The sequence below is a fragment of the Ptychodera flava genome, chromosome 2 (genome assembly GCF_041260155.1).
Source record: "Ptychodera flava strain L36383 chromosome 2, AS_Pfla_20210202, whole genome shotgun sequence".
NCBI lineage: Eukaryota > Metazoa > Hemichordata > Enteropneusta > Ptychoderidae > Ptychodera > Ptychodera flava.
This window is the reverse complement of record NC_091929.1, coordinates 37334010-37406098: the sequence shown is the minus strand read 5'-3', so window position 1 is coordinate 37406098 and position 72089 is coordinate 37334010. Positions and strand designations below refer to the sequence as shown.

At 38.6% G+C, this 72089-nt stretch overlaps 3 protein-coding genes across 6 annotated transcripts; all 3 read right to left on the bottom strand.

Annotated features, from left to right (window-relative positions):
- Positions 1–28097: 28097 nt before the first annotated feature.
- On the bottom strand, positions 28098–44589 carry LOC139120300 (uncharacterized). Of its 3 annotated transcripts, none has more exons than XM_070684631.1 (2): positions 44284–44589; positions 28098–33471 (listed from the first exon to the last, which is right to left on the bottom strand). In XM_070684631.1, exon 2 carries the CDS (start codon positions 33228–33230, stop codon positions 32064–32066), a length of 1167 nt encoding a protein of 388 aa, XP_070540732.1. In that variant the 5' UTR covers positions 33231–33471; positions 44284–44589; the 3' UTR covers positions 28098–32063. The 3 variants fall into 3 exon arrangements, with proteins under 3 accessions (XP_070540732.1, XP_070540740.1, XP_070540744.1); XM_070684639.1 differs by lacking the exon at positions 44284–44589 and adding an exon at positions 37178–37303; XM_070684643.1 differs by lacking the exon at positions 44284–44589 and adding an exon at positions 44056–44234 and having other exon boundaries at positions 31070–33471.
- A 1751-nt stretch (positions 44590–46340) lies between these two features.
- LOC139120261 (galactosylceramide sulfotransferase-like) lies at positions 46341–55840 on the bottom strand. Its single transcript, XM_070684514.1, has 5 exons — positions 55629–55840; positions 53034–53166; positions 51797–51869; positions 49114–49414; positions 46341–47262 (listed from the first exon to the last, which is right to left on the bottom strand). The coding sequence occupies exons 2-5, from the start codon at positions 53162–53164 to the stop codon at positions 46487–46489; spliced, it is 1281 nt and encodes a 426-aa protein (XP_070540615.1). The 5' UTR covers positions 53165–53166; positions 55629–55840; the 3' UTR covers positions 46341–46486.
- Positions 55841–57274: 1434 nt separating this feature from the next.
- LOC139120251 (galactosylceramide sulfotransferase-like) lies at positions 57275–71009 on the bottom strand. Of its 2 annotated transcripts, none has more exons than XM_070684501.1 (5): positions 70605–70976; positions 69121–69244; positions 63511–63562; positions 60964–61258; positions 57275–59608 (listed from the first exon to the last, which is right to left on the bottom strand). In XM_070684501.1, the coding sequence occupies exons 2-5, from the start codon at positions 69231–69233 to the stop codon at positions 59103–59105; spliced, it is 966 nt and encodes a 321-aa protein (XP_070540602.1). In that variant the 5' UTR covers positions 69234–69244; positions 70605–70976; the 3' UTR covers positions 57275–59102. The 2 variants fall into 2 exon arrangements, with proteins under 2 accessions (XP_070540602.1, XP_070540594.1); XM_070684493.1 differs by having other exon boundaries at positions 57759–59608; positions 69121–69254; positions 70605–71009.
- Positions 71010–72089: the final 1080 nt, after the last annotated feature.

The following is a 72089-nucleotide window of genomic DNA, read 5'->3' as shown; positions in this document are numbered from 1 at the left end:
ACATTCAGTTCACATCTGGTTATTTTTGATTTAAAAAAAAGTGGTTTAACTTTCCTTAAGGAAAGTTTGACCTTTCAATTTTTACCCTAACGTATGTAATATCTCCGTATGATTGGTTTGTTGTGTAAAAGAATAATCGTTTGCTGCTCTGTTTCCAGAATATAAAAAAACTGAGTTAGATTACCAAGATCAGTCTAGCACCTTTGTCTGGTTTCTACTAAGGTTTCGATTCAATCTTATGCCATTCTTTTTCATTTTCAGCAGTAAACGGCCAAGCCATCGATTGGATTTTTTTTGGCAGGCTTTGAGGTTATACACGCGACAATCACCGGATTTTCGAAACACTGACCATTATCTTTAAATTGCAGGTGTTTGCTTCGACGTATTTGATCAAAATTTGTGGCAAATACTTAATAGGTTTGAGCATGGACCACGTACATCTGAAGGTTTGATTCAACACAGGCATTGATGGCATCGGTGTCATCTCTGCTTACCTAGTACATCAAACAACACATGCCTGGCAGTATGCAGTGTTTTGATGACAGCGACCATGGCGATTCGGTGTTCTCAGTTTCTATAGAACTCAGAAAATATTGATGAAAAGTTAAAATATTAATTTTTTTAGGTACTGACATTATATATATTTGTTTCCTGTCACTTTGACCATCTTCTTGTTACTTCCATCCATCCATCCATCCATTTACCATACATCCATACGTACAATATACAAACGCATGCATGCAATATACTAATATATATATATATATATATATATATATATATATATATATATATATATATATATATATATATATTATAAATTTTTGTGTGTTTGTGTGTGTGTATGTGTCACAGTGTGTGTGCATGTGCAATTGGACTAACAACAAATAAGGCATATATTTTTCAGTTGAGAGGGGACAGTAGAAATAACGCTGTGAGGCAACACATTTTTATATCGTTCATTTGAGAGTGGTGAATCTTACATACGATTTTTAAGGGGCAATTGCAACAGAAAAGAAATTGAAGACAACGTATGTATACGTAATAATGGAACTTAGAACATGACACAATACAAAATAACATGCTATTATGTATTCAAGTGAGGTCGCGGCCGATATAGACCCGCTGTTTATTTTGGATGGAACGCTGTTTATTTTGATGGAAAAACATAGTAAACGCACTCCTCAATGAAAAAAACTGGCATAACTGGAGAAAATTGTTGTTTTTTTTTGAAAAGGATTCGTCTGACGGAGTGTCGTCCCGACGTATGGAAGAGTGAGCTACCTCCAGATATGCATCCCTTTATGTTAAGCATTGCAGACTACTAATTTCATTATTCGCTTATGGCACAATAAACTTTGTATTGGAAAAAAGGATCAATGTGTAATTTCTGATTCCAATATCATAAGGTGGTGATTATAACCGTGACATTAAAGAGGGTCTGCCTAAAAAGCTATATGTTGAATTTCAAACTGTAAGACAAGTGATTATTACTACGTAATCGGGGTATCCCACAGATTGCTTCATAGATTTCAGAGAACAAGTGCAAATTTGACTGTGGAGGAAAGATGTTGGACGATGCAAGACGGACAGGACGAAAACGGAGAATTAACCTATTTGACCAGCTCCACATCACTGACAGTAGAGCTAAAACGGTCAATGAACAGTACATAAAGGAATCTACCTACAACTGTACTTGTCGTAATGGTTAAAAAATTGATCGGCCATTCCTACAAATGTCAGCATTTAGCATATTAGTACTATAATAGATATTTGCTACTTAGAAAATTAAATACAGCTTACCGAACACACTACACCAATCTCTGGAGGATTGAAATGATAGAATATGATTTCAAAATAAGGATTTTAAAATCTCTGTATTGATACATCATGATTTAAAATTTGTCATAATCTTCCAAATTGGCGCACAGAATAGTAATATTTCACGCTCAAAATACATTAGCGTTCTGGGACGCAAGTGATCAAGCTGACGTTTCTTTGTTTGCACTCTAACAATGTTGGCGCCACGAAATACCAGCACAGTTTGAAAAGAATTACCCAGTAACTAATTTTTCTCATGGAGGTATTCTGCGTACTACCCCCATGTTCTATTGTGTTTCAACAAATCGTAATATTGAGCCATTGTCATCATTTTAATTTATTCATGGCGTGGGTTTGAAACAAAAGAATTGTAGCAAGCCACGCACGGGCATGTGATAATTTCTACTTTTGTAATCTTTTTTGGTGTCGGTAAATCAAAGTATTGTCTTATTATATTCTTTATGGCGTCGGCATCCGACATAGCCAAGATATTGTATAAATAGACACACTAACTCAGAGGAAAGGCAGGAGAACTCAAGGACCGATAACCACGGTCACTCTCTTGTGGAGTGACCGAGACAGGACATTCAGACCGAAACTATGGAGAACTTGGACCACGAAGTGGAGTGACCGACACGAGGACCGATAACCACGGTCACTCTCTTGTGGAGTGACCGAGACAGGACATTCACAGTTATGGTTCCGTATTCAATAAATAAGTTCCAGTTATACATCAGCACTCGTCGTCAGATCCAGCTTCTTTCCATTATGATCTGACCAAAAGGGGAGAACTCAAGGACCGATAACCACGGTCACTCTCTTGTGGAGTGACCGAGACCGGACATTCACTCAGAAACTAGAACTTTGACCGAAACCAGGAACTCGGACTCAGACAGACTCATGTATCAGCGGCTGGGCCGAGAGGTCCAGTTATGGTTCCGTATTCAATAAATATGTTCCAGTTATACATCAGCACTCGTCGTACAGATCCAGCTTCTTTCCCTTTACGTTATGACATGGTGGAGATACCAAACCCGGTGCGAAGACTGACTTTGGGTCGTCAGTCACCTCTCGTCGCCAAGCGAGAAGCTCTACGATCAATTCCCGAAGCACGAAAGTCACCATTGCCAAGTGCCGAACACTTTGCCGAGAAGCGAGTTCCCCGTGTGAGTAAATCGTCTATGATCCGCTCTCAAGAAACTACCAACTTGAAGATTCACATCGAGCAATTTCCCGATGAAGGACATCTTGAAGACGAGGAACCCACTCTTCCTGTGACGAGGAAACGGGCCGCCCACCATCAACGATCAACAACAACCATGCAGTAATTCTATGATGCGATCAGTAAGTTTGAAATTAGAATGATAGGTTTGTTTAAATGATTGTATTTTCGATTAATGTGAGGACTAGAATATGCTCTCTGATTTCTTTTTAATTTTTAAAAGGGCTCGTTAATCGCATATCTACGACAAAGTAACACATAGCAAATCTTCGAGCCTACTACACACGCGGGATGGAATACTTAAATATTATAACGCAATTCAAGCGGGTTGGGAAAGAAGGAAATTTTGAGTACGATTCTTGGCTTTCGATTTTTCGATTATATTGTCATTTCGAAACTTGCGTTTGTATGTAATCACTGTGAGAAAATTTTCAAACGACGAGATCGCTGACTAGAATTACTGAAAGGAAATTAACCAACCTCGGTAACTCTACAAACCAAACAGTTTTGACAGAACAACGACCAATTGAAACGAACTATACAAGCGCCAGGAAAAGAAACTGAACTCAAGCTACCCAAAGAAGTAAAAGATTACCTTACGGACAAAAACGTAAAGACATTTTCTTGGTGCGCTAAGAAATAATTAACCATGAGAGGAAAGTAACTAACTGAAGAAATATGGACTGAACAGGAAAGAACGAACTATATATACAAAAGCATTTATACTTGTATTTTTGTTATAACTGTAACTTTTCTTAAGTGTTTTTATCAGCTGTTGAGTGACACATTGACATTTGCTGTGATTTTATCGTGTGAGATCTCGTAGTGTGCGGGGTAACGGCCGGCTCCATCATACTGCCTGATGTCACACCCTCAGAAGCAAAATACTGTGTTTCACGATTCAGTATGATATCGCAATAGGAATTTTATCTACATTTTGTTGTATTGTATATTCTAGTTTCCGTTGTGTATTTCTTTTAAAGTTGCATCTCGTTGTTCTCTTTTGCTCTCAGTTATGCAAATTACCCTTTGTATGAAATTCAATTGTTTTACTTTCGCTGAATGCCCGAATCTGAAAACGTTCATCTTTTGCTTCTCTCAAAACTTTAACAGTGTTTAGTCCAACAAAATATCATTTCATGCACTTTCAATCACACGTTTCCGTACGAATGAGGATTTATTTGAAAACCATTTTTGCAAAGATTTTTGGAACACCAATGCTTGGTCTCTATTTCCGTTTTACGCTAAGCCAGCGTGTTTTTCTTGTAAGATTTACAAACAGGCTTTATTTATTATAATGCTGACGGCAAACCAAGAGATGGTCACAAGAAGACGCACAAAGTCCGCCATCCGAATGCCTACACGCTCTTTACTATTATTCTTCGAGGCCAAACGAGCCCAATTATTACCCGCCAAAGACGCGAGGATTATTTTAAGGTTAATAGCGATCATGCATTTTATGATTATAAATCACACGTGTTTCAGACTTTCTTTTAAAGAAATGTACTTTGTCATATTCTCAACTCAGAGGGAACGGACGTATTATTTCGAAAATGAGGTCATTTTCTATTTCGAAATTGGCCCATGTCATAATCTTCCAAATTGGCGCACAGAATAGTAATATTTCACGCTCAAAATACATTAGCGTTCTGGGACGCAAGTGATCAAGCTGACGTTTCTTTGTTTGGACTCTAACAATGTTGGCGCCACGAAATACCAGCACAGTTTGAAAAGAATTACCCAGTAACTAATTTTTCTCATGGAGGTATTCTGCGTACTACCCCCATGTTCTATTGTGTTTCAACCAATCGTAATATTGAGCCGTTGTCATCATTTTAATTTATTCATGGCGTGGGTTTGAAACAAAAGAATTGTAGCAAGCCACGCACGGGCATGTGATAATTTCTACTTTTGTAATCTTTTCTAGTGTCGGTAAATCAAAGTATTGTCTTATTATATTCTTTATGGCGTCGGCATCCGACATAGCCAAGATATTGTATAAATAGACACACTAACTCAGAGGATGAAAAGAGGAGAACTCAAGGACCGATAACCACGGTCACTCTCTTGTGGAGTGACCGAGACAGGACATTCAGACCGAAACTATGGAGAACTTGGACCACGGTCACTCTCTAGTGGAGTGACCGACACGAGGACCGATAACCACGGTCACTCTCTTGTGGAGTGACCGAGACAGGACATTCACAGTTATGGTTCCGTATTCAATAAATAAGTTCCAGTTATACATCAGCACTCGTCGTCAGATCCAGCTTCTTTCCCTCACGTTATGACAATTTCATATACTAATCATTGCAGCGGTTTACAATATATATCGATGTAACTGTAGCAGGTTACGAACTTTCTATGAATAGAACTACATCCACTCTTAAAATGATCGAGAAGAGTATGACAGTACACACAATTCTCTAGTAAAACAATTTGCCTACGATTAATCAGTCGATTCTGACGAGTCACCCGGAGTGTCAAGTTCACTGCTGTCAATTTCCCCATTATGGCTGGGTTTTGTGCATTATCACTTTCCATGGAAAGGGTCTTTTTTCCAGTAATCTTGCCCATGCAAGGGATTAAACACGATTGAACTAATTTGGGATAATTGGATGGTGAAGTAATGTCGATTTAATCTACAAATGTAAGCTCATCTGCTTTTCTTTCCACATTACACACTTGTTTTTATGAGTAATTCGAAATATTTCAACACTCACCTCTATGGCACCCACCACTTTTAAGAAATTTGAAAAATATGAAAATCCAGTTATCCTAAATTAGTTTCAATCGTGTTAATACCTTTTGTACACTTCAAACTCACAGAAAAGTAAAAGCAAGATATGTAAAGTTTGGCTCTTCTCTTTGAGAACTGCTTCAAACTGGGGGGGAAAGGGTTCTAAATACAAATCAGTGTCTCGCCGTGCCACAGTGGAACGCTACTATCTAATCACGTAAGAGCCTTCGAGTGTTGCTACAACAAAACGGATCAGGACATTGACATTGCTGTTACTGTTTTGTGACTCTCTCTCTCTCTCTCTCTCTCTCTCTCTCTCTCTCTCTCTCTCTCTCTCTCTCTCTCTCTCTCTCTCTCTCTCTCTCTCTCTCTCTTCTTGATTTTGTAAAATAGGTTGGTGATCTTTGATCCAATTTACTCTTATATTTCTCCAAAATCGTACTAGTCATTGAAATTTGCGGGAATGAGTATTGAGAACTAGCAGTCCATTATTATGGCACCAGTTGAATGTCAAACACATCTTTTCTACTGATTTGTGAGCTGTGGAAAAATTACTGTTTCGCATACTGGTTTTTTTTTTACTTTCAGTCGTACATCTATGCCAGTTTAACCTAAGTGATATTAACAAGTCTGAAAATTAGTTTCACATCTTTGCAAAATATGATAAGGAAGTCTTATGCATGTCACAATAAAAAAAAACTTGAGAGTGAGCCTAGCCGATAGGACGGTACCTTGGAGCAATTAACTTCGCACAATTTTATACGAGGGAACAACACTTATCACCTTTCAAGTTTTCTTACAAGAAGTAAGAGTGCCGTCAGAAAGAATATACGGTGTCTTCTATCGGGGTTCGAAGCCATCAAGATACGGCATCCAGTCACCTAGCGGAGAAGCGACAGACAGAACCGCTCGGCCAAATCCCCACTCTCAAGAGAGTGGTTCAATAACCGGGCTAAGTTCTTACATTTTCTGACTGCGGTATATAATATCTGTCGTTCCGTTTTCAGTTGACCTGTTACCTGAGTTATAAAACCCAGCCTTGTAACGATTACTCTCATTACAAATTCATGGTGAAGTATATAATAATAATAATAATAATAATAATAATAATAATAATAATAATAATAATAATAATAATAATAATGTTTATTTCGTACTTTGGCATCCAGCCTGAGGTACAATAATAAATAAAGAATACGTACACATCGTCACAAAAAAGATAAATATTTTTAAGTATAGTAATTGTAATATTAAGGATGGTTTATTTAAAAAAGTCTTCTTGCAAAGCTTTTGGATTTGTGACACAGGCTTAGAGGTTTTATCACTTATTTCTTGGTTTGATGTTTTATGAAATAAAGCTGTAAACAGTTTAAATATCTTCTTAGGCATTTGAATCGTGTCAACGGGCTAGTTGTGTAGTGACATCAGACCTATGTTCTGTACAAAGCTAGATTTCAAACAATTCATTTGTGTGTTCTTACCCATACAGCGATAACAATAACTCAGCCACAAAGCACCGATCTGTGATGTTGATGTAGATTTGCTTCAGTAAAAGAAGTGTTTGCAAATGTTAGATATTCTGAAAATGCCATAAGATTAATATTTCTCACCTTTACATTCATTTTCTCAAATTTTTTGCAGAGCTGCTTTATTTGGTACTTTATTTATTTCTTATAGTGTTCGCCAATAAAATACTTTGAGTTGGTTAGGTATGGTATTATAATGATGGTTATGTTATTCTAGACAGGGAGAGGGTTGATCCACTAAGGATTTTACCACAGTAATGTCGATTAAATCTACAAATGTAAGCTTCTCTGCTTCTCTTTTTAAGTTACACACTTGTTTTTATGAATAATTTGTAATATTGCAATATTCAGCTACAGGGCAACTAATACTGTCGAGAAATTTGAAATATATGATGATCCAATTATCCCAAATTAGTTCCAATCGTGTTCACAATAATAAAGTGAAGATGTAGACGTAGATGTTGTACTTATTATAAACTGGCGACTGACTTCAAAGTGACAGCAGCGTTATAGTGTTGATCATTTGTTTGTTTTCCATGAAAACTGAAAGTTCTTGTTCTGCTCTAAGAAGCATGTTGAAACTCGCGATATTTACCTCATCAACAGAGTGTCTCCTCGTAAAACATGAACTGTAATTGATAACATTTGAAATTTAGGCTTGACGGAAACTCACTGGCCAACAAAATCAGTCTAGTTTAAAAGCTGAACTCACAAGTTTAATATTGTGTATCTTTACACTCTTGGAGAGTCGAACAAGCAACTGTAGTTGGTTTTGAAAAGAAGGGAAATGGTTTAGAAAAATTGTCGAAATTACGGCTACTGTTCCTTTAACTTAAAATTTTAAAACCTATCAGATTTATTGAACTTTAAGTGTCGTTTATTTAGGGCGTCAGAATAGAGTCTATCAAATCAAAGCCCCGTTTGTAGCTGTATCTTTTGCGATTTTTCTCGATAAGATGGTTTGAAATAAAATACAACTTCTGCAAAAATACTGACCGAAGTGTGACCCCAGAACTAATTTCAAACATTGGTAAGCAACTCAGAACTTTGATTTTAACAACTTAATAAGTTTCGAGTTGCAACTCACAATATAACCGTTGCAAATATGCGCGAAAGCGCCTCAATTTAATCGACCAGATCCATCATCAAGGATTGAAATAGTGACATTTACAAGTGTAACATTGCTCAATAACGGGGAGTCCAAAATATATCTCTGAAGATTGGATAGTGCAGTATGGTAAGTAAAATACAAACAGATAAGGATAATTGGGCTTTAAAAGGTACTGTTAGGTGTACAGATAATTTACTTCAAAATCATGGCACTACTTGTCACAAGATGTGTTATGCTGCGAAAGAAATGATATTTAGGAGCAAAAAGCAACGTACAAAAATCACGTGGTTTGAAGTTAGATGTATTCAAAACGCGAGTGAACCAGGGGTAAATGCAGAAGTCTAAGAATATCGTTAATGAAAATAGAACTGTTATAGTATAATGTGTGTGAATAAGTAATTAGCAGGATTGGCAAACGCAACTTTTGGGTGGATTACCACCAAATTCTGAAACTTTGGCTACCCGTATAACCATATTTGTTTTCTAAATGTATCCACAGCAGTATATATTTCAGACGATTTACACCTTTTTTTGAAATCTTTAACCAATATTTTATAATACGAACATATCTTCCGTAAATTAAAGGAATCTTGCCCAATTCACCCTATATAGTTGGATTTGCTGAGTTTCTGTAAGCCCAGTACATATCTGCAGGTCAGTTATTCCAACTAGATAAGTATTGTGAATTCTAGAGTATTTTAATTGTGAATCGTATTTGTCAACTTAAGAATTGCACTCTATAGACTTAGAACTTCTTCAAATCAGTTGAGAATTGAGACTGATCGTACATATGGTGTTGCAAGAAACGAGCGAATATGTTTACATTGTAAGTTAATGTCATTGAATAGGAATATCATTTTTGTTTAGTCTGTCCTTTTAATAACGATCTGCGCCAGAAATACCTTCCTGTTTATTTTTATACAAACCACACCTATGAGAAATTCCTTCAACTTATGCAACTAAAAATAGACGGGTTATTTATTTTGCAAAGTATGTTTATTTCGCAAACAAACAAAGAGAAAGGTTTGTACTTAATGAATAGATTAACAGTGTTATCTTGTACGTGTATCAAGATTTTGTATTGTAGATTTATTTACCGTCTGTGTTCTTGTGACGATAGGCTGGAGGCCAAAATACGAAATAAACATTATTATTATTATTATTATTATTATTATTATTATTATTATTTCAGAGATCGTGCCCTGTTCAACTTCAACATTTTATGCGAAACCGGATGGTATCGTTTACCTCTGGTTAAACCGTGGACAGAGTTTTGAATGGCGGAAGTTTATTGCAGCTAGTCAAGTGACTGGTCGCGTGATTTTAAGTTTTTGCTTCAATTCTATCATTTACGTTGACACTATTGATACAATCCTTCATATCTTTAAGCAAATAAGTTACGTGGGTATCGTGCGATATCAGTGAGATAATCGTTACAAGGCTGGGTTTTATAACTCTATATTACAGCAAAAAACAGGATGGTTGGACAGTCTCATATACATTACGTTTACTTTTTTGTATGTCCCACACAAGTTTGTAGATAACATTGTAGATAAAAAGAACCGACTCATTTGAGTGAAATACTAATCATGTAACTCTCCACTCCACTGTTTATCCTCGTGTGTCTATAAAAACAGATTGTCACCAGTACGTATACATTGTATTATGGTTTGTTTAGCCAGAGTGCTGTCCTAATTAGCTTCTGTCTCTACTATCAACTCGATAAGTAATTTAGCAATTCCCTTGTGTGTTCTATCCAGACACTCAAATGAGTCGGTTCTTATTATCTACAATGTTATCTCCAAAACTTGTGTGCCGCGTACAAAAAAGTAAACGTAATGTATGTGAGACTGTTCAACCATCCTGTTTTTTGCTGTATATTAGGTAACAGGTCAACTGAAAACGGAACGACAGATACCCTTTCTGTCGGCACTCTGCCTGCTTGTAAAATATCTCGAAAGGTGATAAGTGTAGTTCTCTCTTATAAAATCGTGCGAAGTTAATTGCTCCAAGGTACCGTCCTATCGGCTCGACTCACTCTCAAGTTTTTTAATGTAACATGCATGGACTTCCTTGTCATATTTTCCAAAGATATGAAACTAATCTTTAGAGTTGTTAATATCAATGAGGTTAAACTGGCATAGATGTATGACTGAAAGTAAAAAAACAGTATGCGAAAACATAAATTTTTCAACAGCTCACAAATCAGTAAAAAAGTGTGTTTGACATCAGCTGGTGCCACTCATTCCCGCAAATTTCAAAAAATGAAAAGCCCCTTTGAGAAATATTAGATCAAAGATCACCAAGCTATTTTACAAAATCAAGAAGAGAGAGAGAGAGAGAGAGAGAGAGAGAGAGTATCACAAAACAGTAACAGCAATGTCAATGTCCTGATCCGTTTTGTTGTAGCAGCACTCGAAGGCTCCTACGTGATTAGATAGTAGCGTTCCGCTGTGGCACGGCGAACACTGATTTGTATTTAGAACCCTTTCCCAAAGTTTGAAGAACTTCTCAAAACGAAGAGCCAAACTTTACATATCTTGCTTTTACTTTTCTGTGAGTTTGTAGTGTACAAAAGGTATATTCTAATCCTTTCATGGTCAAGGTTATTGGAAAAAAGACCCTTTCCATGGAAAGTGATAATGCCTTTTTTTAGTGCCTTTTTTTCTTAAATTAGTTTCTGCATGTTGTAATTTGTCTTTTTCATGTTTTAATTTTTCTCTGTTTGCATCCAGTTATTGGGCTATGCCTGTTGGATGTCAGAATGAATAAATAAATAAATAAATAAATAAAAACCCAGCCGTAATGGGGAAATTGACAGCAGTGAACTAGACACTCCGGGTGACTCGTCAGAATCGACGGATAAATCGTAGGCAAATTGTTACTACAATTGCGTGTACTGTCATGCTCTTCTCGATCATTTTAAAACTGGATGTAATTCTATTCTAGAAAGTTCGTAACCTCCTACAGTTACATCGATATATATTGTAAACCGCTGCAATGATTAGTATATGAAATCTTAAATCATGATGTATCAATACAGTGATTTTAAAATCCTTATTTTGAAATCATATTCTATCATTTCAAACCTTTCTTTGATTGATTATTGTTGCACTGTTTGGGGCAATACTTCGAAGTCAAATCTTCACCGTATTTACAAACTCCAGAAGAGGGCTGGAAGAGTAATTTTAGGGGTCGACATGAGTGTTCCCTCACGAACTATCTTTTTAACTTTGCACTGGTTGCCGATTGATCTACGTATTGTCTATTACACCGCGTTATTGACATTCAAATCATTGAATGGCCTTGCACCCCCTTATTTGACTGACGTTTTTCATCGAATTTCATCAAACACCCGCAATGCCAGTCATGGAAATTTGTGTGTTCCAAAATTTAAGACTACCACAGGTCAAAAGTCTTTCTCTTTCCGCGCTGCGAGTACTTGGAATACAATTCCCCCCTGCGATTAGAAATAGCTCAACTTTACCCACTTTCAAAGTAAAGTTGCGAGATTATCTTATGACGAAGTTTACAAATGAGGGTTCAGATTTAGATTAATTTATTTTCTTTTGTTGCAATGAAGATGTTACTCATCCTTATTTTGAACACTTGCTGTATTTACATGTACATTGTATTTGCTATTTATACGCATGTACTTTTTCGAGCTCTCAGAGGGCTCTGATGTAAATTACAATTTGATTTGTAACTCAGATTACCCTCTTTAAATAAAGTATAATAATAATAATAATAATAATAATAATAATAATAATAATAATAATAATAATAATAACAAGGCAGTATTGCTGAAGGCAATGAGTACTTGGGCCGTGATAGAGTAATTTTGAGGACAATATATACTACTATTCAAATATGGTCTTGAATTTCCTCCTGTCAATGAGGCATTTGATTAACTGGTTATTAAACGAAGCAATGGCATGACAACGGCAAAATATGTCTAGCAACTTTTGTGAGTTTGAGGCAGGGGTTCTTATTTATAGCGGGAATTGCTTAAACTCCTTAAATATTCAATTACAGCAAATTTCTTTTGTTCTCGATGGTAGATGTCTAATATTTAGATGGGCATATTTAGATTTCTACCCTATAGTTATCCCTATATACCAAAAATCGGACATCCAGCTCTATTGGCTTGCTCAGAATTAGATATGTGCATAATTAATGAGGTACAATATGTGGTGTCATAAGGTGTCCCATCATACCATTTATGAAGGGTGTAGCACTTGTGGTTACTGAGTTGTGGACAAATATATATATTTGAGGTCAAAGGTCATCGAGGTCACGTGACATTTTGTCAAAATAATTGTATTGCTAAGTTATTCCTATATACCAAAAATCAGACCTCCAGCTCTATTGGCTCGCTCAAAATTATATATGCGCATAATTAATGAGGTACAATATGTGGTGTCATAAGGTGTCTTATCATACCAAATATGAAGGATGTAGCACTTGTGGTTACTGAGTCGTGGACAAATATATATATTTGAGGTCAAAGGTCATTGAGGTCACGTCACATTTTGTCATAATAATTGTATTGCTAAGTTATTCCTATATACCAAAAATCAGACCTCTAGCTCTATTGGCTCGCTCAAAATAAGATATGCACATAATTAATGAGGTACAATATATGGTGTCATAAGGTGTCCTTTCATACCAAATATGAAGGGTGTAGCACTTGTGGTTACTGAGTTGTGGACAAATATGTATATTTGAGGTCAAAGGTCATTGAGGTCACGTGAAGTTTTGTCAACAAATTATATTGTTAACTCATCCCTATATACCAGAAATCAGACCTCTTGCTCTATTGGCTCGCTCATAATTAGATATGCACATAATGGGGTACAATATGTGGCATCATAAGGTGTCCCATCATACCAAATATGAAAGGTTTAGCACTTGTGGTTACTGAGTCATGGACAATAATGTATATTTGAGGTCAAAGGTCACCAAGGTCACATGATATTTTGTCAAAATGTCTGAGATATCTGCGTGAACCGATGGACTCACTGATGCACTCACTGACGGATATGAGCCAATCTATAAGCCCCCTGGACTTTATCCGTGGGGACAAAAAACTGTGTCACTGCATCCTTTAGGCAATATGAATACGATGAGAAACTAAATTTTTATTTTTCTGGCATCATACATGCGAGTCTATGGAGAACTGCCTTATACATGGGAGTCTATGGAGGTGTAAACTAAAAAGTCCTCTAACACGGCCAAATTTGATAGCATTGTGAAACAAATCGACGTGCATCTGTATGGGGTTGGGTACTGTAGGCGTGAACGGACGGACGGACGCACGGACATGACCAAACCTATAAGTCCCCTCGGACTTCGTCCGTGGTGATTAAAAACAACGCAACAGTTATTACAGCTACATCGGCGGTAGGTTCATATCCAGAGCCCCGTACGGTCTGCCGCCGTCGCTTGAAAACAATCTCATGCACCCGGCCATATGGGCAGCTGGCCGGATCACAGTCGCTCGAGAGCTATTCAGCTCTGGGACTATTCGCCCCATAGACGAGTATACAGAAGCGAGGTATTTCTCGCTTCTGTATACTCGTCTATGGGGCGAATAGTCCCAGAGCTGAATAGCTCTCGAGCGACTGTGGCCGGATGCATGACTTCCCGGAGAAGGCGAGCTGTCACGTTCAAAGCTCAGGATTATTTGTCGAGTGATCAAATTTCAGTAAATTTACCTTACCTAGATGAAATTTTGTCTATAGGCTGAAATTTCGCCGAAGTTTGACAAAATTACATCGATTTTTCAGGTTCATATGCGACATTTTTGAGTTTTGAGTGCAGACAGAAATAAGTTTTGAGGCAACATGGCTGCGACCCCATGTTGACCCCTAGCACTGCGTACGATGCTATGTGCTACAGCTAACACACAGCATCGTACGCAGGGCCAGCGAGAGAGTTGCCGACATCGACGGTTATTTACGAGAAGTGAATAAAAGACTGTCATTTTTGGAAGCGATCGAGTAGCTGGGGTAGGCTGGGATACGACTTGGGCCCAAGAACGCTGAATTTCGGCAGTAATTTGGCTTTTTACGTCAAGTCCCAAAATGGATTTGAAGTCACCGACCCAACGTACGGGTCTTTGCAGGGCTATGGTGAGCGGGGCGGTTAGCTGTAGCGGAACACATAGCATCGTACGCAGGGCTAGTTGACCCAAGTGAAAATGTGTTCGCGATCAAATCTTCCTATATTTTTTTCAGAATTTTCAACAAAATCATTGCTTCTTACATCTTTTGTAAAATATAAAATACTAAAATAAAACTGCGATGTGCCATGTCTCCAGATTTCTAAAATATAGTTCGTTGACCGTTCGACACAAACTTGTGACGCAGTTGAAATTCAATACTGACCGCCAAATAATGAGACGAGATCAGTCTAGACATCCTCCAAATTATCCAACCATTCGCATTGGAGTTCAGCTCGCTTAGAGTATCATAACATTTTTCGGCCTTTTAGATCGACCCTAATATCTCCCATTTAGGAAATAAATACACAAGCTACCTCGACAAAACTTCGTGCACCATGCACCATCGAAGACCAAACGCACTACAAATCTGTCTTGACGTCATCATCTCCTTACATGGTAATCGGCATACCGTATTTTTTAGCAAAGGGAACACAGAATACGTCGGAGTATTCAGTTTCAAAACGTATTACATTGTGTGATGTTGTCAAAAAAAGTCATGTTACTGCAGTGGTATAAATTACAAAACACAAAAGTTCAAATCAGTTTATTTTGGACTGGCTTTACCCAACATTTCATATTGTTTCTTATGCCAGATTTGACCACGTGCTTACTGGCGACCCCTTTTCATGCAAATTTTGTGTCAAATGATGTGTTCCCCTGGAAAAACAAACGTACGATTTCTAAATGAAGGAGGCGAAATTTGCCCTCAAGACTCGAAACCACCCCTTATGGGGTGTACCTAGCTATTTTAACGAGCTTCTCAAATCTGCAGCTCTATTTCGAAATGATGGTCTGGTTTTCTCAGCTCAAGGATAAGTGTTCTCCATCGCTGTGGGCGTTACTATTCTCAACCGGGGGTACAGTTTCCAGTCGTAATGTTTTTCATTGTGTCCGGGATATAAAACCTTTCCTTTTCAAACTTTCTCTTTGATTAACACTAATCCACATCTTGTCAGTGATTAAACATGTTTCAAGTTTAAATGTTAAATTCTGGTCTCGAGCCCTCCTGTTCGACCAAACCGAAATTACCCCTCCCACTTTGGCTCGTCCAGTGGGTGTAGCAAGGGTCGTGCCATCGCCTAGTAAACGGAGGGTGCATTAATTGTTGCATTTCGATGCACATTTTGATTATATTCAGAAGATTTTGTGGCAAAACTTAGATAGAGAAGCATTTATATTCACATCTCACTTATTCAAGACTGGCTGAGAGCAGCACTTCCATTCAGTTAACATCATTACGCCATTTGTTATGCCAAGAAAAGATGAAGCCAATACATTTTGCCCTCCCTGGTCTCAGCCAGAAATGGTTATACCTTACAGTTTTTTCCCACGGAATGAAAACAAATGTACTTGGGCTGAGGCCCAAGTACAATAATAATAATAATAATAATTATGGACCAATTATAGTGTATTTCAAAATAGCTTGGAATTACAATGTGCTTGGGTGATAAAGAAAACGTTTCTGGCGATAGAAAATAACACCACATGCAGTCATTAAAAACGTTCTCCTTCGACAAATTTTGGAACAATTTATCCAATACGACGTCCACTGTGCTATTTAGTACGTTCAGACTGACGACTTTGCGTCGGCCCAGGTCCCGACCAGGGCCGGGGCCGACGTAAAAAACCAATGTGGACACGCTGAGTCGGCCCTGGGCCGACTCAGTTTGGTCCCGGTTAGAAGGGGGGTTCAGGGCCGACTCAGGGCCGGCGCAAAATTTGGTCCGACGCAAATCGCCAGTGTGGACACGTTACGTCGGCCCTGGTCCAAGTTGACCAGGCCACCGCTATGGATCGAAGTTGAACTAGTCACACTATTCGCACAAAACAAACGACGTTTGAAACTAAAGTTTACACCTATCGAAAGTTTTCAATCCAGTCTTTACATTTTATTACAACACTGCTCTTGGCCATTGTCTTTGTTTTGTCGTGCAGTTCTCTGCGAGATAAACATCGACCTGTTCACAATTTTGTACCAGTACAGTGTAATATCTAGATATTGCACTGCACCGGTGCAATATCTAGATATTGCACTGCACCGGTGCAATATCTAGATATTGCACTGCACCGGTGCAATATCTAATATCGAAATCAAACGAGTGCAAACTTGACAACAGGTGGCCGTTACCACACAGTGACCGACACAACAGAAACACTACAAAAACACCCAACAACAAATGACAGCAGAAGGGACTTTAATACACCATGATTTAATTGAATGTCTACATTACAACATTACTTTTTATCGAATTTCAAAGATATGTTTGCTCCCTCTGGAAGATCGGCCTCAAAATGAACGTAACGGACGCTGCTCTTGTTTTCTTTATGAATTTCGACATTCGAACATTCTTCCACCTGGCACTTCAATTCTTCGTCACACTCCTCTTTGATCGACTGCTTTCCCGGCCCAAAATCTGCCAACTTCGCCATTTTTGGTGGCCTTCCTTGCAAAACTTTGCTCACCTTGAACTGCTGATTAAATGAGACAGTTAAGATTTTTGATTATGCACGTGAACAATACATCGGCAAATGCACGGCATTGAAACCAGAGCAAATATAAACATTTTAGAAATGCCATCGCATGATAGAGTCCAACTACCGTCATTCATTCGGTACCACTTTTCCGTTTGTACCCAAAAGTTTATCAGTTTATACAAAGTTTATGATATATACCAAGTTTTCTTTTTGATCAATTATATGAATAAACGTCTCGAGTTATAATTTACTATGTTGTAATTTATTACTACCTTGTAAGATCTAATAGCAGAACTTCGATGACCCGTTTTTTCAGCAATTAGTTGTTCGTCCATACCATCGGCAAATAAGCGAGTGGCAGCTGTGGCCCGTAGACTGTGGTTCGTATAGTATCCTTCAATTCCCGCGTTTTCGCAGAGTCTTGCCACAGTTTACATTAGTGTATTCCTCCCAACTGCATCGTAGAATACCAACAATCTGCGGTTATTTTCTTGGCCGGCTGCAAATAGTATACGTCTGAGGGCGATCTGAAGGACTAAATTGACATAAACGTGTTAATTATCCGAAATCGGTTGGGGATACAATTAAAAGTTGGACTTGGTGAAGTAATATAGTATACTGATCATGTCAACGTTAACATTAAGGTTGTACGCATCTCGTTATCCATGTTTGTCAGATAATTTCAGCTATTGGCAGAATATGGCCCAAGGTTTTTATTCAAAAAAAATATATAAGGTCACTGGGCTTAATTTTGAAGAAAGGCGCCCTCTATCAGCCAATATTTCTAGTTCAACACATTTTACTCAGAATATTACAAAACCACCGAAAAGTAATAATTTCGAGCGTCGTAGTGGACGACCCAGTAGACCGGACAATCGAATTAATTGTTCACATTATGCGCAGTGGAAAGCGCCACAACCAAAATAATCAAGGCACGATATACTTGGAACATCTACCATGGCTCTAGTAAAGTACACTTCAACACTGAAGCAAAACGATTCTTACCAAAGTTTGTTGTATCATACAATCGCACAATGCATCTCTCCTTGCAGTCTGTGTTTTCGAACGCAGTTGTAACTTTACGCTTCACTTTCCTTGATGCAAAGCACCCCTGTTTGTTTTTGACACGTCCTCGGTGTATTCCAGATAATATTTCCCAACAATCTCACAGTATTTTTGCAAATTTGGCCAGGCGTAAATTCCTGTGCTCTTGGCCCCCTCTCAAAGCAAAATTTATTCCGAAAAGGACGACCTGAGCGTCCAATAGAGTTTGTGGTGTAAAATCGCCAATCAATTTCCTGCTCCAAAATTTGTTCTCATCGTCTACACTCAACACCATGGCCTGTCGCTTTTCCGTACCAATTCCTTTTGCGCTCCTTGTTTTCATGATACAATCTAAAGTATCTTTTAGCTGGTTAAAGGTGGGGGTCATTCAGAAACTGGCAGCTTTTACCCATTACTGACAAATGGTTTTGTATACTCATCACCAATTCATACAAACTTTGTCCAGGATAATCATTCCCATCTTTTTTCTTTATTTCAGAAACAAAGCGTGACAATGCAAAATTTAATTCATCTTTCGTCATTTCCTCGAGTTTAGGATGTATTACACTAATATTAAATGACGGGTCTGAGGCCAACTTATTTCTCTCGTTTTGCCAGAAATTAAATGTGTTTACGGCCCAACTATTTTTGTTTAGGGTGTTTTTAGGAATCCTTTCAATCGCCATTTTTTCTATCTCTTTGTCACTTTTTATATCCAAACGGGAGGGGCAAGGTGTGTCAGAATGAACAGGCAACGTGTCTCTTACAAGCAGTGGAACAGGCTTTGACATACCAGGAGGCGCAACGTCGACAGCGAGACTTTCTACTTGTGCCGAGCCTTCTCCCAGTTCACCCAGTAACTCTCCAAAATCTTGAAACAGCCAGTCGTCTTCTTCAGGGTTATCACTTTCAGTGGGGTTTCGGAAAGTATTTTGTGTAATGAACACTTCTTCATCGCTGTCACTCAGCATGATGCTTGCAGTTCAGTTGCAGTGTCACCAATGACAAAAACGTGCACGTTGGAAAGCCACGTCTACGCTCCGTGTAGAACACGTGGAAATTCCCATGTGTTTATCCTTAGCCAATGAATAGTACTATACACAGGTGTGCACTTTCAAAATGGCCATTAATTAATTGCTGTAATCTGATTGGTCCGTGCCCACTCGCAGGTGCAAGGTCACGTGTTGTAAGTCGGATAATGCACTCGTGTCGTGCAATCGTTCAGATATTGAACGGCACTCGGCCTACGGCCCTCGTGCCGTTCAATATCTGAACGATTGCACTCCACTCGTGCATTATCCTATACATATCATCCCATGTACGCTGAACTTCCCACCAACCTTTGTTCCGCAAACGAGACCATGTCATTCGATTCCACAGTGCACGTAATAGACTAGAGAGGCATGTCAAAAATGCCGCGCACTGGTTATTTCTCCACCGCGGTCTTATATATACCATATGCTCATCCAATAAATGGTGAAGATCTCTCCGATGATGAAAAGGGTGAGTGGTAGTCATATTTGCCCTTCTTGTGCGTAAAAACACAGGAAAATCATGAACAGTAGAACAGCGTGCCATATTCAAATGCGCCATTTTGAACTTTGACAGGTCAGAGGTCACAAAGGAAGGTAAAGTTACGTCGGCCCTAATTCTGGTACCGGTAAGTGTGGACACGGACCAAATTTAATCCCAAAAGGACAATTATTTTGCGTCGGCCCAAATTTCAGTTGGGTTGCCAATGTGAACAAGATAATAGTCAACATCGTCAGTGTTGCCGCGCGTTCAAACACTCACCTGTACACTGACTGCTACAATGTTCTTATATTGGTTTATCACATTTCCCGGCGATGAAACTGCAGAGAATGCTAACTACAGATGTTTTTTCTCGGTGCAGTGTGTACGGGTCGCTAAATCGATTGGTATTTCCTACACTGAACGCGTTCTGTAAGAGAACATTGGATGTCGTATTGGGTTAAATTGATCAGAGGAGAACGTTTGCAATGGATGCATTAGGCTTTATTTTCAATCGCAAGAAACATTTTTTTTCTATCCACCCAAGCATGTTTTCATTCCAAGCTATTTTGAAATTCACCATAAAAAGAATCTGTGTGACTACATGTTTATCGACCGTGGCCTGATTCTGAATATGGCAAGTTATCATTTACCGAGTTCAATTTCTAGGTGGTATTACACATTTATAAGGTTCGATACGAATATGGAATCTTTCTTCCATAACACAATATATTTTCCAATGTACATTGTAACAGAATTGTTGTGTTGAATTTCAAAGTGGTCTTACACATTCATAATTTTTTATCTAAAATATAGAACGTTTTGTCTACAACCTAATATATTTTTCAAGTGAATTTTGCGCTAGACACATTTTAGTTTATTCTTTGTACATCATTGGCATCTTTGTTGCTTTGCGGGAAGTTCATGTTTGGTTATGTTTGTAAAGAGGTATGTATAGAGTGAAAGTGTAACAGTAAAATGCATTGCCTTGGTCGCAGGCTAGGGATTGTGCCTTGATTATGTCGCAGGGTAGGAACTGTGCCTTGATTATGGATACAAACAATCTGACAGCAAAGTAAAGTTATCTTTCGGACACAACTTGATCTTTCTTTAAAGTCTTGAATTTTTCGGGCGTACCAACGTTAATTTTGATATGAGGAATTTGAGAAGAGGATGTCATCATAGAATAGGGGTAAAGTATCACTTCAAAAATCCAATGTTTTGATTGGTGTTTATCCTTAAAGATGCATTCAAACTCATGTTGCAGATCATCAATTTCAGTTGATTTGTCTCCATACTTTCTGCCAATGCAAAGGGTCAATAGGAAAATCCAATTATGTAGAAGTGACAGAGGTTCTGTTGCATGGTTAAATTGATGAAGTCAATCAGGCAAACCAGATACGAAATTCAACCTACAGGTGATACATCAGTGTTGTAAACCTCCCAGACTTGTTTCAAGTCAAAAACGTTCTATAACAACACTTTGTGTGTATATATTGTTACTTTATGTAAAACTGTGCGTCATATCTGGAATACGTTTGTTTTATAATCCAGTTTTCACTTGTCAACTAAATTCAAATGAAGCAAATGCTACAACTATGAAGCAAATCTATTGACATATATCGTGAGTCATTGCATGACATAATGAAAGTAATATGATTGTTGTGTAACCTTTCTGGCCTGACTTCAAGTTTCTGGTACAATACCAAAACTGCTCCCCCTCCCCTATATACACGCAAGGTTTTGGTCGAAGTGGGTTTAACTAGCGTAGTGATTTCTCTGTTACACTGAACGACTAAATTGGGGCTAAGTCATTGCAGATCAATTTAAAATTCTACCCGGCGAGCAGTTTATCATGTGAAGTTAAGATAAACAAAAATAAACAACAAATAAAAAGGAGAATGCCGTCAAATCTAATCATGACGCTCTTCATTGTGACACAGAGTAATATCATAGACAGAGTGGCAACACTTGCATGCCTTTTGTTCCATGGTCGTCTCGGTAGACTATTGGCTTTTCATATTAAAATGAGCTTAAAAGGTGTTAAACTTTTTGGAGGCTTGGTTTGTGGTTGATAATTACACGAGATTATGCGAAACATACGACGAGATGGCATCGTACTGCCAGTCGCGTAGCAACCATAGTTACTTTGTGAGCTCTCAGGCTAGAAACACTGCCTCACGCCAATCAAAACATAACACGCCAGCAGTTTCATAAACATGTCCTTTCTTGGCGCACGTGTAAAAGACGGTATGACTGACCGTAAACCATTGAGTAAAACCAGACAGTATCGATAAAAGACTTTCAAATTTGGTTCAAACACACTCATTATATATTCATAAAAATATGAGAGGAATTTTTAAAACGGTAAAACCCACTTTCCTGAAGCTCAAAACACTCCCGTTTTCGCCAGCACATCAATTCAGATCAGCACCACACGACAACAACAACACAAGCTTTGTCAAACATACTTTCGCTTAACAATTGGTGAAAATCCGAAAATTACCGAAGGGTGCATGGTCGGCACTCTTCGGAAAAGAGAGCCAAGAGGGCGGGAGAATAAAAAAAATTCTCTGAGTATTTTAAATGCCCCCTATAACAAACTCAGAACTCGTTCAAATGGCCCCTTTTGACTTGCTATAATTTTGCAATCCCCCTTAAAATAAAACTGGCCTGATTTTGAAATGGACAGATTTTTCGGTGTGTGTATGTGTGTGTTTTTTTCTTCCAGGGAAGGAGGGCGCTGTTTCGATATATTCCCTCTTACGGGAAAACTACCTCTTAAATACAAAAAAAAACAGCAATCATATAAAAAAGGTTTGGAAACAGGAATGACTTCCCTCACCAGTCTTGAAAACTGAACATGATTAAGATAATTGTACAGTGTTGCAGCCAAGACGCGACCTTTCGACAATGTCCCCAAAATCGAACCCGTTGTCCCTCATTCTCGCATACTACGGGTCACCTCGGGCGCACTCATGAGTCGACTGTGCTATGTGCAGTCTGCCAGTAATATCTGATACTGACGATGGCCGCTCATAAGGTAGTAGACTACTACCTTATGAACTGCTAACGACTTATTTCGTCAAGGCAATAAGCCCCCACGCTGGTGAACGACAGAACAAATTCATGAAGGGGATTAGGGAGGGCAATTAACAGATATGGACTGTTTTCTTTGAAATACTATACAGAGATAGCTAGGGTAAAGTAATAGGCACACACTAGACACGGGTAAGGCTTGTATAATGAAAAAAGTTTACTAGAATACATGACATTTATTGATCATATTCACAACTTCTAGACGAATATTGCTCGCGATACCCTGTGGTCTGCCCTTTCATTTTGATGAATAGGGCAGAAAGTGCCCCTTTCAATGAACATGCAGAGAAACACTGAGTTTTAAACAATAACAATGCCGACTGTACAATTGGCTGTGTTGATAAGCTTTAAAGTTGATATTTCATTACGTTTCAAGCAGTAGAACGAGAAAATGCAGTATATACATAAAAAAAACCGCCAAAAAACTAGCTAAAGGTTACAGCTATAAATGGACAATCAAACACGTTTCATATCAATCAGAGAAAGTTTCATTTTGTACCCCTTCCAATCCCAAAATCCCTTCAAAAATGCTCGCTAAGCCCTCCCCCCGTCAATGCCCCCACAGAGATTTTTGTGAATGTGGCCTAAATTAGAGGTTAATTTTCTCTTTTGGTCAATACTCTTTTGATCAATAAGGCAGCTAACAGGTGATGATCATTGGTAAACCCAGCAAAGCACGGACTTTGGGGGCGCACTTCACCATGATAGTTTAACCTGTTTGTGAGTACCTTTCAACAAAGCACGGTGGTCTGATTCCCTGACCCATTTCTAACGCTGGCTGCGCTGCTAACGAAAATAGAGTCAGGTATGGGCTATTGTGAGCATGGCTATCATTGATCAATAGTATGAGTGCTGTGAATGCGTCGTATTTATTTCCAACTTGGAGCTACCTTCGAATTTAGATTTCATATGCCTATGGAGTCATTTTACCTCCATAGTTTCCCGAACCAAGCATCCTATGTCGACATTGAATGAAAAAGGAAAAATCACTTATTTTTGAGTCATTTCATCACTAAATATCATCATAGAATAACAGAGTCGGAGACTTAAAAGTGAAGCTGGGCAAACAACTTCAAAGTTCGGTGTTTCGTCGTCTAATTTCCGAGATTGCTAATGTGCAAATGTGCTGATCACATGATCTTGTCAGGTGACAGTGCTCATTAACATGAAGTCAAAATTCTGACTGAAACGTTAGCCCACAGCTGATCCTATTTTCGTTAGCAGCGCAGCCAGCGGTAGAAATGGGTCAGGAAACCAGACTACAAAGTCTGCATGTGAGCTGGTGATTTGTCACAAATTTTGTCAAAAACTTCTCTGTATGGCTTTGAGTTGTAGTATTTTGTGTATCTCTGTATTCATCTGCAGATGAAGGAAAATAAAGTACCTACGCCATCTGCAAAAAAATTGACGTTTTTGAAATCTTTACAATGCTGGTATTTATTTGGTCGAAATCATTGTATTTTTTCCCATAGAGTTGACAAAAATAGGGCAGCCATTTTGAATTTCAAATATCGGTCAATTTTATAGGTAATTTGTTTCCCAGGTCCCGACATTCATGATAGTCTAACCTGTTTGTGAGTACCAACTCATGTTTTTTTTCCTTGATTTTGACAGACAACAGTTTAACCCTTCGAGCGCCAAAGTCAATTTTTGTCCCCTATGTCAAAATATGCACCAGTCGATTTTTTCAAATTTTGCTAAAATTTTTGCTAAAATTTTGCTAAAAAGCTGAAACCAATAAATGTGATGTTCATTCGGTCCAAATTGTCAAAAAAGTTATAGGAAAATTCACAAAATTGGTAAAATGTTGCACACTGTAATTTTGATGGGAAAAATTGCAGCGCTCAAAGGTTTAAAGTTTCATCGAGGAAAGTCTCTGAAAAAGTTGAAATCTTTCAGTTTAGAGGCACTGACTAATTTAACAGTGTTGGCTAGTGATACTTCACTTTGCAAAAGTTCAGATATAAGGTAAAATGTCTCGACAGATATTTAAAATTCTTTGGCCAAAAGTCAAAACTAATCAGTTGTGATTTTCATATTGCAAGTGACACACCCGAATGAAAGCAAGCTTAGATCCGCAGAGATCAGTGTTCCTGAGCCTAGTACATGCATGCACATGCCAGGGAAAATTTGTTTCTCCCGTAACAAAATTTTTACGGTGATCCCCAGGCGGGATTTTATTCTTGATTTGGTAAGAGGATGGTTGAAAGTTTCACTAAGGACGAAAAAAGTTGAGAAAAAATTGAAGTCTTTCACTTTCGAGGCGCGTACTACCTTAATTTAATTGCACTTGTCTTGCTGTAATGAACCTGTGGGGCGACTTGTTGGTTCGTGAGGAAATAACTAACTAACTAATAAACAATTAAGATGATGTTGCAAGATGTACGGACATTGAAACGTAACGGTTTCTAAAAGCTCCACTAAAATGCAATGGTACTAAGCAGCGGTATATCCCCATATATGCCAGAGTACTTCTCTCGGGTAACATTCAGTAAGGATTACTCGATAAGAACGGAAACAAATTTTGTTTTGTTACCCAAGTCAACTTAACATTCGTCTTTGATCAGATTTTATTAACAGTCTATTTTCCTGAGTTGGAGTTCCTGAACTACTACCTATACAGATATTGCTTTATTTGTATTACCATTTTAAACACCTGGTCGAGAGTTATGAGGAAATTACAATTCTGACCGGATAGATATATTAATGCAAGAGGACTTAAGCCTCCGTTAGCATGACTTCACCTGTGTCTTTAGGGCACCAACCTGAATATTGTGTCAGCGATTTGTTTATTAATGCATTGAATCAAATTTTGGCATGTACAAGTATTAGCGCATGCTCTCATTATGAATTACGTCTGATATTTTTGATTCGTATTAAAATGACTATTCTTTCACCGATTGGCGTGATCATGGACACTCAAATGATCTACAGAAAACCCGAAGGTGGTTAAATCTCGCTCAAACAAAAATGACCCTTTGATGCCCTCCACAGCAAAAGGTAAGTTGCTATTTTTAGTTTAATAAATGGCCATAGACAATCAATTTATTTGAAGATTATCATGCAAATGGCTGTGTTGTTACATTTAAATCCCATCTCTCAACTATCTGCAACATTTCAATTGATACAGTTCATGTTCATGAAATATAAACACGTTTGTAATCAAAATAAACTTTAGTGTAACATTCTATCAATTTTTATGAATTTTTCTGTAATTGTTTTGATAATTTTGGACCAAATGGACATCACATTTCATTGGCTACAGTTTCTAATCAAAATTTCGGCAAAAATCTGAAAAAAATGACTAGGGTATATTTTATAAATGGCGGCAAAAATTGACTTTGGCGCTCATGAACACATCTGATGAAAATTCATTGTGTGTTCTAAATCAGTACATTTTCATGAATATCGGCAACATACTTTTCACCATTTGTTGCTGACTCGTTCGAATCAAATGGAATTATAGAGTACATAATGAAGTTACAATCACACGGAAGATACAGTATAAAAGTCGATATCAAATGTATACACATTTTCATCTGTAGTGCCAGCAAGCGTTTACTGTTTGACTTTTGTTGCCGCTCACGAAGGGAAAAAACGCGTTACTTGGAACCATCAGTTAAAATTCTAAATTACAAATTCTAAAGAATCTCTATGCTCATTTCCATGCAATAGCTTTCACAGCGATGAGAGCCGAGCATGCGTTGTGTGCTAATCTGAGCGAGTCAAAACAACATTGTAGCTTCAACATAATTCCGCATTGTCGTTTCTTTGGCAAGGATTTATATAATTATATTAATCGGATATTCCCTGAGAACCTGTAACACGTTTTTCTTACCTTTTCATCCGGTTCTTTATTTGTTTGATCATTTATTTGTCTTCTCTGTCAATTAATTTTCTTAAGGAACTGGATTTCGACAACGCCAAACACATACCACATTTGATATCACGATTGCGCAGACTCAATAGAGCGTACTGGATGATGTAAGTTGATGAAACTCTTCGGTCACTCGCAGTAAAATGACAATTAAAATTTACAGTTCCGCTAACTCTATCTTTTAGTATAGTTCAAATTATTTTTATTCTGTTTTAAATACATTTTCTTGTTTCACTTCAAACTTCATGTCAAAATTCTTCGTAGTCAAATTGTCAACTGGATTTTAAAATTTTGTAAATGGGGAAAAAATTAAATTGAAACATAAGAACACTACATAATGATATTCCTAGACCATTAACTAACAGTACAGCAAGATATGGTTTGCCCTGATATTGACGGTGCGCCAGGAGTTCATTGCTGGCAATCGATTTCAAAACAATTTACGACAGCAATATTCACATTCATGACGTTTTCCACGGATATTTTCACAATGCCGCCAGCTATTCGGATATCCTGCTTCGCAACAAACCGACAATATATGAAGATCACCTGCTGTTGAGGTTAAAGGTCACATGGTTAATATTCAAAAATTAATGGGAACGCGTTGTAGAAATACCTAGCAACAGTCGATTTGTATTTGACATGCGATTTGTTTTTGTTCTTTCACGTCCAAGCAAATTTCCTGCATATAATTTTAAGATTTAGGTCCCCGGCAGTAATGATTTTAGATTTTATAGAACAGTCAATTATGCCTGGGCAAGGCGAGGCAAATATTAAAACATAGGAGATAGACATCGAAGTCGGGTGACAGAAAAATACGAACACAGTGGATCTTACCTTATCGGTAAAGTTCAATTTAAATATGACTATTTTAAGTAATTAAATGTCTCTACAATATATTTTCTGTGTATCTAACGTGCGCGCCATTTGTATATGGGTTTGAAATCCATTTCTCGGAAAATGTTATTTGAGATATATCTCACAAAACGTCTTGATTTTCGAAGTTTGCCGTTTACGATCTGAGATATATTAGTAGACCAATTGTGTAGGCCTTTCAAAATTAAGTTTGCTTTTCAAATACTTTGGATCTCTGTGGCCTTTCATGCTTGCATAAGATGTTATCGTTACATTCTATTTTTCAATTATAGTCGATTTGAAGTGAATTATAAGACTCCAAGTACAAACTTTGCTTCCTATCTTTGTCGCCCTGCACTGCTGTTTTAGGTCATGGCCGTTCAGCTGGATTGAAACCACGAGTGAAGTTCAACATGGCGTGTTCTGTAACATTGTAGAAAAATACCAAGTAAACTTTCATATCCTTCATGTCAACACATATGGAAGGACTGTGGTGCGACTTAGACATCAACAGATTCAAACTACCTTCCATTGTTAATATAATTACGCTGATCCCTGCTGTAAAGTATAATACGATACAATATATATGTTTAACACTGTTGTTTTATTGCACTTAAAATGATCATAAAACGGCACTTCAAACAAAACACAATACTGATAACAGCAGTGGGTAGTGTTGCTTTAAGACATCGGATTTCGTGTGACTCCCATGCCGTTTTAAAACATAAAATTAGAAAACACATTTTTAAAAATGGACGTAATTACAAAACACTCCGGCAAAAGAGTTGTGAAATTTTATTAATAAAAGGATTGTTTGTTTAGTTCACACACATTTTACACGAATTCGATGATGTATCTACTATGAAATCCCCCTGGCTTTAAACATATATATTCACGCAAAAGACAAAATTAATGTTTACACACGAACAGTAAAAATTAACAGCCTTCAGCATAACTAAAAGGGAAGACGTGGGTGTGTGTTTGTGAGAATAGGTTGAAAAGAGACTGCACAAATATTCCATTCAAATTCTACAATAAGTTATTTGATTAGCGTGAACGTATGTGATATTATTGACTCACTGAAATCGTGCTGGGATAATGGGCAGCCATTTATTATGAGTGTCAACTCATTCGTTTCTCTGTTATGGTAAAATGGTTTTCATTGTAATGAGTAAATTGGTTTTTCCATGTGTTTGATACCGTCAGCACGATAAGGCGTTTATTAACTGCCTGCCGAAAGATTGGCACTGTACAATGAAAACATTTCTGGACGTTGAGCATTATCGCTTGGGATTTACGTTTATCACAGTATACCAGTGTGTTTCGGTCGATTATTTCCCTTATTTTAGGAAGGTTCAAAGCCATCGCGAACATAAAATCAAATATGTCCACTTGCAGATTGCTGAACCGAGTAAGTTATACGTCAGTACAGTATTATATTGTAATTCCGAACTTGATTCTAAACTCAAATGTATTCGATCTCATTTCCGCCGGTTTCTGCTTTTTGAAATGAATCATTTTGTGTGTAAGTCTTTTTTGATATGGGAACAGCAACATCTGGATTCCGACAAAAATATTTTCATAAGCTGTTGAAAGTATCCATTAGGAAGGTCAACCACTCAGGGTTTTACCCAGAGTGCATCTTTCAATATTTCATCACTTTTGTTGTTTCGCCTTTCAGTTAGGTGGATCCAAAATGATGTTACATAAACCGTTTTGTCTAGAAAACTTTACATGATAACATCATGACAGATATAGACAAATTTGGTCTGCAATTTAGCGCATGCTCATGAATATGGATATTTTTCTGCGATTTCTGTAGGTTGAAGGTCAACATACAAAGGTAAACTGGCCTAAATGAGTCGGATAGAAAGATCTTCCTTAAGGTAGAATGCGCCTCGGGGACAGATATTCGGACCCTTAAATTTTCACAATATTATTTTGATCTACCACCTGTGGGGGTATTTTGAAGCTTATGGAGTAGATAAAGATTTAATCGCCTTAGATTTGTGAAAATCTAAATTTCATTTACCCCATAGAGATGATACAGGGGTTGCGGCCATTTTGAATTTCAAATATCGATACACATAGGGTAATTTGTTTCTCTAGTGTCAATATGTGACCCCTGGTTTTTAATCTTGATTTTGAAATACAATGGTTGAGAGGTTTACTTGAGGAAACTTTGGGAAATCTTTAACTCTTCCATTTTCGAGGCGCTAACTACCTTAATTAGGAGAAGCAGAATAGAATGGTTGTTTCGGATGGTAATGTTTACAGAGTGAGTGTAAAACTCTATAAAACTTGAAAAGTTGGCCCTTTTTACATCTAGTTTTGACCATCTAGATGAAGGTCATAAGGTATACATGATGTGTAATATATCCGTCTAAGGTACAGGTGTAGGTAGATTTTAAGTCTTCACACAAATTTCATCAAAACACACTTTGTATAAAATGTTACAAAGTTACAACTATACATCTATATTATGTATATTAAAGGTATGCAGTCATCTGTAATCTAAATATGCCCATATATGGTCAAAGGGGCGTTCCTTGGCATTCAAAATGCCCATGTGAGGGCGCTGTATTAAAAAGCGGCCACCCGCTTAAAATCTGTGATTGGTTAGATTTTCTCTTTCCATGGTAACTGTGGCAAAATTGGAACAGGTGACAGTATACCTTTAATATATGGCATGTTTGGTCACAGACAGTATAGGGAGGATATACTGTCTATGGTTTGGTGTAAGAATAGCCATGGTTTCCATTGATAATCTAAACATATCAGGTCAAGTTTGAGGGTAACACTATTACAAAAGGCATAAAGTGTGCGAAGTCAGCAACTTGTAAATTTTTCAACATTAGCCATGGTCTGGTCGTTCTCAAGAGATCAGATCCGATAAGCTAAAGCATTCTACGAACCAACAAAAACAAGATAATTAAAAATTCGGTTACAAAAAAACACATAAAATGTGTGATAAATGTTGAATTCGAAGGTCGATTATCCATGGATTATTTGCAGCCTGTACACAGTATTCCATATAATTGATTTAGTGGTATGACAGTCCGCTATAGTGAACTTCGACAAAAACGAAAAAGCGGGCCACCTGCATGAACCATAACTGGTCAACATATCGAAAGCACCCGGATGAGAAAGATTAAATATGCAAATTCTTTGCCAAGAATATAGATAGTGTAGGATATCTAATGCAGGTCAATTTTAGACCATGGTGGTCAATACTGAACATAACTGTGTTAGACTTCTCGACATTCTGCTGTTGTCTCCTTGGTTCAGTTTTGCATGTAGGTTAGGAGTGGTTTATTTGCTTTCCTACGTATACTCCTCAACACTAATCTGAGAACAAATTTGCAGGGAAAGCCCCTATAAGTAGTGGTTTTGTGTACATGTCTATCAACGAGGACGAAACAAAACTGAATGAAACAAATTAAATATAATTTGAACTGCGCATGTCATAGGTTTACTCAAGTATGATTTATCCATAACAAAGCTGTGTTTACCTGGGAAGACGTGTTGCTCATAGCGAAGTGATTACAGCACTGTCTGTGTCTCACCTAGAAAGGAAGGCGTGGTGCCGACAGCAAGCGTTACAATGGAAGTATTTTGGTATTTTCCTGTCAAATGTCGTGATAGAACAAACTTCGGAACTTTCCGCTCTGACAAGGGTATTGACACAGGGATGTGTGGTCCTTTGGTTCCAACATGAAAAATGAACTGTTTCATCAACAAGAGATTTGACTTTCATGGTTATGTAAGATATAACACCCACACTGCTCTCTATTGGATAAATAAACGACAGTTTTTTTAAGTATGTGCAAGCAGAGCGATGGATCTTAGCGCGTTAACCTGGATTTTAGTTCGTTTGTTGGTAAAAAGTTACATTATGTATTCTCGAAGTTATGGCTCAATGTAGTGGTGAAACTACATCCGGGAACCTCAATTGAAAGTTACAAGCAAATGCAGTATGTTGATACAGTATCAAAGTAAAGAAGATTGATGGGATGTTCTTAATCACGCCATCATTGCCAGAGATTTGAATGGATTTGCGTGAAACTTTGTGACTGTGGTGATGTCAATTCTACTGAGAGTAACAGCTCAGTTTCTCAAACTGTCATGGTTTTGCGTATATTTAGTTCTTGGCGCTGAAACTACGACTTGCTGTGGCAGCTACTTATCGCCACAGTAGTTTGCAAATAACGCCCAATGCATTTCTGTGTATGATTATGACCCTCTCCGTACATTGGTTTTTACGACAGGTTATTTGTGTCACAAAACTATCGTCCTTTTTCTCATACCTCGTTTATCTTGTCACGTAATTGTGTACATAACTTTTATATTCTAGTGGTGTCGAATCGACCGTAAATTTGGACGCGAAATACTGTATCTGGACGGAATAGCTCTTTTAAAAGTACATCGCAAGTTCAAATTATTGAACCGACTGCAGGACGGCCACTGGTTTCGCAATGGCATATAAGGACGGAACCCGATTCGTAGTACTAACTTCAAAGAAATGTTGTGTTTTTTTGCTGTGTCAAAAAACTGCTCATTTTGGAGTTGTTTCAGTTGGACTGCTGACAGGCGCGGTCGAATCGTACTCGCGAACTTCATTATTGGAGCTGAATCTTACAGATCGCTTTTTCCCGTTAGCACAAGACGCCTTGCCGCCCGAATTTCTTATTTGCAAGGCGAGCAGATCTGTCATGGTCAGTTTTATGCCACGAGGACTGTGTCTGTTCTGAGCAGGGTGAATATCACCGGCCCCCAGTTGTCCTATGGGCCTATCAACCTTCGAAATTGATGGCGGCTTGTCGTTTGTCTCTAATCCTTTGCTGACTGCGTCAGACGATTTCATTTCGCGCGCTTTTCTACTATCCTCCAACTTCATTCTCGTCATACTGTCGGCATCTGTCGTCGGTCTCTCATAATGTTCAAACGGGACATGTCGTTTTCTTTCAATTCTGCCCACAGTCCCCGGTCTGAAGTTTTTCCGAAGCGGGCGTCCGAACCATTTAGCGTTTATTTCATAAAATTCTTCTAAATTGGTTTTCCTGGAGGTTCTGAAATTGTCCATCGCTTCTTCTAAATCTCTGAGCTTTACTTTGGTACGGATTCGACGATGAGTGTTCATGTGTGGTCTGTTAATGTTTGGCAATGATATTGAAACCATAGTATTGGCTGATCGCACGGCATCGAGAGCGACAGAATCTTCGTCGTTGGCGTAATAGTTCCTGACTTGATTGTTGACCAACATGTCGCGCAGTTTCCCGATTTCCGTACTTATTTTCAAGTCTTCGCTCCCCCTCAATAGTTCCCGCTTTTCTGCGTCTGTTAGGCCTTCTAACTGCGACGGTGTATACACAAGCCTCTGTTTAGAGCCTCGCGCAGTCCCCAGCGGCCTCGGCAACTTCGCGTTCGGTTTTCCCGCCAAAGCAGCCATCATTGCGCCGGCGGGTTTGCGTTCCCTAGTCTGCGCTGGCGATGGCGACTTTTTAACACCTGTGAGAGTCGGAGACGACGCCGGCATTTTGGGCAGCGTACTAGCACTACTGGCTGGTCTCAGCTCGTCAGCTTTGTCGGCCGATTTGTAGAAATTTATATCGGGGTCCCGCACGTATCGGCTGTATGGTATGGGTGACCGATTCATCATTTCTTGTTCGTCATAGGCCACAACATATGGTAGTACTTCTAGCTCGGGATTCGACAGCCTCATTCTCCGGAATTGCAAAGTTCGTCGTCACTAAGTTCCAAATGTCATCAAAAATTAAATTTTCGCCGATATTGCAGAACCAACGCGTTTCTACCGGTCGGCCAACATGCATTTCTTGTCATACAACTTCCTGAACACGGCGTGCCTCGTCGCTTTTAGGGGTTACATGAACAGGTATCCTTAGCAACCAGTTAGCAGTGATCCGCCATCTTGAATTATCCGATAGACAAGCCTCGTTCTCTACCTGTAGGCGACAAACAAAATTTAAATTCGTTACTATTGAATTTCTTTTCCCTGCATCTTCACTATTCACTTACTGTTTATTAAAGCTGTCCTTCTCCTGAAAATGAAAGTCGCCACAGCGCTGTCATTTATTTCGCAATTAGTATCATGTATAATAAAATTAATTTCGAACAAAGTTCCTCGTTATAACAATTTAAAATGAAGCTGTATTTTATGACGTTAGATAAGTGATTAAATTACAGCACTTCCTGTAATTACAAACCAGTCAAGAACCGTTCGTACATAGTGGTATTGCATTAAATTGTGTCATTTAATTAAATAAATTCTTTTGTTTACTCGTTAAAGTGAAAATTCTATCAAACATATTATGTGATCAATTAAATAACGGAACAATGTTCTCTGTCTTGACCTGTTAACCTTGGTTCAATGAAAAGACATCTATGGTGATACGATGGGGAGTCAGACAATAAAAGTAAAATCTAATTACAATGATGGACGCAGGATACAAATTAAAGTGTAATAACAGCCGACAAGTTTTCGGTGTCTCAGATGAACTACAATAAAGTCAGCAAAAATTTAATTTAGCGCAGCCTTTAGGGTTTTGCATAAGCCGTCTTTTTTGTGCTGTTTATGATCAAGGGCCGGTCTATGTACAACTGAAAATATCCTATCTCACGCGATTTCCGCTCTTGTGACGTCAAACGCATTCGTTTACAAATTACATTTACACGCTATGTCACACTTGAATACTTTTTTAGCAATTCGACACATGTCGCACATTGCAACCACAAAATATCTGTATTTTTTGAGAAATGCGTCAAATAGTGCTTGGAAATTTAAGCAGTTATGATGGCAGACAAGGATAAAATACAAAAGAGGGTCAGTTTGATAGACATACACAAAAGATCACAACTGGTGGCCAAATCACAGCCCCGAAAGGATGACGTAATACTTAGCTGCATAGCTACAACCTCGTTCTCGGTTCAGTGTTGTATGTTGCAACACCATGGCTTTTCTTAGGATAAAGCACATGTACCATAGTATTGCAATTCAAGAACTAGGCACTAGGTCATATTTTGGTAATTAAAACAGCATTTTATTTTTAAGTGGTTTTTTTTTCTTTTTGTGCTATCAATGCTGCTCAATGTTACTATCGTATTTGACGTCTCAGTGATGCTGCTGTAGTTTCTCATGAATCTGATGCGGGTATAGTAAAGTCCTACCACATTTGTGTCGGCAGGGACGACTTGTCTTGGGTAACATGTACTCTAGATTCGTTTGATTTCAGCGAATAGCTTTTTAAGAGATTCGTTTTCGAGGAAGATAGCAAAATAATTTAATTTTCACCATAACTGTTTGATGATAAACCGACTGAATCGTAGAAGCGGGCCTACGTCAAACCCGATTGGTGAACAGCTCATATACAACTGGAATATAGTTCTAAGTGTGTTCAGTTTCAAACAGGATTTCTCATTTGCTGATCACACAAAGACATACTTGCAAGGTTCGTTGTAGATCAATCGAACGCAAATCAAAATGACGTCCACTTTCTGTTCTTTATAGTAATGTACGAAAGTAGGACTAGCGGTTGCATACGAGCAGACCTGTGGCGGATGAATACATTCTAGAGTCACCATGCAACGCTCTCAGAGAATGTTACAAGTTCAGAGGGGGAATTGACTGTGACCAGGCACAGTGCACAATTAACTTAATAATAGTTGCATTGATCAAATAAGTGTTTTCTGGTTGATAAACAAAACACTCTGCTGTTACTAAAATCTGATTCGACCTACTTCAAAGTTTTTTTATCGTGTCACGTTCGGCGATTGATTGTTCTTGAGAGTTATCTGAGTGCTTGTCCAAACACTGAGAATATCTCGGCAGCCTTTTGAAACCAAGGTATTTTGTGACCTGCTTCATCAGAAAATGTCAAAGTGTGTGTGTGTGTGTCTGTGTTTCTGTCTGTTTCTGTGTCTGTCCGAGTGTGTGTGCGTGTGTAATAAAATACGCTTCAAAGAATGAAGGGAAACGTTTGCAAAGAAAAATACGGTTACGTTGATGATAAAGTGCTGTAAAATGGTACTACAAGCCACAAAACGGTAATAAGTGAGTGCATTATCAAGACTTGGCCGTGGTGGTGAAATATTCAAATGATGAAGAATGGTACCTCTCGTTCTTAAAATAAATTGTGTTGTTTTTTCTTGTCTACAAGATGATTAATCATGTTAAGAATATAGAAAAGCCGGTGACTTTCATATTCCACCTGTAAATAACGATACTAAAAGGCCACAAACTACGAAAATACATTTTTTTTTCATTACGAATACTTCGTGCCGCGGATATTGAGTTAAAATAAAGGTAAAATAGCGGACAGATATTTGTTCGAATACTCATTCCGATGTGAGTTCTGTCGTGATTGCGACGGACGTATTCAAGTGTAACATATTAAATGTAGCCACTTTAGCGTACATACGTTTTTTACCTCAATAGTTAGCCCTACTTGGTTGTCAACGTGGCATAAGAACGCGTTGCACATGGCAACGACGCTATCATGGGCTTGTTGTCACCCGAACTGCCGTCAAGACAGCATTTGGTTTCGTGATAAAGTGGCCTCTCATGCCCGATAAAGCCTGCTGTGTATTTATGTGTCCAACCCAAAAAAATCTGCACTCAGAATGACAGCTCGTGAAGCGTTGCCTAGCTTTCGTAAGAATGTAATCAATAAAATGACCACTTGATGGCTTTTGTATTCATTAAATTATCTGTGACCTTTGACCTGGCTACCATAGCAACATCTCACGCATTCTTCAGGTGTCGTTCAAAAACGGTGGCTTGGTGTTTTTTAATTGTTTGGAATGTCATCAACATCAGCCTTTGTGGCTGAAATTTTTCTTACATGTGGCTTTCGACTTTGGCGATCATTATCACGCCGTAAAGAAGAAAGAATTATAATGATCACACTACGTGCCCTTCACTTTGCCCGTCATCTTGTTTAGAATATTGGTTTTCTATCCACGTAACTCAGTGATCTTAGGACTGACTTGCTAAATAACTTCAACTGCTGATTAACATCACTTGAGATATCGTTCTTTGCATTCTCCTTGAAGTCGAAACTGCACGTGTTTCCTAATCTGAGGCTGCATTGTCTGTTTTGCGATGTACATGGCGGGGGCGTCTCTAAGCTGGATTTGGCGTCTATCAGATGATTGTGGCGGGTCAAAGTCAAAAATCGGCCACTTCTTCGTTATTTGATATTTTCTGATGGCGTAGGAGAAATAGATACGACCAGAATGACACCAAGACACTCCTACGAAATACCGCCAATGTTTAAAGCGACGTAAATCAGTGATATGCATTTCACCATGTGTAGAAGTAATTTGACAGTTATGATGGCTGTATTTGGGTGACATTATCATCACAATATCGTCAAGTTTCAACATAAAGTTCTTTTTCCAAAGTGCTTGACACCAAAACGACGAGAAATATTTTTCTTCACTCCACTCTTTGGTCACACAAGAGAGAATGTGCTATCGATGGATTATGTCAAAGCTTGCCAACGATTCGAAATGTAACGACAGACACACCACTTATAACAGCATGGACGTCACGCAACTTGACAGATATCTTAGCAACTGTCGAGTCTTTCGAAAAAATGCAATCGAGACGAACAAGAAAGCGCTTTTAGCGCCAATCGAAGCAAAACATACCGTTAAATACAGGACTCACTGGCGAGACGTGTTACGGCAGACAGCAGAGAACGATGCCGATGGTAACCAGACATGCAATGGATCTCAGCGCGCACTGAACTGTTCGCTATGTGACCAACGCGCAAATGGTGAACTTTAGACCAATTTCAACACGGCACTTGTTGACTTGTCAAACAGAACGACGATCTAATAAAGGGGTAGCTAATAGCGTTTACTTTGAGTAAAGTAATCGTATTAAAGGGATCAGGAATTAATAATGTCCTAGCTCTCCAGGGGCGCATAATGTTTTTCGATTGTTTCAGTAGAGATGTCATTTGTTTGCCGTATTATGGACTGATTAATATACAACTTCGAGACAAAAACAGTGTATTTTCACTGTATACAGGAATTGACGGTGATAAACAGCGCCCTCCTTTACGTTGGCGAGGCAGTTACGGTAGCCATGTTGTATTAGATGAGACAAAATTATGTTCACAGTTTAATACTGAATTATTTTACAGGCATTTCCATTTTTGAATTAAGCGCTGCTAAGTCAAGCAAGAATCGGTCGTATTTTGCACTTGACGTTGCTATTTTAACGGTTCCGCGCTAAATTATTCAATGACCTTTGTTATTTGGCGGCACCATCATCACAAGTGTATCAACGTCATTACTTTGCAATAGTGAGTGTCATGGTCGACAATTCATCCGGATTTCGAAAACTTAAAAGGCAAACACATTTCCTAACTCTTCACAATTGAATATTGAAAAAACCCATCTTGACGTTCGTCGGATTGTAACTCGTACGAGTGAGATTTAGAGTTAGAGTTTAATTGATATAGTTTCTTTGTAATGTCGTATGGGCCCCAATCGTTCTATTCGAGTGACGCGCCTAACGCGTTCGTTTGCGGATTGGCAATGCGTCATATCGCAACATTAGTCTTTGCGACCCCGATATTGGTTTTTGCGGACCGAGGTTGTATGGCGGAAGTGCCCGTACGCCGTACGACCGAGTATTTATACCAATGTCTCTTACTCCACGACTTTGTGGCATTCGTTTCTAATAATTGCCTGCACTTGTGTTTTAAAAAATTGAGACGACAGAAGTTAAAATTGATACTTGCAAAACCGACATTTATTAAAACAGAGGACTTTAAAATTATTGTGATCATCCCGGTAGACTTTGAAATCCGAAGACCAATCTATGCCAGCTAAATAAACAAGTCTATATAATCAGTATTTATCAGTACAGTTTAATTAAAATTAGTGACTTCTAAGAAGTCCTCAAAACTGTAATTTTTGTATGCTTTCAACGCCGTATGTTGAGAGAACTTCACACTATGAGCTAATATCCACAGCAAGATCTCGTAAGTCTTGTGCGACATTGAAAACTATTTATTGTGTCATAATCATCCAAATTGGCGCAAAAATTGACATTTCAGGCTCTTAGGGCCTTGGATGATTATGACAATTGTAAACAATGTAAGAACATGAATACCGGCGATCTTATTTGTTTATCGCGAAATTCGTTGTTTGCTGTTATCGTTTGTGCGCGTCCGCATTATGTGTGTACATCAACATTCTCCACAATGACACGATTTGCATACGTCTTTCGATTCTGTCGCGTGTAGCTACAGTATAGAGACACATTCACTTTCTAATCGTTGGTTGGACGTCGCTTCCAACCCCTCGTTCCTCATTAGGGCTGGCATTTGATGCATCATGCCGCGAGGGTGATTTCATGACAAGATCAACAGGTTCTTGAAAAAGGAGAATATAAAGCATAGGCCACGTATACACAGGTATTCGTCGTGTTTTCGCAAGCGGAGTCTGCGAAATCGAGACAAAGATATTTACCACTGAATTTGGGAATACTGCCAAGTTTTAGATGTCGTTGGATAAATTGCCGTAATTAAATACCAATCTAAAGACCTGGTTGATCCCTTCCAGAAAACAAAACTACGCAATCAAGCTTTAAGCGATCCCTAGCTACCCAAGTAATAAGTTGGTTTTAGCTTTTCATAGTGAAGGAATGTTAATAATAATGAAACAGAAATCCCAGTTAATCGTCATGGTGATGGAAGAGCAATAAACATCAAGATCCGCGCCAATGTATCAAACGACGTCATCACCAGCACTGGCATCATCGTTATCGTCAACATCACCATCATCATCATCATCATCATCGTCGTCGTCGTCGACGGCGTCGACGTCAACGTTGTCCATGATATTACATCAACATTACAAAAACATCATGATTATCGCTATACTCTCCATAATCGTTACCATAGCAATAACATGCATCACTTTTATCGTAATTGTAATCATCTGTTGTGACTTGTGCCGTTGACGTCACCGATGTGGTTTCTTTCATGCAAAGTCCCCTGCCCAGACTATGTTTAGACGTCAGGAATGACGGTGCAGTGGGTGACAAACAGCGCCCCCCTCACAAGTCTACATGGCAACACAGTTCCTCCATCGGAGGCACCGTGGCGGCGATTACCAATAACACAAAAACAACGCGAAAGGCAAATAAGATTCACTGCGTTTGGTCTAAAAAACCTCCCCTCCACTAAAACTAAACGTGGACGTGCGAAATCCATTGAAAAAATCATGATTGAAACTCCCTCTCGCCCACACTGTAAATTGCTGAAATAAGTTGTTTGCTACTGTTGATGTTTTGAACAGTTTTCTAACACTGAATGTCTCGATTACGCATGTCATAACTATACAGGAGTTACTGGTATTGGTAAGATTTAGATCGATTCATAGCTCTATTCCATTTTTGTCGACTGAATGACCGGCCTTTGTTTTCATGGTGACAATAAGCATTCTAATAATAGTTTGTGTTTACATTCCAGTACATAGTAATGACCAAGTTGAAGTTTTAAACATTAGTTTTCTTTCTGCACTTTTTGCGGTATTTTCCCTGCACATCAAAGGCTTATATTTCGATGATGTCAATCAAGAACGAAGTAACATAAGCTATAGACCATAGAGAGGGCTGAAAAATGCAAGGAAGAGAGACATCTTGTCTTTACAGTTTAAATTTGTCCTGAACTCCATCGGGTGATAGAAGTATTATAAGGGAGCCGTCATTATTTACGGCCTGGGGGTGTCGAAGGAATTTCATCGGAAACTCTAAAACTTCGAGTAACCCCCCTGCCAACCCTGATGAATTTGAGTAACCCCCCTCTCTAACACAGAAATCTTGACTGACCCCCCCCCCCCTTTAGAAAAGTTAAACGTCAAGACAAGTTATTGTAAAATTTACAAAAATACAGCAATAGTAAAGACCTTTCATATCCTGATGTACCCTGCTAGATTATCATCGGTTATCTCATGACGATTGAAAAAGGTGAAACCAACAAAATGAAATTCAAAGTCACAACAAAATGTAGATATAAAAGCTAAACGCTATAACCAGTATCCAACCATACAGTATTGTTTAATTTGGACGGGTATCATGAGATGGTTTTCACTAAGATATCTGACAGGACAGATGTGAAGGTACAGGGGAGAGAACACGGGGGAGGCTGAAGGGGGAAGTGTAAGAGGAGGTTGTACCGTCTCTTGTGTGGAAAAATTTGAGAAATTGATGTGTAAAATGGTGAAGTCTTGTGCAATATAAGCGGTGTTTTCAATTTGCGTCTTTAAAGTAAAAACTATTAGAACATCCCAAGGGGAGAGCGCGAAAGTGCATAGAAAATTTTGAGAAATTGATGTGTGAAATGGTGCAACCTGAGAGGTGTTTCAATTCATTTTGCATCAAAAATTGAGTAACCCCCTTCTTTCTCTCCACATTTTGAGCAACCCCCGTGTAGCTTTATATTTTTTGAGTGACCCCCTCCTTCACATTCTCCGACCCCTAGGCCGTAAATAATGACGGCTCCTTAATAATGGCTTTTAGCTGATAACGTTCTGTACTACATGTGATACCGTCGGTCGACTTGGAGCTTTTCAAAATTTCAGGCCATAAGTGCGTTTGGCAATCAAAATAGACCTAAACTCCCCCTCCATTCATCTGTGAGTTTCATTTGTTTTAATTATGCATAACCTCTTAGATCTTACAACGATAGATCGATGCCGGTTTCTTACTAAACTGTTCAATTTTTCATCTTGAACAAACGGCCACGGTGATTACATTTGACCTTAACGAACAAAAATTTGTGACCACAACTGGTCAAATGAAACACCGTTACATAAATCACAACTCACGGTATTTTAACCTTGATCATGTTTGCTCAGACACTTTAACCTAAGTATGGCTGAAGGCGAGACATACAGACACTTTTCATTATTGTTGATCTAAATTCCAAGGCACATTATCGTTCAGGTATTGGCATCTCTAAACCCTCGGACTGTTTATCACTCTTTTCAAGTTTATCTTTCTGTCATCCGGGGTCTATCATCCCTTGTTTCCTTAATTTCTTAATTTCCTGAGATTTAAAGCGAACTTGACGTTGAACATTTTTTGTGTAACGAGACGTGAACACCCAGACGTTTCACTCTGGGCAAGTCATTGATCGCCCGTCTACCGTCTGTCTTTCCTGATTTCATGCAAATATTTGTTTGTGTCTGGCTTAATCGAGTGTACTCTGTCGTCTGCTTAATTTGTCGTCATTTCTGGCCTACGCAGGGTGACGTCATCAACTCAATCAGAAGTTTACCCATTGAATTTTTCTCATGAATAGATGGCGAAAATGAGAAAGCAAGAATAGAAATTTCCGCATTTTTAGACAAATCTGCTATAAATAAATTCTGATGAGTATTTACATTGCTTGGGAGTTTTCAATTAAAAGCAAAATATTGGTTGATCCAAATTTATTATCGTTTGGTGCGTGTAATTTGCACAGAAACAACTCTGTACATCAATGACAAACACCGCCATCTTGTTGAATAAACATAATTTGTGTACCGATTGTGATCATAAAACACACACTCATACATGTGAACTAAAACACGCATACACACACCATGACACGCCTATACTTAATTCATGACATGCACTAGTCGTTGGCGGTTACCATGGTACTACAGGATGCGCAATCGTAGGCGGGAATATGAAAATATTTCGTACGCTTTAATTTGTCATTTGTTCATAGGTGGAGCATACTACGGTATAGTGTTGCGCCGTCCAAATGATTCAATATGTGAGCCCATTAAACCAATCCAAGGTAACTCAGGGGCAGCATTGTTCACACACTGAAGCAAATATGGACCAATGACGCCAGCAAGCGTCCTCAGAAGTCCCCATAGACGAGTTGATTTGTAGCCGAGGATAACAGTAAATAAGAAGATCTATGTAGCGGACTCACGAACCTTGGTGGCAAATATTACTGGCCTTTTGCGTCGATATTTGATGAATGGAGTTAATCTCTGCACCTTGTTATTCTAAACAATCACAAAGCCGCGGGTGTCATAAAATCCATAAATGTAATGGACGCTGGGTTTACTATTAATTATAACCTTCAGGACTATCCAGCATGGCCGATACACTTGTCGAAAACATGCCGGGTTAAATTTTGTTCATGATATAAAAGAGACTTGTTTTTTACTGCAAATGTCGAACAGCAAAATCCAACAGTTCAATAAACCCTTAATAGATTTGACTGCGCCGGCGCACGTATGCACAGCCTTGCTTGTTTCTCAATATCTAATCACCTACGCACGCACTCTTAAATTATTGACACAGTGACTTAGAACATATTTGTAGATCGACTCCTAAAAGCTGTGGAAATGAAACTGTCGACCATAGTTTGAATGTCGTTCTCGCACACACTATGTTATTTTTCTTCAGTCGAAATAACTACATGTAAATTCATGTTGAGTTAAGATGTCATGGCGAACAGCTAACCACTACCAATTTTAAAATTTTCCCGCCAACATCGACAGAATTGTATAAATACACTGCCAAAGGTGTTCTTCTTAAATTAATTTAATTTGGAGGGTCCATTTTCGAAGTGACTACTTTCTTTGCGTCACGCAACGCAGGCTACGTCAAAACCATGAAAGATTCTGCGATTATTAGACTGCTTCAAACTATTATAGCTATTATAGTAATTGTTATTATGATAACTGAAAACAGCACGATCACACCACTAAACCAACAGAATGAATTCGCTGAGGATATCATTATGTCAATTAACGGCACCAATACCGCTCCGTGCTGCAGATTAAAAACAGGCTCGTCTATTTATCAGTCAACAAACAAAAGCTTCAAGTGAATACAAAAACCGGATCACCATGGTTTCGCAAGATGTACAAGTGAAGTCAATTGACACAACGTGATGAGTTAATTACTCGTGGTCTTCAATAGACAAAACCGATTGTCCTCAAAACCAAGTCAGCGTCTGTGAATATCCTCTATATAGCGATTTACAACTGTGTTTAATAGAATGGTACATTTTACGCTGTGAAATGTGTCGAAAGTCAAGTCGTGAAATTGGAATATCAGAGTTAAAAGAGAGGAGGGTAGCAGTGGGAGAGGTGTCCCGAGGAGGAAGAAAGCAGAGATCGAGAAAAGAAATAAAAAGAACACGTTGACGTACAAGGAACGCAACCAACGAAGGGCGAAACAAAATGTGACGCACATGTCCAGTTCTACGTGTTAAGTTTTTCAACCCGACGCGATCTTTCAATTTGAGTTACGGAAAAAGCAATCCTTAATGATTCTATTCAGGCTCCATCTTGTTATTACAGTCTATAATCAATGGGGCCCCGGTAAGTATTGACGGCTAGCAGCAGAGAATTGATACGCTTGCTTCGCGATATGTCGATTCCTGAAGCTTTCATGAAGAATGAAAACATTCTGCCATTAAAAAATGCTTTACCTGGAAGTAAACAAGACAACATAGAGCAAACACGTGATGAAAACAATTTTGTAACATCATACCTACCGAACGCACACTTCGCTAGGTCTTCAGTACAAGATGTAGGTAACGCCGTTGAGTGAATGACACTCGTACGCTCCGGGAAGAAAAAGCCGGATACAGATAAAGTACACGGTCGCTCTACTTTTACAATATTTAGCAAACCAATAGGACGACACAGATCACAATGAACAATATCTCCGCTACAAGAAGTATGAGAAGGAGAACAAAAAACGGACAAGGCTAACACCTTACCGTTGAATGGTTCCATTCATCCGAAGCATTGTGGAGTCCAGCTCTGCGCTCCGCGTACACTTAATAAATGTTTCAACCACACGATAAAACCAGGCTAGACAAACACGGCAACGGCGGGTACCTTTCGTCGTTTCCTAATCTCCCTTCTAGCCGGGCAACTTTGTACTTTAATTTTCCACCATTATATAACGGTGAGCGGTTAAGTCGCCGGCGCCAATGTAAGTAACACCGTTGTGTTTGATCAGGATCGTACCATTTGTGTGCCGCATACAGGCATGTTAAATCCACACACACGCAGGTCTGTCAGTCTCGCCAATGACAGCAGTGTTTATCTGAGCGAGTCTGTATATTTTTTCTTTCATCATATTCAGGGTGGCGTGACTTGTCTTTGTTTACGACAGGAAATGTTTTGTACTGACAAACAAAAATTTAATTACTTTAGATTTTTGTGCTTTCCGCACCCCTGAGTATGAACGATTTTCTGTTTCTTGCGAAGGCCAAATAACTCGTAAAATACGAAATAAAAGGGTTCTAATTATAACAACCCATCACCTTCTCATTACGACACCCCTAGCGCTAACAATGGTACATCCAGAAATTAATGTGGTTGCCGGACGCCTCGTTGCTATGGGCAGCCCATAGAATCATTAAATCGGGTCAGATTTTTTCTCCCGAAGTAAGGACTCACGGATTTGTTCTAGTCATAGACCGTTATACGTACAAGATAAATTTGATAACATTTTCTGGTCACCCTATTGTCTCCCACTTAAGGTTTGTTCGTGTAAAGGGCAGCGACCAGCACGCCCATGGCTAACTCATCTGTAAATTTGTCGCATTATGAGTGCGGTCACCGCTATTTTTCAAGACAACTGAGACGAGAAACCGGCCACGGCGATTACCTGATGCAAATAGGAGCACGAAATTGGAATTTGCTCGCCTGGGAGGTTTCTACCAAACGTTGCCTTTGTCATTATTTTCACTCTGATGTGTATTCCACAAACACATAAACAAAGGATCGTTACACAATTACACCTGAAAAGACACTGTGTCCCCAGGCGGCGGCGCGCAGGACAAAGTGAGGGCGCTCCGCATGATGAAAAGCCTGCAAATATGTTGCTTAGCCAGTAAATTCTCTCATTGTGGCGCAATGAATAAACTTCCCAGACTGGGTAACTCATAACATATGTACCAATGTTACACAGACGAGTGGTTTTGGAAAAAACGTGTGTACACAAATTGGAGATTTCACCCGCGCTTCACCAACACTAACGACAGGTCTTTCAAAATATTTGGCGCTTTGTTTTTCAACGAAGACAATAACCGCTTCACGTTAGCTAAGTGAAAGTCTATTGACATTGGTCTCTATGTTGACTGGAATGCTCTGTGGCATTATGAACCAATCTCAGCAATGCGATACCTTTATTTTCTTAAACGTGTCAAACGAGAGAAAGTCTGTTGGCATAGCATAGAAAAGGGTTTCTTTGCAGTGGTGCCGGGGTACGCTCACATGCGAGGTTGTCATCTTGCTCTCTCTTCACATGCGCCTATTTTATTCTCTCTCTCTCTCTCTCTCTCCTCTCTCTCTCTCTCTCTCTCTCTCTCTCTCCTCTCTCTCTCTCTCTCTCTCTCTCTCTCTCTCTCTCTCTCTCTCTCTCTCTCTCTCTCTCTCTCTCTCTCTCTCTCTCTGCTATCTGCTGGGACGTTCTAGAAAAAGTTTGCGATCTTTCTTTGGGTGCATATAGTATAGTTATCTGGTCGTAGGAAAGACCAGAAAATGGCAAATTCAACCCATGTGTATTCTGATAGAAGTGCTTACATCAGATGAAAGACAATGACCGAAAGACAACGACCTTGAAGATAAATAATCATAAAATTACCCCTTCGTCTTTTCTGCCAATTGTAGAATAAAGTATAGGAGTAAGGAAGGAGAGAGGAGAGAGCTGGAGAAGAGAAGGGGAGGTGGAGGAGATTGGGGGTAATGAAAATACGAATGAATCAAGCAATCTATAAATCAATTAAATTTGTACCTTCAATAAGTAAAAATGGGCGAAGAACGATACATTAAAATACATAAAAACCATTGATTTATTCAATATCAATATTGCCAGCACGTAACTGTTCGTTGAAAATTAACAATTAAAAACGTGATATGATATTTAGAACAAAAATGGCGGATAAGTACAAGACCAGTAATTTTCAGCTATTAAGGCAATTTGATGTGGTACTTTTTAACCATTTGTTGTCGTAAAATATCTGTGTAGATCAACTCAGGTCGGGTCATTCGAACGCACAGCCGGTTTTTCTCAGCCTCCTTCTTGAGAACGAAGTCGCCGACCTTGATCCCCATGGGTCGCCACATCCTCAGTGTGTTGTCGGATTCCTTCTCGATGCACGTCTCGTAGATAGCTTCTCTCTTCTGTCTGAGAAGCCTCACCTCCTCCGCCATCCGTTTTGTACCGAATGCATGCACCTTCATCCAGAACGTCCGGTTAAAATAGTCATATAAAAGTACATCTCCGCTGTTCCACTCACGCATGCGCTGTGCCGTCTCGTCCGTTACAGTCTGCACCGATACTTGGCTGCGTTTATTTAGGGTGACATAGACAAAATCGTCTAGATTCCAACAAAGTAAATCTTTCAGAAGGATCAGAGATTCATCAAAATGTTCAGCGATCATTACAAGTGGGAAAGTCCTGTCTATGTATTTTATCATTTTAATAACTTTGTCCCGGTCTCCCATGTTCCATATCGTCATTCCGAAATCAAAAAGCATCGGGTTTTTCATACTGTATGCGTTTTCAGTGCGAGCGAGAAATATGTAGCGTTCCGGATTCTTGAAGAACGTTTCCAACGAGTTGTGGCCTTTTATTCCAGTAAGATAGGGGATCCTAAAATATGTAAATAAGCTTTCGTACATGGTGACTGGTTCTCGGATAATGCTTATGAACGTCGTGTCCTCAGGCATAACTTCCAAAATCCCTGCAAGACAAAAACAAAAGTGCCGACATTACTTTAAAGGGTCATCAGCTCTAATTTTTAATGTATTTTAAAGTACACGTTTTTTTGTTGGGTTTGTGTGGCACACTTCTTTTTCCGCACCGTAAATCATGCTGAAATGAAAAGCGATCAATTTGTAAAAAGTTAAAGTAACATTTATGTGTTTAATGTCGAATGTTATTATTGACACGGATAATTTCAGTCCGGACCAGATTTTATTCATAAACAATGACACTGCATATATTGTACACGATGTACTATTCTTGCCCCCACCAGCAATTTGTATTTCAACGTCTTACTTTAGAGGGAGAACTAAATAAATGTACATGTTTTATAGAACGATATTATCACAATTTTATCAAAAAGTTCGTCTGTGTGCCCTTTCCAAGGTTAATTGATAAAACCGATAAGTTATGAAAGTAGAGACGTTCTTCAATCGGGCGGAACAAAAAAACCGCGACCAGTCGATGTCGTGAATCAACAGGTGGCATGGTTGGTTGTCCGGGTAAGTTGTGCTTTTCTGTGTAACAACGCCCTCTTGTGGCAGGTGTGACAAACGTCGAATGGTCTTCATGTGCATCATCCTTCTCGATATCATGGCACATATGACCACAACCTGCTACAAAACCGACTTTCAAAGCTTGGTATTACAGACGCTGTACTTCAATGGTTTAAATCCTATCTCATTGGAATATACAAGTCCGTAAAGATAGAGCTGGCGTTCACAGCAAACCTGTTGGTCTTCATTTCAGACCTAAAAATGTGGATGACACGTGACAAAGCACAACTCAAGACGCCAAAACAGAAGTTCTCCCTAATAGCTTAGAGTTTAACAAATTTCCGTACAATGAAAGCAGTGTTACGATTGGCTTAAATACCATTGCAACTGTTGAATCGGTCCAGAATATAGGATTTATCATCGACAAACTCCACTTGTTTCTCCAAAACATCCGAACAACCCATCAATCAATTAATAGCCATCTACGCAAAATTGGATACACCTACATACGAAAACTTATCAGAAAATCATAACAACTACTTGATATCTCCTAAATTCAAAATACTGCAATTCGTTGCTGTATGAAGTCCCTGCTTCTAGAATTTTACATCTGCTTCAGCGTGAATACGACACCTTGAATTGTACCATGGTGTAAAACTTAGACTAATGAATGCAGCCTTCAAAATCTTCACTTGGTAACCACTTCAACACTGGCTGGACTCCACAATTTGCTACTAACTTACAAAGCTCTTGACGGCCAAGCTCCAGTGTGCATTCACGATTTGCTCAAGCTTCACAGAGCTGGTCGTGTGTAGCTCTCCGAATCTAAAAATCAGTTTTGTGCAAGCTTATATCTCAGTAGAGACTAAAAACAGGGCGGGCTTTCTCATCCCTGGCTGCGCGACTTTGGAATTCTGTATCTAGTGACGTTAGACAAGCACCGTGAATAGCTTTAAGCACCAATCAAAGACTCAATTCTTCGCCAAGGCAAGTAATCTACATGGACTTTTCCGCTCCTTAGAATAAATTTTGTAGTTGATTTTGGCGTGCTGTCAATGTTTTGATTGATTGATTTTCTATTTGAGGGTAAAATATTTCCGTTAAAGTACGTGTCCAGCAACATTCAAACTATCCCCTGTGAATGTCTCTGCTTGTTTGTCTGACTATCTGTCTCCCTTTCTGACTCTCTCCCTCGCTGAATCAAGATCATTCCACACACAGGGAATACTATCATGAAAAAATTTTCTAAAAGGTATTGCCATGCATGTATCCGTCACAACTTGCGCAACGCTGTGATTCAAGCATGCGCAGTGGTCATCAAAAAGCAACTTTACCTTCTTGGTGGAATCTCGTATGATGAGTTAAAATGTTGTAATATTTCACCGGCAGCTTAAGAATTGCACTTTTATGAAACAGAGCCGGGTAACTAATGAGGTTCTTCTTTGGTGGGAGTACAAATGTCAAGTTCATTCTCTGACCGTGACGGAAGAGGATGTTCTGAACAGTACTGCTTCCACATTTGTGCATCTTCAAGAAAGCTATGTTCCTCCTTGGTCGGCACTCTGGCTGGGTAATATTGGCGAAGTAATAATCACTCTCTAGCGACGAACTCATGTCCATATATTTCAGTGCATCCTGTGTGAGGGAGATTTAAAAAGGTGACGTGAGTTGAGGTACGGGGCGACAGTGCGATAAATCTTGCAGAAGAAAAATTAAGAAAAAAATGTGGTGTGTGACTCGAATCTCACTTATAACTTTTCCTGGAATTAATGAACACATGTTAGACAGTACTCCTATTTTTCATCTTTTTCATGGTCATTTTTGTCCTAGTATTACATTTTCATCGAGGTCACCTTTCACGTTGTCATGTCAGTCTCACGACACATACATTCTAACTCGATCACTTAATTTAGTTCAAAAATAACATCAATGCCGGTCTTTCAGATTCATCAATACGTCTACTTCAATGACATTCGCAACTTTTTGACGTACATCTGATACAAGGGGTCTAATTGCTAAGCAACCGTTGCCAGGTAGCATAGAGACAATTATAATTGTGGAGTCATACATTGTCAGACAACGGATAGACCACCCGAGTTGAACGGATGCTCGCAGTCTGGCTTCAACTTTCCTACAAATGTTTTTATCTTTTCAAGTTAATAATATTGTTAATGACGTGGGCAATTAAATCCGAAAATGCGTCTCTACATTTCATTTCAGTCTCAAAATTTGCACAAAAAGAAGACTTTTACAAATGTTACCGTCAACTGGTGACGTCACTAGAAGCAACAACGTCGGGATTCTCTTACTCAGAAAATGACTTTGTTTTCTGCCTACTGAAATCTGGTCATCACGCCTCCCTAAACCCACAGATATATTTGATCAGATATCTCTACTTTTTTCCAACACTCATTTAATTCATTGCCCAATTAAGGTTTTCTCCTACGTAAAAGCACTGTAAGGCCAGGCAAAATAAAATCTTTCCCGGAGTAACTGCGCTACTAGTTTTGCTGAGTTTTCTTGTCTTGAAAACAGGTAAATAGAAGTGTTTGTCTGCAGTGGATTCAACGCAAAGTTTGTCACTTTTTGTAATATTTTAGCCATCAGTTGACAAAGAGAACTAATAACTTCTAGAGTTGCTGCTGATCAATGCCGGGCTGTTTTCAGATGTAGTGAGTGCGCGCCCCCAGGAATAAAGAGTATATGCACCAACACTGATTACAACATCATAGGTTTTTTCGTTTAAAAGACAATGTCGAAAAAATTGCATATGCTTATGATATCCAAATTATGCTAATGCAAAGGGGGTGACATGTGTTTTTCATAGAAACTTTATTCGCGTGGATCCAAACTAATCGTCTCCTATCTGTTTTGCTTCCAGGGATGCGAAGTACCCGCTGTACTAACTCGGTAGTAAGCGACATTATGGTACCACAGCGATCTGAAAGATAAACGTTGTATTATCAGTCCATGGGTTGATTCGGTGTCATACTAGAGATCCGACATCCAATTGCGATGATTAGTGGGCTAAGGGCGTAGAATATTAAAACCAGATTTGGAATAAAAATATCGAAAAATTATAAACGTTTAACAGATGCAGCTAATTATCCCCTTGAATAAACATTTGATATAAAGCTGTGTTTTAATTACACAGTGAATGAATTTAATTTACTAAAAACAACGCTCACTATTTATTAATCTTCACTGATATATTCTCATTGTCATAAAATTGAATTGTTTTGATTTAAAGAGTGATTGTCGTGTGTCCGGGGAATATTTATATCTGGCTTGAATGATCCACTAACGTCATTAAGGAACATTAGTTTTGTCTTTGTAGAGATTCGAAAGTGACTTCTGACCTTTGAAGATAATGAACATAGCAATTGCAAATATTTTGCTTCCCTGGCAACGGTTCTGAGCATCACAAAAGCTTCAGCAAAAGGCAGAAAAATAGCAGTTACGGAGACAAAGTTACCATAGAGTTAACACAGTGATGGCGGCCATTTTGAATTTTAAGCATCGGAAAATATTGGGTAATTTATTTCTCAGTTCCAAATTTGCGCGGTGACCCACGATTTTTATTCTTGATTTTTGAGAGAATGATCTGAGGATATCTTGAGGAAAGTTTGAGCAAAAGTTTAAGTCTTTCACTTTGGAGGCGCACACTACCTTAATGTAGTGAGCGCTTCGGCATTGAAAGCGCAAAGTTTTGCCCAAACTATCTGCATGAAACCTGTAAACAAGTCAATTTCAACAAGTAAAATTTGGTACTTGAGAGAATAATCACGAAATGATTACCAACGCTTGTATATCAAAATGTTCGACATACATGTCTTAATGCTATGGGTAAAAATGAGATTTTCGATTCTCACAAAGTAAGACGGTGAATTTACTCAAAGAGCTTCAAAATTAGTCTTCGTGATGAGCTTTATTCACGAAAAGTATTAATTCTACCAATATCTGAAAGTCAGAATATTTATCCTGAGGCGGATATTACCTCACTGGGGACACAAATACCTGTTTTATATGAAAATGATCATCAGCGTTATCGATAAGATCTTTCTTGTCTTTGATAAAGCGAAGAGCACTTCTGGAAAAAAAATCAGGAAAATAAAATGAAAGAAACGAGTAAATTAAAACTCGGCATTTCGGTGAAGATAGCTCTTCTCTTAGTGACCTAATGATTTATACTGAAAATGTTTGAAATTTCTGACGAAATTCACGATCACACTCCAATGATTTAACCTATGTAAGGATATCACTTTCATAAGTCAGAAAGAATATTGGAAATAAATAAAGACTAAGTCTGGTACTATAAGAGACAATAGCAATAATGTTTGTTTTAATAACCTGTTATGCAGAAAAAATCTTATTCTTTCTTGTTACATAGATACATAGATACATACATACATACATACATACATACATACATACATACATACATACATACATACATACATACATACATACATACATACATACATACATACATACATACATACATACATACATACATACATACATAGATACATACATAGATACATACATAAATACATACATAGATACATACATAGATACATACATACATACATACATACATACATACATACATACATAGATACATAGATACATACATACATACATACATACATACATACATACATACATACATACATACATACATACATACATACATACATACATACATACATACATACATACATACATACATACATACATACATAAATACATAAATACATACATACATAAATACATAGATACATAAATACATAGATAAATACATAGATAGATACATAGATAAATAGATACATACATACATACATACATACATACATACATACATGCATGCATGCATGCATGCATGCATGCATGCATGCATGCATGCATGCATGCATACATACATACATACATACATACATACATACATACATTCATACATACATACATACATACATACATACATACATACATACATACATACATACATACATACATACATACATACATACATACATACATACATACATACATACATACATACATACATACATACATACATACATACATACATACATACATACATACATACATACATACATACATACATACATACATACATACAAACAGATCGGTGTGGTAGATTGGTGGATGGACAAACTGATCTTAGTGCGAAGGATTTATATCACATAATATATCTCATTAAAACCACACAGCTCAAACAGTTTCAACTTACTTTCTGTGATAGTCCGTCGTGTGGATGTGAAATTTGATGATGATTAAAAGGACGATACAGATGCTTAAAATTATCACCAAGGGCAGTTGTCGAAAACGACGCAGAAAATGTAAATATTTCAGGATTTGCATGCCTGTGAATATACAGTAAAGATGAAACGAGAATAACGTGTTAAATATCTAACAGCCGTTGGATTCAAAAGGACGAAAGTTAATTCCTTGTCACTGAAAATCTATATCTGTCGTCACCGACGATGATGTGAATCTGAATCTGAATCTGAATCATAACGACGACACAGCACTGTGTGTAGTCGGCGTTGGAATGTCGTCAGCGTCACGTAAATTTTGGATCAGTTCTCTATAGTGCGATGAACACGAAATTTATCCGATGTAATCAATATTGAACACATATTGGATACTTGTACCCAATTTGCAAGGGCAAACTGATCATAGTCGAACTTTTGCAAACTACTGAATGTTGCTGCAAAGTTAGTTTATGCAGCAAATGTAGACAGTTTACTGGTGTCACCTCTCAAATCACGCAATCAGTAGTTCAGTTTCTCTTCTAATTTGCACACATATTTTTTTAAACGAAAATATGATTCTGACATAAGTTTATTTTTGAAATGGATTGCAGTATTTTTCACACAGTTAGGTGGTTTGCATTTGACCACGGTAAAAGTAAATCGGTGTTCAATATAATCCATATCATGGATATAATGGCTGATGGTTTGAGTGATTTTGAGAATTGAAACTATTGATATAAAGTCCCTAGGCGATGTTTTATCATGAAATGTAAAAAAACTTTCAGAACGTCCAAGATCAAAGACATTGCGCTGGCTATGCAACTATAAATCAGTGATATTTCTTTTTCATTTTAACACTGCTGAATTTCCTTGTTTTCAATATCAGTGTGTGTGGTCAATCGATGGATACCTGTATCGGCAAGCGTTTGCTATCAGGCTTTATCAAGACGACTTTGGAACTCCAGACTAGATTTGGATCTGGCGGGAAAATCTACACTTCGCGCCAGCACGTGAAATGGAAAGCTTGCATTTCTTGGTGGAAGTTTCACATCTTTTTGGGGTCGTTTTCCCCACTGTTTGCGTGATAAAGCAGCGCTGTCTCTGACTCAGTAATGATTCGGTGACTCAAGCAGTGACATGTTTACACTTAGTCTAGTAGAACCATTGACAGCAGAGGGGGATGTCTCTGTACAACAAGCAACAGACGTCATCTTTGAAACATTTTTGCAGACTCTTTCCTAATTAGAGATGATGTATGCAAACAATTTGCGCCGCCGCCGCAAACCAATCTGTTACACACTTTGGGGTAACTGTTTTTTATAGACTATGATATCTTGAATTGTCTGTCTGGCATTTGAAATCGAAGGACACACCATTCAAGATATCTTGGTTAATCCTATCAAAAGCAAGCAGTTACTCCGGAGTGTCTAAGAAATGCAGTCTTCTTCTACTTGGGAAACTATTCGCAATTACTGCAGATAAGTCTGGTCATGGTTTTCCCAACCTGATACACATATGTCAGTATCTGAAGCAAAAGTCCCGGTGACGGTTCAGACATTTACCAGTGTTCAGTGTTGAAGTAAACATTTGATTCATTCTACCGACGCAAAGACGGTTGAGCTTGGTCAAGGCTAAGTCCTGGTACAGTAACCACAACCTTGGTTCTGTGTGAACTGGAAATCAAACTGTGAACTTCAAAGCGATATTCTTTTCAAATCGACCAAAACCTTGCTGATCACCGAGCGATTGCGTGACATAATCGAAATACCACAATTTTACTGATGCTTGGAAATGTGGAGATTATCAAAAGGCAGTGCTGACAACGTTTGTTGAAGTAGCACGGTTGAATTCATTAAAGTAGTTATGAACATCATACCGTATCTGGCGACGGCAAAACTTTATTCCATTTACTTTGATATGACAGATAATATATTCGTTTAAGTAGCTTCGATCATATTATATGTCAATATATTTTGCATGAATAGTATTAATCATTAAGATTAATGTTTCTGTCTTTGTTTCCTTGTTTTGCTCTTTGTTAATTTCTGTATTTCTTTTGCTGGAACTGTAATTGGGCGAAAGCCCGTTGTTCCCAGCCAGTAAATAAATAAATAAATAAGATTATTAGTTGTAACAGAAAATCTTCACCGATCAAATGTTTATCACGAAACAAAGGATATTGTGAGGTACATGAAAAAAACAACCGTGCCCACGAGGTTCATCACTGAGGTCGTAAATTCTGTGTAAAACACCTCGATGGACGTAATTCGCTGAAGATCACCTTACAGGATATACGAGTAGTTACGTAACAGAAAATATGGCCGCTCCCAAGCCGGCCGGACAACCCTCCCGAAATAAACAAATCGAGGAACCGAAAGCGAAATCAATGCACAAGACGGTAACGTTTTAGGCCGCTGTACCGATGACGTCAACTTTTGGATACATATTGTCGAATGGTCTCGTCTGATGTATCTTAGCGTTTTGCGATGACATGGCGCTTTGACAAAGCCTTAAGCGTGTTGAAACCAGCTTTGAACAATAGTAAAGGCTCTATTGTGTTGTCCACATACCTGATATATTTTACGATAGGTCACCGATCGTAAAATCTTCTTTTCTTGTAAGTAAAAAAACAGAAAGGTGGCTATTTGTGGTACTTGAAAACGCTGTGTTGTCACGGTTCACGGTTTGGCAGTGGTGATTTTCGGTGTGTGCACTGCATGTTGACTGCCGCTAACAAACTCAGCTCAATCCCATTCACTTTCATGTCAACAGTCAAAGGTTTCCCTTTCAAGAAGAATAATTTGCATATGTTACGTAATGAACATGCGCACGAGCATCACCAGAACAGAAATTGCCGATTACTTACTAGTATCCATGGAAACAACGCTCTCTTAGGCATGACGTTTTCTCCGTGAAAGGCTTTCTCCTCGGAGGATTAGTATTTTTTGCTGAGCGATGTATTTTTTTATATTTTTCAATGACAAAAATATACAAAAATTTAGGTTCTTTGTCACTCAGTTTACAAGTTCCTAAAATCCATTGACAGTGACCTGAACAGTATTTGAAGTCATTGTCTTCTGAACGACGAGAAGGACTTGAAAATCGTTCTATATTTACTGTAATGTTTATAGAAGAAGAGCGGTGAGACAGACTTGAGTCAATCATGGGTGTTTTTGTACATCCATTAGTCAACTGAACAATTATTAAAACTCCTTTCGAAAAAACATTCACGCATGCCTCGATGCATTCGTTCGTATGCATAAACAATTGTTTATTCAAATGAATGGGGTGTCTAGAAACTGGCAATTTTTTTTCGAGATTTTGCGTTGTCACAAGTTTGATGATTTCAAATTGGTGTAAATAACTTTGGTGTCCATATATTTCAATCTGAGAAATAGCGAAGTGGACGTAACGTAGAGACAGTATATCATGATGTAAGAATCACTTAAAATCTTCAAGAAATCAAAGGCTTGCAGACGACGACACCCTGATGACGAGAAAACCAAAAGCAAGTTTTTATACCGAGAAGAAACGTGCATTTGTCCACTTCAACCTCTCAATCCCTTCTCTGCCTGCTGTCTTTCTCGCGATTTTCTCATTATCAAAGTCACTTATTCCGGGAGGATATTTTGGACATATATTAATATCTCCTCGCCAATGTTCTGTGAAGGAGTACAATGAATATTGAATAAATCATGCAATATTGTAGCATGTCCCCCAGTTGCGAGTTCCAAGTTTTGTAAAACCCAGAGTCACGTGGTACAACGGGTAAAGTGGTACTCAATGGCTGACCTTGGGTCTTGTTTGATTTGTTCAGATAACTAGATATCCTTAAGGTAATATGCACCTCGAAAGTGAAAGACTTAAACTTTTGCTCAAACTTTCCTCAGTGAAACTTTCTACCATTCTCTTACCAAAGCAAGAATAAAAATCAGGGGTCACCATGCAAACTTTGGTACTAGAGAGACAAATAACTTGTGATTTCTCGATATTTGAAATTCAAAATGGCCGCCATCTCTGTGTTAACTCTATGGAGAAAAAATAAAAATTTCGAATTTCGAAAAACTAAGCCATGGAAAAGTTTTCTTCATCAAGAGCTTTAAAATGAACCGCCACATGTGGTATATCAGAAAGAATTGTAAAAGTTTGAGAGTCTGAATGTCTCTCCCCGAGGTGCGTTCTACCTTAAAAGGTATCACTGTCTAGCGTATCTACGCCTCGGGGACAGATTTTCGGACTCTCTAAATTTCACTATTCTTTCTGATCTACCACTTGGGAGGGTTCATTTCAAAGCTCTTGATGGAAGGAAGGTTTTCACCCTCTTGGTTTTTCGAAAATCCAAACTTTTATTTTTCTCCATAGAGTTAACACAGGGATGGCGGCCATTTTGAATTTCAAATATCGGTAGGCCTAAATCTTGAGTAATTTGTCTCTCTCAAGTTCCAAAATTTGCACGGTGACCCCCGATTTTTATTCTTGATTTTAAAAGAATGATTGAAAGATATTTTTGATGGAAGTTTGAGCAAAAGTTTAAGTCTTTCATTTTCGAGGCGCATACTACCTTGATCATTATTGTACAAGGCATGTAGTTTGGAACGCAGATTACGCAGGACAATGTATATTTACCGTGTTTGCTCTAGGTAAAACAGGAAACCATTTCAGACACTTTGCTATTTGTGAACACAGAGGATTAGTATTTGAGAATGTTAAAACACCCACTATTTAGCTTGTCAACACTGCATCTATTCATATAAAATGAAATGTTGTTGTTTATATTTAAATTCCAGCCCGGACTAGAATTCAATCGTCTACAAGAACAACGCAGTCAGCACATGGACAGGCTGGGTTCACAAGCTGAATACTGCATATATCAACATGCTCTGGGGAGTGGAACAAGAAATTATGGTTGATATTAGAAATAAAAATAGTGAAACAACAATCAAAAGCTTAGCATTACTGTCCCTTTATGACTACGTCTATCACGTGATAAGAATCACGTCTTCCATTGGTTGACAATAGGGACCACACAATTGGGTACATCTGGCAATAGACGCATACGACACATGCATAGTGTAGTCGTTTGTGTTGATGTTTTATTTCATAAGGTCTGTTCATCGTTTTTGACGTGTTCTTCCACCTTGTGCTTGGACATTGAAGTAATCAAACCGGAAACTGTGAGATTTCAACAAATGACGGTGTTTGAATAAAATTTGACTCTCCTAAACAGGTACAGTAACCCAGTAGTGTTGTCTTGAAAACTTCTGCAACTGACAAATCGATAGAGATTTATGATCGGGTTCGAAGTGTTATTTCATGTATTCACTTCATCGGTTCACGACTGATTGGATTAGATGTGAACGAACGAAGATGAATAATCGAAAATCTAACATTTGTAATAAAACCTCTCATAACCTGGATATGCTGCAACGAAAGTTAAAATGTTGTGAAGTTTACCGTTGAGGGCGCACATCATGATATCGATAAACTCCTATTGAGTGAACAGACACAAATACTTGGAATTCAGTGGAAGACATCCCTGCTTCTATTTCACTCAGAAAGTAGCAAAACAAAGCAAAATATGCAGTGTCGATAAAGCTTTCACGGGGAGTAATGCAATAAAACATTTTTATGGGTCATCTTGGGAGCTCGTTTTCAGTCTTTGCACACAGTGAACGTTTATGGAAAATGATGTAAAACTCAAGTTTAAAAAACGCCCAAATATGAGAGTTTTACGGCATGAAAAAACGGCATTTCAGTTTGTTCAAAATTGATCACGGCTTTGTCATCCCGTACTTTTTAAGCTGTTGTTGTCTTATTTTTTCTGTGTAGACCAATTCTGGTCGAGTGATACTCTTGCACAATTCGTCGTCAGCTGCCTTTCCTCTCAGAACAAAATCCATTACTTTAATACCTGCCGGCCGCCACATTCCTTTCGTGTCGTCCGATTCTTTCTCAACGCACATGTCGTAGACAGCTTTCCTCCTATCTCTCAATATTTTCACTTCCCTGTCCATCTGATCCAATCCGAAAGCACGAACTTTCCTTCAAAATGTCTGGTTGAAATAGTCATACAGAAGCTGATCGCCTTGGTTCCACTGACGCATGCGCCTGGCGGTCTGCTCAGTTACGTTGCGTACGGAAGCTTCACCTCGCCTGTTCAACGTGACATAGGTGAAATCATCAAGATCCCAACACAGTAAATGTTTAAGGAGAATCAGAGATTCGTCGAAATATTCGGAAAGCATAACGAGAGAAAAAATGCTGTCGATATCTTTTATCTTACGAGCTACCTTCCGCATGTCGTGCATATCCCAGGTTGACATTCCGAAATCGAGCAGTAAGGGGTTCTTCATGGTGAACACATATGAGTCTGTGCTAACGCGGGAAATATGTCGTTCCGGGTTGGACAAAAATTTGTCGAGGGCGTCTGGACCTTGAATCTTCATGGCCTGCGGTATCCTCAAATAGGTGAAAAGGCTTTCAAAAACGACTGTTGGTTCCCGGATGATGGCGATGAATGTTGTATTCTCAGGCATCACTTCAGAGATTGCTGAAATGAAAAAACAAACAGGATTACGATAAAAGTGGATTTTGCAAATGTAGCGTACTCAAAGAAATGGCTGATGCAGCTCTTGTCAGTAAACCTTGATTGATTGTTGCATCATATCGTCAAAATCTCTCTAGCATTAACAACATTCCTCTCTGAGAAAGTGTTCGGAGTGCGCATGTATGAAACTCTGCAGCAATGCAAATTTTATTCCAATCCTTTACATTAATGATAAGATTAAGTCCATTTGAACCTATAACAGAACCGAAACGATAATTCAAATTGGACATCGCGCTTTTTTTGCACAATGAAGCTGTAAGATCGACAGACTGTTAAATTCCATGTCGTCAGTTGTAATGGATAGTTTTTTGTATTGCGTCATTCATCACTCATCGTCATTCATAGGAGTAGTCCTATGTTTAGATTTCTCTTCTCTAAAGACGACAAAATGATCATTAAAATCGATTCTTTGTCTTTTCTCTGAACTTTCGGATCGTTGCCATACCATCAGCTACTTACATGCATTTAAAATGAATCTCAGGGTTTATAGCGATCAAGAAGAACTGGCGTATCGTTCTTTGATGTCAGCTGGAGGGCGCTGTTGCAAGGGAACAAAAATGCTCCTGACTTCGCTGTGATATTGGTTGCCTTTCCTTACAATTGATTCATTCTATAATAGTACAATATCAAAAAGACCTAACAGTCATCATTTTCACTCGAGCGATTTGTTTCCTTCTTAAGCTTATACACGGCTTGATTTGGTTGTGGCATTGCCCCGTTCTGTCATCCCTTTGTCTGTCCACCCTGCCCGGCAATCCGTTCTCATAGATACAACGATATATAGGTACATTTAGATACATAGATACATAGATACATACATAGATTCATAGATACATACATAGATAGATACATAGATACATAGATACATAGATGCATACATAGATACATAGATACATAGATAGATACATAGATAGATAGATAGATAGATACATACATACATAGATACATACATAGATACATAGATACATACATAGATAGATACATAGATACATAGATACATAGATACATAGATAGATACATAGATAGATAGATAGATAGATAGATAGATAGATAGATAGATAGATAGATACATACATACATACATACATACATACATACATACATACATACATACATACATACATACATACATACATACATACATACATACATACATACATACATACATACATACATACATACATACATACATACATACATACATACATACATACATACATACATACATACATACATACATACATACATACATACATACATACATACATTTATTTTCATAGCCGTTCGTATATAAATACCTTCATAGTCAAATCTTGTATGGTGTGTCAGAATGTTGTACTTTTCAACCGGGAACTTCAGGATGTCACGTTTATCAAACTTGGCCGGATAACTGATCAGGTTGCTCCGCTGCGGCAGAACGAAGGTCAAATTATGCTTTTCGCCGTATCGCAGGAGGATATTTTGGACTGTCGTGCTGCCACATTTGTGTACTTTCAAGAATGCGACATTCCTTTCTGGTTTGCATTCGGCTGCTTTGTCGTGTGCCTGGCTGTCCCTGATACGAAACTGTAGGTTTGAGTGCTCCTCTAATGCCTGTTCAAAGAGGAGAAAAACAGCAAGTCAAAATCAGACTCAATGGACTTTTTAAGTGGTATCTTCCATGTATGTAGCTCGTCGAAAATGAGGGATCATGTCAGTAAGTGCTTCCGACGCTAAAAAAGTTCACTTTTCCCTTTAATGAATTTCAGTGAATACTGCTTTAAAGGCAGTAAAAGCAACGTCGAAACTGAACGAATGTCGACAGCCTGTATCCAGTTACGGTAAGCGATACATAACAAACAGTTTTTGTAGCAGTTTCAGATAGTAACCCGTTACGAGTTTATTTTTACGTCTGATCATCAACATCAATGTCATCGTTGGCGCTGTCGTTATTTTGTCGTCGTCTTCATCAACACCATCACCGTCAACGTCAACATCAACATCAATATCAGTATCAACGCCATCATCATCATCATCATCATCATCATCATCATCATCATCACCTCTCCCTGTTGGAGTAACGTGATTGCAATCAGAACCTCCTCCCACCCGCAAACCCCTCCCCAGCATTTGGAAATGCATCTATAACGAAGACCTCTAAGTTATGCATTTGAAATGAATGAATCATAAAGGACAGGCATTGATACAAATCATGGACAGAAGAGAGTCAATACAACGTCATCGTCTGAAAAACTAGTCGGACTGATCCCATTTATTGCCTTCGTTCCACGAATTACGTCAAAATTAGGTTGTGGTGTCATTTTCTTGAAACTTTGCACAAATATTCTTGGAAGTTGTACAAGTGCAAAAATGAAATAAAAAATGGGGGTCACCACGCTCGTTTCCATGGAAACGGACGTTAAAATGGCGTCGTTAGAAATAAATAAAAATGATATAATTCACTTAAACTAAAGAAAGCAATTATAAAACGCTTAGCAAATGAGTTAATTTTAATAAATACCAAGAATTAAGATCCATATCTATCGAATGTATAGTTTTCATGATGTTTGTAAAGAAATTTTAACATAAGTATCGATTACAAAATGACGATATCGAAATTATATCACTACATAATTTTCGAACTTTCTTCCTGTCGCTTTGAATGGTGTCATTTTGACCAAACTTGGCGAATAAAATCCTGACATAATACCATTTAGTTTACACTTTTAATAAAAGGGTGTCACCACGCTACTTTTTACAATATCTCCAGGTGAATGGGTAATATGCGCCATGTAAATGGGAGAGAAATGTTAATTTTGCGCTCATATTGAATAAAAACCAGCTTCCTAGGGGTCAAAATATGACAAGGTTAAAGGTCACATGTATTTCTAAGAGACTGGGTCAAAAAATTAGGTAAAAGCGCAATTTCAACAATGACAGGTGATGTTAAATACATGCGCTACAAAATAACCCATTTGCGGCAGGCTGGAGTTAAATCTGCGCAGAAACGTTCTAAAGCGTGTGCGCGTCCGAATTCGTCGCCCTTTACCTTAAGGTAGAACGCACCTCGGGGACAGACATTCGGACTCTCAAACTTTTACAATTCTCTTCTGATATACCACATGTGGGGGTTCATTTTAAAGCTCTTGGTGAAAGAAAACTTTTCACCGGCTTAGTTTTTCGAAATTCGAAAATTTTTATTTTTCTCCATAGAGTTAACACAGGGATGGCGGCCATTTTGAATTTCTAATATCGGTAAATCTTGGGTAATTTGTTTCTCTAGTACCAAAATTTGCACGGTGACCCCCTATTTTTATTCTTGATTTTGAAAGAGAATGATTGAAAGATCCCTTGAGGAAAGTTAGAGCAAAAGTTTAAGTCTTTCACTTTCGAGGTGCATACTACCACGATTTAAGTGTCAAAGTTCAAACAGTGGCAAATATCAAATCGCGAATTTTTCCTCTTGATAAATGATGCTTGATTCAAAGCTAGGTTAAATAATGTTAAATATTGTTAAATGTACTATATTGTTACCAGAAAAAGTCGTGTCCGGATGAATCATTCAAGGCATGCTGGGAAAAGGGTGGAAAAGACGTCTTCAAATAGCGGGATGTAAAATTTACAAATCAAATCGGCGATGACAATCGAAATCACTGTTTATGGCAATGGATAACATTTTGTTAATATGTACTCCAGTTTTATCATAGGATTGCATGACTCAATTTACGTTTCGTTTTTATAAAACGCAATTTCATACTGTTTGTTTGAATTGAAGCGATTTAACGATTGACTATTGCCATCGACTTTATCTACCTGATAAGCTTATTATACATCTTTAGATGCTGAAATGCATACAAAGCTGTTACCTGTATTATGTCTGGAAGATTATCCTCCGCGTCGTCGCTGCAACGTTTTCTTCTGGGGAAAAAAGAGAAATACGAGACGCCCATAATATTAAATCGTGATTCAAGACACCAACACAGTGATGAAATATTTACGATGACACTATCTTCATCCACAATGTTCCTTATAAAGACTTAGATTTCGCACATTTCGGGTTCACTATAATGTCAGGGGGCATCAAAACACAAGCATTTCTATCACGAGGTACACAAGAAGCACACAGCATTTCAAAGTGAGGGCAGCGTCCCCGTTTATACATTGATGACGTCACAAGTGCCTGATGATTAATACCTGCGTTGTCTATTACAGTCTAAAATGATTAAATTCTTTGTCTTAGTCTGGTCCAAAAATTGTATTATTTCCCATCCCTTGTCGCTTGCAAAAATAATACGGTGACACATTTTGTTTCATTTTTTCACTGTTTGTTTATTTAGCTCACAACATCAAACTACAGACAAAGACAACAGTAAATGTCTATTTCAATGAAGTATACGCCTCAAAGTTGAAAATTTTGCTCAAACTTTCGGTAGGGAAACTTTAAACCATTCACTTTTAAGAATAAAAATCTGGAGTCACCGCACAAAAATTGGTACCGGAGACACAAATAACACCTGAATTACCCAATATTTCCCGACACTCGAAATTCAGTTGGCCGCCATCTCTGTGTTAACTCAATGGGAAAAATAATTTTTTTGACTTTCACCAGAATATGCCTGTGAAAAGCTTTATTTACACCATGTACTTCTAAATGAGCCCAACAAAAATGGACGATAAAAATGATGCGCGACGCCAATATATATGAAACATAACGTTAACTTACATGTACACTATAGACTGTAGGTTAATGTAAGTCGTTAATGCTGTTAATGAACCACTCTTTCTAAGGATGGGGATTTTGCCGAGCAGTTTTGACTGTGATTTCTTGGGTGGCTCTGTGACCTACATTGTGAGTTCCAATCCGATCGATAATTTACTAAATCTTGTACCTTAGGTTGACAGTTCTGCCGGTGGACAGACTTGTCCCCGAGCCCGAGGCTGTCTTTTCGCCAGGTTGAGCGACGTATTGCTTTGATAAAGATCATGATTGCGCCAGTGCTTCATGACCTCTACGGCGTGTGGGCGGTTCGCGGTCATAGAGCGGTTTTGACAGTTGGTGACGCTAAAATGGTGTAGTGATATGAATCATAAATATTGTACATGCCATGTGTCTGTCTCACACGCTGAGTTGTGGTACTGATCTGAAATGCACTGTGGGTGATTGGGTGTCGTACACACAGGCGCTCATGAGCTGGGTAGTCTGCTGATCTACTACGCTGTTATTTCGAATCCTATCGAGAATTTACTGAATTGTTTACCTGATGAAACAAGCGTTTTGACAGGGAAATTTACGAGTATCCATGAAACAAGAGGGTAAGTGAGATAAACATGCATGAAATACATTAGATACCAAACATTATCTCCAACGAAATTTAAAAACATCTGCTGGAAAAAATGCACTGAATGCATAATAATGAAATCCGGAGAGTACGTTGACCTAAAGTATAAGCGGTTTAAAGCCCCCACTCAATTATCAGATTTATCTAATATAATATTATTTACTTGATGAAATATTCAATGGAAAACAAAAGAATGACAAACTGTTAATGGGCTGTTGACACATTTGCTAATGCGAGAACCTGGGATTGAGAAGGGCGCCTTTAAGATCAGATCTTTGACAGACTGGTCGAAACAGATCGTGGAAAACATTTTTCTGGCTTTAATATGATCAGTGAACGGTGTATTAGTGACTGATGATTCGCGAAATGTTCCACTTTTCAGTGACTTTCTTGCTTTTCTTCGTGGCGGAATTATACTTGATGTTTGTTCTCTATTTTCACTGCGCAGGCTCAAACTGCCCAAAGTAAGATGACCTTTGTTTGAGAATTGACCTCGTGGCCTTTGAAACGTTGAACAAATGACCGAAAGTCAAACACTTCGGACTACACCTGGATTTAGTTTCTGGCGAACTAGAAATTACCCACTGCTCACGAAAACAGCGTCGGGTCCCAGTGAATTGCATACATTTTCTAGTCTGCGCAAAGTAATAGAAGGTGGGTGAGGTCAAAAGGTCATGATCTATAAATCCATAACGGGATGGCAAGGGTTATCATTCGATCGAACATCCAATGACTGGTCAGTGTTCAAATCTCTTCCAATGACACACTGACTCCAGTCACAAATAGCATAGCTTCAAGGCCACGCTGAAAGTTGATCTTCAACAATGTTTTTCGATCACATTGAGCCATTCTGTCGTAAAAGTCACCCCTCTTGTATAACGTGATGTTAGAAACAATTGCGTCCTGTGGTAGAATCTAGACTTTGAAGAATGTCCTGACCGGTATAAGCACCATTGCTATTCAAATAATTGGCACCACCAATCAGGTTTCGAATATGTCGGATGACATCATTATACGTTATGTCTGTGCACAGGGTCTCGCGAGCAATATTCGTCCAGAATTTATGAATATGATCAATAAATGTCTTGTATTCAAATACAAGCCTTACCTGTGTCTAGTGTGTACCTATTACTTACCCTAGCTATCTGTGTATAGCATTTCAAAGAAAACCTCCCTAATCCCCTTCGTTAATTTGTTCTGCCGATCACCGACCGGGGGGGGGGGGGGGGCTTATCGTCCTGACCAAATAACTCGTTAGCAGCTCATACTACTACCTTATGAGCTGCTAACGACTTAACCTAAGTCTTAATCTTTTATAGACTGGTCTGAAGCCTTATTCTTTCACAGACTTGGACAAGGTCCAGTAATATTTCCATACAAATCAGAGAGGGTATAATCAGACAGTCCTTTACGTAAAAGAGGCACCGTGATGCAGTGGTTGGGGTCCCAGACTCACAGTTGGAGGATGGTGAGTTCGAGACCCGTTGAGTCCAGTCACGGACTCACCGTGGTCCAGCGTAGCAGGCTCACTGTCGAAAGATGGTGATTTCGAGACTCTAGCCCGAAGTTGTGCCATCGAGCAAACAACGTAACTCCTCACTACTTCATTGGGTCATGGTAGTGGGTACCTCATTCTACAAACGGGTGTTCGTCCCTCGGATGATGGATTGAATAAGTTAAAATTACATTAAAATAAAATAAATCTTCCTTCCGCCAGCTATTAACATTATACCTTTAAACAATGCCGATGAGAATTACAATCTTGGCGCACATGTCACAGAGAGTTAAAGCCACAGTGAAAATTTTACAGCGGGCTAGAGTGGAATTACACCAACTTCAAGGTGCATTAGCGAATCCGTTAACGGAGGATAATGCAACAGTTGTTTGTTCTCTTCCGGACAAACATAAAATGCAAACTGTATTAAATCTGAATGTCCAGCGTTGTGACCTCATTTTGACTTCGTGATATGAGACAGTTAAGACACATTGCCCCCTCCCTGTTAACTAATTCATCATTCCAATTCTGTAAGTCTGAGAAAACGGTATGTTATCGCGATGTTATCATTACTGACTATTTATGATTATGCACCGGTATTATAGCGCTAACTTCTATGGGATAACGTATGGTAATTTAAATATAACGAGTTGAAAACCCTAAAGACCTTCCCATTGGTTCACTGTAATATGGAATGCAGAAATATTCACCCTTTTAGAATATCTTGCGATAACGCTGTTTGTTTGCAAGGCTGCGGCTTTCGACTTCAAACGGCACAAACACAGTGAACATATACAACCCTTTTCAGAATTAGAGCGCGAAGTCACTGCAGTGAACTGCAATAAAACTGCTCACACTAATTAGTTTCAGCTGTAGCCAGCTGGCAAAGTCGACAACATTGTATGTCCCATGCAGACAGTTTGTCTGGGGAAGTTGAAATAAAAAAGATTTGTACATGGACCAGTGCATGGTAATGTTACATTGTATCTTAATCTTGAACACAGGGTGCCAATCGTAAACTCTCATTTACAACTCGAGCCTCATACAGAGCTGGTTTTGCCTTTGTAAAAGCAGACTTTTTGGTCTTTACCAAGTAGCCTTGTTCAACACCAAAGTGGCCACGGCTACAGCTGAAACTAATTAGTGTAAGCAGTTTTATTGCAGTTCACTGCAGTGGCTTCGCGCTCTAATTCTGAAAAGGGTCGTAGAACGCTTGCAAACGGGTCCTGTTACAGAATAGTGCCCCGGGATTTCTTTTAAGGTAGAACGCACCTTGGTGTCAGAAATTGAGGCCTTCAAATTTTATCAATTTTCTTCTGGCCTACCACTTGTGGGGGCTCATTTTGAAGCTCTTGGCGAGAGAAAAGCTTTCACCGTCTTAGTTTTTCGAAAATCGAAAATTTATTTTTTCCCGTAGAGTTAACACACTGATGGCGGCCATTTTGAATTTCAAATATCGGGAAATCGCAAGTTATTTGTCTCTTTAGTACCAAAGTTTGCATGGTGACCCCTGATTTTTATTCTTGCTTTGGTAAGAGAATGGTTAAAAGTTTCACTGAGGAAAATTTGAGCAAAAGTGTAAGTTTTTCACTTTTAAGTTGCATTTTACCTTAATCGGAATAATGGCAGAAATATTCTATTCACACGGAAATATTGTAATGGAACAAGGATGCTGAATAATGGAGGAATTTCAAATTTTACCTACTCATCAAAGAATTTCGCCTCCTGCTTTTTCTTTACCGGAACGATCATACTGATCGTCTTAGGCCGAAAATGTTTTTTTCGCGGACAGCTCTTCAGGAATGCGGGCCGGGCAGTAGGCAGGCCGTGAACTGTTTTATTTTCTATTCTAACGGGTGAGACCCATCAAACAACAGCAAACTTTGGCAAAATCGATAGAGTACAGGTCGGGTTGCCGGAAGAATATATATTTTGGTCAATATTTAGAATCTACCCTGCATAAAAGGATTCGTCCACCGTAATTTATTTTTTATCTTTATTAATTTTCTTATTAAATTATCATCTTTATTTTTATTATTCGCGGTGTTTCTGCTGGCATCTACTGTAAGTTCCTGATTTAATCAACAGGGGCGTGGGTGTTGTTAAAGCAGCACTGCTCAAACTGTTTAGGGATAAAGTTGATAAACAGCATGGCCCTTTAAGAACAGTAATCTGAAAGGGACAGCACAGTGCAAAAGGAATAACACAGCGTCAACATTCAGTTACAAAACTCACTGACAAATGGAGGCAGAGCGGCCACAAAATGCTACGTAAGGTCGGTTTTCTGGAGTTTAGAGTCAATTAAAACCACCATAGTTTGGCATCTGTTTTCTTGAAAATCTTAGTAAAACGCCTTTTTATTTTTGTTGAGATTAAATCACATTGCTTTCTATGCCACTGTAGGGTGAATATATGGCTACCTTTAATGAATGTAATTTTTCTCAGTATGAGGTAGAGCAACTAAAAATACAGAGGGGCCCATCTGAAATATTTATGTCAGTGTTAAACAATATGGTGGCCGAGTAAATTCAGGGGCGTGTTCAAATGACCCCAGAATTGACATCACCCCAACCATAGCCCAGAATTTTTCTTGGTGCAAATAATGTGTTTTTAATAAAAACGAATATGACAATTGTACATACCGCAACTGAATGCCTCCACTACGAATGAATATTTCTGAGGCGGCGAATAATACCATGGCGACACCGAGAATTGTTATCAATGGCCGCTGCCGTCGACGACCCAAACATTTCATGGTAGACAAATCTGAAATAGACTGAGACAGATAAACACTTAACCGCATTAACAACGAGTGCATTGCAACGGGTTTCCAAATCGTGTTTTTTCTGTATGAATGTGTTGGGTTGCAATGCAATGATTGATTTGTAAATTAAAAAGACTGATGATTAAACAGTAAAGTCGATCGCTAACATATACATTTGATTAAAATACGCCATATTGTGTAATATCTCGACTCAATACACTTTACTCTGATAGTGTAAATCTTTGAGTCAGACACTGGAAAAAAATTCGGAAAATCTCTACACCTAAAACCTATTTACCTTGTTTATTTTTTGTATATTAATTTATTTTAATCTTGTTATGTCTTCTGCTGCACATGTGAACTAAACAGCTTGCGTGGATAATTTTGTCGTTCATGGAATGGCGTGCCATCGATCGTTGCACATTCGTAGTTAATCAGTAATCATGGCGGATGGCCCTCTTGCACAAAATGCGGACATATCAATGCAAATTTCCACCGTTTCCGGGTACAATCTGTTCAAAAATGATACTCCCAGTGATAAAGAAGCTGAGATTTGTTTGCGAAATATATATTTCGCATGATATAAATTCGGCCACAATCATTAAAAAACCCAATAGTTCTGATGAAAATCAGACATACGTCACGAAACCCTTGATATAAATTAATACAAGACAGAGCCGAGAAACGCTATGGCCTGTCGGTTACTATAATTTCGCTAATATTTCAGAGCTGTGTTCACCGAACTAAGTCAAGTTGGTTAAAGTCCGCAGCGATGTACAACCATACAGGCCTGGTCCATGGACGTGCAGTTTTGAATTTCAGGGCCTGTTACAGGGTCTGGAAATTTCGTAATGTTTGAACATTTAAGCGATTTTAGAAACGAGGTGTCTGTCTTCTGACAAAATACATATATGTAAAAGATGCAAGAATTTCACACTGTTAGAGTTTTGTCTGCAATTGTTCAACGGGGTAATGACCGCCGCAGGCACAAAATAAAGCCCGTCTCACATCGAACCTGTACTCCCATTTCTCAACGGCGCCATGTCATGGAGCACTGCATGCAACGCTGTGCCTTGTCGCTGAAGACCTACCCATAGGTTTACGTTACTGGTCCTGATACAGAGGTGATTCTCTTGCTGTGGATAAAATACCGAAGTATCCTGGACAGTTTCGATCAGATATTCACCGCAGCAAGCTACCTCGCTTTCTGATTAAAAAAAACCCGCGTGGTTTTTGCTGCTGCAAATGCACAGTGTGTTGGAATGAAGTGTATACTTCAGCTCGGTAGCACTCGGAAACGACCCTGGTCCGAGGGTACGTGGCATACAAAACGAAATCTAAAATTTGCGATTATAAACTTACCGAGAAGTGGTCTGCTGGCTGTCTTTCTGACGTATGGAACACAGTGCTAAAACGCACAACTCAAGCCTCGTCGCTGCAGTCGATAATGGCGGTGTTCTGCAATGTAAATGTAAACTTCAGGATAAAAACTTTACTCATCGACATACTCCAAACTGTCTTCGTATCTATACATTATTTCTATGGCGTTCAGAACTTCGATTTGTCTGCATTTTATTGGACAGGTCGTCATGTGTTTTTGAAGGATAATGATTGGACCGATACGACATATCTCATAGACAAATATAGACTATGTTTGTCTGTGTTTAAGGTTACTTTCAGGTCTCGGAAAGGTGACCTGTCTCAGTGCATGGCGGTATATAACGCGAATGAGTATATACGGAAAACCTTCGCGGGAATCTGAGCAATACGGTTTATCATACAATGAGTGGTGAGTCAGGTATTGTAAGGGCCCTGTTTTGATTTTTTGTGCCAGGGTTGTTGTATCTAAAGATGTGTTTTCATGCCATAAAAAATAAAAAAAAAAAACAATCGAGGACAAATGACATAGTACATATACCTAAGCTTATATCATCCGGGTTCATTCGTGACTAGCAGCGTTATCAACTCACTGGTTGGTCCGACGCCAACGTGTGCACTCGTCCTGCAAGTACCAAGCCACGTTTCCTGAAAAGAATAGTTATATTCTCATCAGTTATACGAGGTTATCTCAATGATGTAAAGGTTACGCAAACCGTATCTCCCCCTCGCTTTGTAGTTTTCGATCCGCAATAACTGCATTCTTGATTTGCACAATTTTGAAGTGTCTTTTTTGCCGCCTCCTGCAGACAGTCCTTTCTGAATCGTCTCTTTCAACCACCGAAACTCGAAAGACATAAATTTCCTGAGTATAACAGTTCCAATAAACATCCTAGGTCCATCCCTGTATGCCCAAATTTACTGTACAATAGATTAAACTCATAGTTTATTCATCAGAATGGTATCTTCTTAATTCATGTTGATAAATGCAGGCGCCGCCAACTGAGCTGTTCATGCAAAAAGTGTTCGTACGCAGTTTTTCATTTGGCGGACAAATTTCAAACTTAATCAGCGGGCGGGAAGAAAATATCGATATTTCCCGTGGGAGGGGAAGAAATTTCTTTATTTTCAGGGGTGGGGAGAATATTTTTGACACTGGGTACCGGAAAATACGTAGAGGGAGGGGAAGCTGTGGTTGATAGAACTTGCGGGGTTGAGATTAAGCGCCTAACTAATAGAGGGGAGCAATGGTCAAGGTATACTGAACACGATTGGAACTAATTTGGGATAATTGGATTTTCATATTTTTCAAATTTCTCAAAAGTGTTAGGTGCCGTATAGCTGAATGTTGTGATATTGCAAATTACTCATAAAAACAAGTGTGTAATGTAAAAAGAAAAGCAGATGAGATTACATTTGTAGATTAAATCGACATTACTTCACCATCCAATTATCCCAAATTAGTTCCAA

Bases quoted from the DNA above. Each gene is read 5' to 3' on its own strand.
- LOC139120261 (XM_070684514.1), bottom strand. From the start codon at position 53,164: ATGCAAATCCTGAAATATTTACATTTTCTGCGTCGTTTTCGACAACTG. The intron at 49,415-51,796 runs GTATTTGTGTCC...TCCCTCACACAG, and splicing joins ATCATTTTCATATAAAACAG to GATGCACTGAAATATATGGA. The intron at 47,263-49,113 runs GTAAAGTTGCTT...TTTGTCTTGCAG, and splicing joins TACGAGATTCCACCAAGAAG to GGATTTTGGAAGTTATGCCT.
- LOC139120251 (XM_070684493.1), bottom strand. From the start codon at position 69,233: ATGAAATGTTTGGGTCGTCGACGGCAGCGGCCATTGATAACAATTCTC. The intron at 63,563-69,120 runs GTATGTACAATT...TTTTTTCCCCAG, and splicing joins AGTGGAGGCATTCAGTTGCG to AAGAAAACGTTGCAGCGACG. The intron at 61,259-63,510 runs GTAACAGCTTTG...CTCTTTGAACAG, and splicing joins ATCTTCCAGACATAATACAG to GCATTAGAGGAGCACTCAAA.
- LOC139120300 (XM_070684631.1), bottom strand. From the start codon at position 33,230: ATGAGGCTGTCGAATCCCGAGCTAGAAGTACTACCATATGTTGTGGCC.